General features: G+C 44.3%; 1 protein-coding gene across 3 annotated transcripts; it reads right to left on the reverse strand.

The window, feature by feature from the left end:
* Nucleotides 1-4,216: 4,216 nt before the first annotated feature.
* LOC112247801 (protein jagged-1b) lies at nt 4,217-38,470 on the reverse strand. Of its 3 annotated transcripts, none has more exons than XM_042310665.1 (26): nt 38,125-38,470; nt 37,354-37,656; nt 31,635-31,692; nt 28,133-28,390; nt 27,336-27,396; nt 26,101-26,231; nt 25,630-25,749; nt 23,649-23,759; nt 21,425-21,538; nt 20,140-20,253; nt 19,454-19,500; nt 18,733-18,906; nt 17,904-18,054; nt 16,877-17,041; nt 15,637-15,750; nt 14,411-14,524; nt 14,075-14,188; nt 13,859-13,975; nt 10,248-10,275; nt 9,784-9,869; nt 9,112-9,225; nt 8,611-8,720; nt 8,233-8,466; nt 7,898-8,029; nt 7,502-7,652; nt 4,217-7,224 (listed from the first exon to the last, which is right to left on the reverse strand). In XM_042310665.1, the coding sequence occupies exons 1-26, from the start codon at nt 38,194-38,196 to the stop codon at nt 6,677-6,679; spliced, it is 3,741 nt and encodes a 1,246-aa protein (XP_042166599.1). In that variant the 5' UTR covers nt 38,197-38,470; the 3' UTR covers nt 4,217-6,676. The 3 variants fall into 3 exon arrangements, with proteins under 3 accessions (XP_042166599.1, XP_042166598.1, XP_042166597.1); XM_042310664.1 differs by having other exon boundaries at nt 4,217-7,221; nt 23,649-23,762; XM_042310663.1 differs by having other exon boundaries at nt 23,649-23,762.
* Between the last annotated feature and the right edge of the window lie 33,619 nt (nt 38,471-72,089).

The raw sequence follows: 72,089 nt of genomic DNA on the forward strand, positions 1-72,089 counted from the left end.
CAGAAAGTTTTTGATTTTTGCAATGTTACGTAGATGGAAAAAAGCTGTCCTTGAAACAGTCTTGATACGTTCGCCAAAAGAGAGATCAGTGTCCAGAGTAATGGAGAGGTCCTTTACAGTTTTATTTGAGACGACTGTACAACCATCAAGATTAATTGTCAGATTCAACAGAAGATCTCTTTGTTTCTCGGGACCTAGAACAAGCATCTCTGTTTTGTCTGAGTTTAAAAGTAGCACATTTGCAGCCATCCACTTCCTTATGTCTGAAACACAGGCTTCCAGTGAGGCCAATTTTGGGGCTTCACCATGTTTCATTGAAATGTACAGCTGTGTGTCATCCACAAAGCAGTGAAAGTTAACATGTTTTCGATTGACATCACCAAGAGGTAAAATATATAGTGAAAACAATAGTGGTCCTAAAACGGAACCTTGAGGAACACCAAAATGTACAGTTGATTTGTCAGAGGACAAACCATCCACAGAGACAAACCGATATCTTTCCGCCAGAAAATATCTAAACCAGGCCAGAACTTGTCCGTGTAGACCAATTTGGGTTTCCAATCTCTCCAAAAGAATGTGGTGATCGATGGTATCAAAAGCATCACTAAGATCTAGGAGCACGAGGACAGATGCAGAGCCTCGGTCTGACGCCATTAAAAGGTCATTTACCACCGACACAAGTGCAGTCTCAGTGCTATGATGGGGTCTAAAACCAAAGCAGGAAGTACCAGTGACTTGCTCAATACGGAAGTGGTCAGATGACGCAGATGCTAAGCTAAAGGACTGTTTTGCTAGCACAGACTGGAATAGGTTCCGGGATGCATCCGGTGGCATGGAGGAATATACCACATCAGTTGCCGGCTCATTAATAGGTGCATTAATGACGTTGTCCCCCACAGTGACCGTACATGCCCCAACCAGAAACCATGGATTACAGACAACATCCTCACTGAGCTAAAAGGTAGAGCTGACACTTTCAAGGAGCGGGACTCTAACCCAGATGATTATAAGAAATCCTGCTATGTCCTCGGACAAACCATAAAACAGGCAAAGTGTAAATACAGGACTAAGATTGAATCCTACTACACTGGCTCCGACGTTTGTCGGATTTGGCAGGGCTTGCAAACTACTACAGACAAAGGGAAGCCCAGCAGAGAGCTGCCCAATGACAACCAGACAAGCTAAATTATTGCACTCAACACTGCCCATTCCCACATGGACAAAAGGAACACACACATAGTTTGTATGCTGTTCATTAACTAAACCTCAGCGTTCAACACCATAGTGCCCTCAAAGCCCATCACTAAGCTAAGGACCTTGGGACTAAACACCTCACTCTGAAATTGGATTCTGGACTTCCTGACGGGCCGCCCCCAGGTGGTAAGGATAGGCAACAACACATCTGCCACCCTGATCCTGAACACGGGGCCCCCAGGGGTATGTGCTTAGTCCCCTCCTGTACTCGCTGTTCACCCATGACTGCGTGGCTAAGCACGACTCTAACACCATCATTAAGTTTGCCGACGACACAACGGTGGTAGGTTTGATCACTGACAATGAGACAACCTGTAGGGAGGAGGTCAGAGACCTGTAAGTGTGGTGCCAGGACAACAACCTCTCCCTCAACGTGATCAAATGAGATGATCGTGGACTATGGGAAAAGGAGGGACGAGCATGATGCCTCCATTCTCATCGACGGGCTGTAGTTGTGCAGGTTGAGACCGTTAAGTTCCTTGGTGTCCACATCACCAACAAACTATCATGGTCCAAAATTGAAGAGGGAATGACAACCCCTATTCCCCCTCAGGAGACTAAAAAGATTTGGCATGGGTCCTCAGATCCTCAAAAAGTTCTACAGCTGAACCATCAAGGGCATGGTTGCATCACTGCCTGTTATAGCAACTGCTTGGCCTCCGACTGCAAGGCGCTACAGAGGCTAGTGCGCACGGCCCAGCTTGGGGCCAAGCTTTCTGCCATCCAGGACCAGGCGGTGTCAGAGGAAGGCCCTAAACATTGTCAAAGACTCCAGCCACCATAGTCATAGTCTGTTCTCTCTGCTACCGCACGGCAAGCGGTACTGGAGCGCCAAATCTAGGTCCAAAAGGCTTCTGAACAGCTTCTACCACCAAGCCATAAGACTGCTGAACATCTAAGCGGACTATTTGCATTGACGCCCCTCAACCTTTTTTTACGCTGCTGCTACACGCTGTTTATCTATTATCTATGCATAATCACTTTACCCAAACCTACATGTACATATTACCTCAATTAACCTGTGCCCCCGCACATTGAATCAGTGGTACCCCCTGTATATAGCCTCATTATTGTTATTTTTGCTCTTATTTTTTATACATTTTTATTTAATAAAAAAAACGAAACTCTTATTTTCCTTAACTGTATTGTTGGTTAAGGACTTGTAAGTAAGCATTTCACGTTAAGGTCTACATCTGTTGTATTCAGCTCATGCGACAAATAAAATTTGATTTGATTCAAGGGCCCTTATAGCAATTGCACTTTGACCCCAGTCAATACATTTTATATATATATATATATATATATATATATATATATATAACACATTTGTCTGTGAAAGATCCTTCATAGTAATCAGAGAGGAATGAAAATAGTTGTCAACTTTTAAATAAGCTAACGGTGAATGTCTGATATAAAACCTACTTTACCTTGGGAAATGCAGGGTGTCTAATTTTTCCCCGGGGGACGCATTCTTCAGTGAGGTCCGGAGGGCTGCATTGAAAATTGGTTATATTTCCTTGTCGAAATTGATCCATATTTACTTTCTAGTATACCTGACTGTCTAGCTTTCATTTTGGTGATTTTTAGCAAGCTGGACATAGACAAAAAAAAAACTGTATGAATATAGGTCCATCATTTATACACAGTTTCGATTTGATGATTTCATTCAAAAGTATATTGAGTTCGCCTCCCCTGGTGTAACCTAATGTAGCAAGCATAAAAAGACACCTGAGCGGAGTCCCCACATATATTGAAAATACTATCTTTGAAATCTGGAAACATCCGCTTTCTACCGGCCTCGCGGAAAGTGCACAGAGTGCTATAAATAAACAAAGATACACATACACACCTAACCACCCACAAACCTCAGTAAGACTGGGGAAATAAAAGCATATTTTGCTGAGAAACCAGGGAGAGGAATTAGTTGGCTATTCATTGGCTAGGAGTCAGCTGAGAGACCACAGTGGTGGAGTGTGTCCAAAATGGTACCTTGTTCCCTATAAAGCGCACTACTTAAGTAGACCGAGGCAATAAAAACTTTAGTGCACTAAATAAGGAATATGGTGCCATTTGGGACATAGCTTGAGAGTTAGGAACGATGATCTCTGAATTTTTGCATCCCAAAATAATAAAAACAGGGGAGGTGAGGCCGCAATCCCAAAAAGGCGACTAAACTCCCACATCCTCTGATTATACCTCAAATAATCCCTAGATCATGAAGACTTTCACTACTTATCAGACTCCGTTTTACATGAGAAGTAGGCTATCCTTCTCCTCCCAATGACAAAGTTTGTGTAATTTCTATAATTGCAATAAACTTGGTGGTTCGAGCCCTGAATGCCGATTGGCTGACAGCCGTGGTATATCAGACCGTATACCACGGGTATGACAAAACAATTTTATAATAGTAATAAGGTAACTCTGGGGTTTTTGGTATATGGCCAATGGCTGTATCCAGGCACTCCGCGTTGCTCATATGAACAGCCCTCAGCCGTGGTATATTGGCAATATACCACACCCCTTTGTGCCTGAAACACACAAATGCTACTTTCCCATTTTTTCAAACCCAGCATAATAAGTAGGGAGAAATCAAGTTCAATATAAATGAAATATCTCAAAGTCAGGGTCAAGTCAAACAGGAGGAAAAAGATTGCTTGTTTTTTTCCATTTGGAGCAATTCCTCTATAAATGCATTTGCAAGTGTCTCATTCTGTTTATTTAGGTGAAAGACAGTCTTGTTCCCACGCAGGTTAGGGCGGTGTACAGGCCTTTTAAACTCACGTTTCTGCTGTTAGTGCATGTGTGAGAGAGGACAGGGATAGTCGAGGCTCAAAAGCTCGTCAGTGTTCAACACTCAACAGCAAGTGTGGCAAATCCGCCATGTCGTCTAGCCTACACCCGCAAACTTACGCCACCAGGTAGACCATTTGCCCCAGAAAGCAATGGAAAACAAAGACTAAGCTTTTTTTGTACAAAATATTTTAATAAATATTACTTTCCAAAACAAAACAAAGACTTGCCAGGAACAATCTCCCCCCAAAATACTTTAATTCTCAAGTTCTTAACACACTAAAGTAAAATGTACACACTCTCATATCATGATTTTCAGGGCAAACAAAAAAAATAAATAAAAATGTTTACAGCCTTGTGGTCACTGTCCAATCCAGAAAGGCTATGTGTCACATGACAGTTCTACAGTGTTCTTATTGGATCTCCTCTCTTCAAGTATCTCAATGGTCGAGTTAGTTCTGCATGGCCCGGTGACCCGAATTTGCTCATTGAAGACCATTCCATTGGTCCTTAAGTGAAATCTCCACCCACCTGGGGCACCGGGCCATGCAAAACGAATTCCACCATTTATTAGAGTTCATTACCATATATGCAAAGTAATCACATACACCGAAAGTGTTTTTTTTTTTATACAAAGGTTCTAAGGACATTTTTTCCTGTTCTTGACACTTATGCTGTACATTCAAACATCAGGCTACAAAAAAAAAAAAATTCCCTTAAGTCTTTAATTGGCAAGCAATGCGTCTGCCACATTGCATTGTTTCAAATGACCCTCCATGTTATTTTATCCTTTCCCCTGCCATTCCATTTACATTTAAGTACTTACAAAAGAGTCCTGGCAAATATACCATAAAAATGGTTTCAAACAGACATCGTACAAAAACTTTTTTTTTTTTTTTTTTTGGAGTGGACAAAAATGGCCATCTAATTGTTCAAAAATAAACTATTCTTTCAAGAACACTTTTGGCATTTATGAAACAAAGTGAGTTTCAAAAGTATTTGGACAGTGAAACATTTTGTTGTTTTGGTTCTGTACTCCAGCACTTTAGATTTGAAATTATACAATGACTGAAGTTAAATTGCTGACTGTCAGCTTTAATTTGAGGGAATTGTCATTGATTCATGTGGATGCTACCATGATTACAGAAAAACATGAATAATTATGTGTGAGAAAGTTGAGGCATATCTCACACCCTCCACAAAATATGCTTTGCTCACGTTATTGGTAAGGGTGAGAGGTTAGCATGTTCTTGGTATAATCTTTGTGCTTCCAACTTTCTCACTCATCATTCACAATTCTATGTAATCATGGTAGCATCCACATTAATGTAGAAGTGTTCAGAAATATTATATTCATATTTACAATAAGTGACTCAAATGACATTAATATTTAGTTAATTTAGCAGATGCTCTTAATCAGAGCAACTTACAGTAGTGAGTGCATACATTTTGTACTGGTTCATACTGTGCCCCCCCCCCCCGTGGGAATCAAAACCACAACCCTGGCGTTGCGAGCGCCATACACATGGGACATTACTTACCATTCAACTCTATTGGGCAGCAAATAATCTGAAACAAACAGAAACTGCATCCAACATCCAAAAAGTTTGTAGAGTCACAAGCTTGATGTAGTCATTGCGTGCTAGGAATATGGGACTAAATACTAAACTTAAACACACAGTGAATTTGTCCAAATGCTTTTGGTTCCTTGAAATGGGTAGACCATGTAGAAAAAGTTATATATAAAAAAAAAAGTTCACACGATATGGATGAAAATACCCTCAAAGTAAAGTTGACCATCTGCACTTTAACCTCAGTCATTGTATCATTTCAAATCCTAATTACTGTAGTACAGAGCCAAAACAAGAAATGGTCAATGTCTGTATATATTGAAACAATATTTTCAAAAATAAGGAAGTTGTAAGCTTACAAAGCTGTCAAACCTTCAAATCTAAACAATGCATATAAATAAAAGGAATGATATTAAGGCTCTTGATTATTAAGTTAATAAATCAAATATACACAATGATTAATAAAAAAAAATATTTACAGATCTATACATCATTCTACATTGACACAAATTCTTCATATCGGCAGCAACTGCTGACAGACTCAACCTGCCCCAAACAAAAATAAATAATATGTTTTGATAGTTGCTGTGGTATGGTGCTGCGGAAGCGCGTACAAATACAAAACCAGTTAGAGGCTAAACCCACATTAATATTAAATTGTACACTTCGTATGACTACCGGGTAAAAGCCTGTAAAAAGCCTTCGACAGCAGCTTACCGAACAACGTAGAGATCTTCTTACACGTACATCGAAATTTCCATTTACAGAAGTGCCGCCTCGAAGTTGGACTGGTTTAAAAAAAAAATATAATTAAAAAAAAACGCAAACGCAGCACCCGGAAATCCAGCCAAACCACAGCCAACCGTTATTGCCAGTGTGAGCCAGCTTGTCGAAACATAAATTAAACACATGGAAATTTGTCTTCTTTGTGAAGGGTAAATCACAACTTTTTGATTCAAAAATATGACAACAGCATCAACAACTTTGGAGCGCCCCTCAGCTGACCTTCCAACGATGAGAAACCAGTTGAAGTGGTCAGGCCAAGGTCACCAAGCTGTGCGCTATACAATGAATTCCATTCGGTTTAAGCTCTGCGCCGACTCCAAGTCTCTGTTGTCCTGTTTGTTAATCCAGTTGGGGTGTTTGCCGGCCGTGCGGAGCGGCTGTGGGCTCCGCTCCTCCTGGTCCACTAACGTATATGGCGTATGCCTTGGGAACCTAGCCTTCTGAAACCTCTTCTCAGACTCCTCGTCATCCGAATGGTGGCTACCCACGTCTGAGTTGTTTGTTCTAATTTTGCCGTTGATAAGAGAGTTCTTGTCCTCATAGTGATAGTGGTGGTGGTTGGGGTGTTCTTTAACTGGGGGTAGGCCATTGGTCAGACCGTGTTTATCGATGGGGTTCTTGATCTGGTTGAGCTGCTCGCGCACGTTGTTGACTGCGTTGTTGGCGTCTTCGGCTGTCGTCGCTGGGGACGACGACTGGGTGTTGACACCCGTGTGGGTGCTGGGCTTTCGGCGCCTCTTGAGGCACCAGATAAAAGCAGAGACCACAGCCAGGAGCCAGATGACGATGACTACGGACACCAGCAGGGGGACCAGGTAGTCTGCTGGAAGGAGAAAGGGAGGGAAGGCATTAGTTATCAAAGACTAGAACAAAGGAGGGAGACTCCGATATCGAAAACTATAGTTTACGCAGAAGTTGACAGCAGCAGAAATATGATCTTCCCCCTCTTCCAATTAATACATTTGAACTGCAAAATACTTCAACCAGGATTTCTGGAACACATGGGGAATGCTCAGGAATTTTTCAAACCTAGGTACATAAAACCAACCCACTACTAGTGAAGGTCCTTGCAGAAAAAAAATGGCTGCCTGTGCGCTCACCATTGGGGTTGTGGCTCTGCCTCCTCTGGACGCGGACCTCGATGACGGCTGTGGTGATAGTGCTGTTGCCGTTTCGCTTGCTGACCAGGTCTATGAACTTGTCTGTGATTTCCTTGATGGGGGCCTTGCCTCTTCTGGGGTCCTCCGTCGACTAAAAAAATAAAAATAACTAATAGAGTTAAGTCTTCGTACAAGAAACTTGTAACTTCCATATATCGCATTTGAAAGAATATTGCGTATATTGTGAGAAACAGGACAAATGAATCCTTATGCGAATGTAGTTATTCTTGGGATAAGACTGTCTGCTAAATGACTAATGTATGTTTCAAAATGGTCATTTGCTTATTCTTGACAATCATGGAATTGAGGGCAAAATTTTTGCCAAGCGATACTTACGATGGCTACATGGATCTCGTTGTTGGCTGTGGCCGATGGCTCGCATGTCATGGACACCGAGTACTCTGACGAGAGGTTCCTCACCACATACAGACTCCTTAGCTCGCTGCAGATGTTCTCAACAGTCAAGCCCTGCCACACAGAGGTCAAAAGGTTCAATGTATAAGTTCACAAGTATTAAAGTATCGGCATCACAGTTAATAAGCTCCTAGTCTTACAAAGGAATATGAAAATGCTGCCAAACTGGATGTGACAATGGTTTTGCCATTGTTTAAATTGACTTCCTAGTTTAAGTTTGAACAAATGGTTTTATGATGTGGCTTGCGCCAACTCACCTGTGGCATGGTGTCCTTGTTGAAGGTGAAGGTGACGTTGGCACAGTTGCTCTCGGGGTGGCACTTTGTGTGGGGCTTGGGACTGTGGGAGGCTGACCAGCACTCGCCCTGGCTGGGGCATGGCTTGACAAAACAGCACTCGTCCCGGACGGGCACACACATCTGACCGACCGGGCACTCGCCACCGCCGTGGCTTTTACTGTGGACCCGGCAGGATTTGGGACCGCACCAGATCTGGAGGGGGACAGGAATGTGGTCAGTGGTGGTGATAATTTGTGGTCATTCAATGCATAGCTAGCTCACATAACTATGGGGATTGAATATAGTACGAACAAAACACAAAAAAGCCAGCTTGTCGTAAAACCTGTGGTTTCATACCATTGTACAGGTGACCTTCCCATTGTGGCACTGGCAGGTGTTGCAATCGTCGTCCCATTTGGTCCCGTCCACGGCCACCAGACCGCTGACAACACAGGGTCTCCCAGCAACTGCAAAGCAGGTGGTGGCGATTTTAGTCTCATCAAGATTGAACCTTAACATTTGCTATAGATGCCCAAAATCCTAGATGTACTGTTTTATTCAGGTTGACTGTTTACACCAACAGTGACTCTTGTTAAGACTTAGGTTCTTGTGATGTTAATAAAGATATTGTACCGTACACTTATACATTGTTAATCTGATGTCCTGTTTATAGTTCAGTAAACACCACCTAAAGAGCTACAGCACAAGGAACAAAAATTCAGACTAAGTTTCCAACTAAAATACATTGTCATGGCAAAATCCAACAGGGATAATTACACTGCTGCTCATGATGGAAAATGTATTGATTGAAGCCAGTATGAGCCGCCAAAGGAACACATGGAGGGGTATAGGTCTTACCTTCTTGGCATCTGGGGCCGGCCATCCCTGGTGGACACAGGCAGCGGTAGCCGTTGATCTCGTCTACGCAGGTGGAGCCGAACGCACAAGGCGACGACTGGCACTCGTTGATGTCTGAGGGGACCAGATTGGCAACTGTTAGGGTACTACTCCATTTCTGTCACTTCATCAATCTATATGCATCAGTCCATCTAGCCTACTGACTAACAGACAGTGACTACAAGTCAGACTTCCTAATGAATCACGATACGTCTTGGAACCATTTTCCTTAGACTGATATTTTTCCCAGAGCCACAGACCAAACTGTGCTAATTACAAAGTAGTATAACTTCGTAACAAAAAAAAACATTTGAAGATCAAATACTTTCAAACTCTACCCTAGTTTCATTCCTAGTTAACAGTTGGACTAACTCTGGGTGGTCAAGTTATCATTGGGAATGAGTGCAGGTGATCAACTTCTCTATCTTAGCTCTCTTTAACTGGATCAAAGGGTTAACCGCAGTGTGAACTTTTCTAGCCATCTCATAAGACTCGTCCTCCATTTTGTTGTCCTACAAGCACCACCAAATCCAAGACACAAACCTGATTTAGCCCCGACTTAACTGACGTTTGTCACAGCTTAAGAATAGTAAGTGGGGTGGGGGGAGAGGAACGCAAAGGGTTAACACTCACTAATCCTGCAGTCTGGTCCTGCGAATCCTGCGGCACACTCACACCGGTACCAGTTATCTCCGTCCACACAGGTTCCACTGTTATAGCTGCAGAGAAAAGGATAGAGACAGAGGTCAGGGGGTCATAGCTCTTAACCAATAAGAATTTACTAAACAGGTTGGAAATATAATGCCATGTCTTAGGAAGTATCTAAATAAGCATCACTCAAGAATTCCCTCTGCATTAAATGATTTCACCATAAAAACAGTTTAACAGATACATTTATATTATTCTTAAAAATGGCGTTGGGTCGAAGAGGAAGTGGATCAAGGTACAATGTCTGATTGTGAAGGCTTGCGCAAACAGGGTTACGTGAGTTGTTTGTGGCTCTTTGTTGACGATGAGTGTAGGTGTGTTATCAGCAACAGGACATTCCTGAGGGCAGATATGTTTACTGGGTCTAACTTGGCATGGGATTGACTTACCAAGGGTGGGGATTGCAGTCGTTGGAATCTGTAAAATGAGAAATATAAGAAAATTGTGTTAGACACAGTAGAGGTTGACTGATTAAAATCGGGCCAATTAATTAGGGACGATTTCAAGTTCATATAACAAAATCGGTAATCTGCCTTTTTGGACGATTACATTGCAATCCAGGAGGAGAATGGGTGGCAGGCTGAACACCTGTTACGGAAGTACAGCATCAAAGGGACCTTGTGGCTGCAAGGAGCCAAGGTAAGTTGCTCGCTAGCTTTAAACTTAACTTAGAAAAAACGCAATCAAGCTTCACATAATCACCAGTTAACTACACATGGATGATATTACTAGGTTAACTAACTTGTTTTGCGGTGCCTGTTAAATCATCGAATCACAGCCTACTTCAACTTTCCCAAACAGGTGATGTAACGAAAGCGCATTCGTGGAAAAAGCACAATCGTTGCACTAATGTACCTATCCATAAAACATCAATGCCTTCCTTAAAATCAGTACAGAAGTATATTATGTTTTTACCTGTATATGTAGTTAAAATAAATTAATGTTAGCAGGCAATATTAACTAGGGAAATTATGTCACTTCTCTTGCGTTCAGTGCAAGCAGAGTCAGGGTATATGCAGGAGTTTGGGCTTGCTGGCTCGTTGCGAACTGTGTAACGACCATAATTAATTTGCCAGAATTTTACATAATTGTAACATTGAAGGTTGTGCAATGTAAGAGCAATATTTAGACTTAGGGTACCACGCATTCGATTAAATATGGAATGGTTCCGTATTTCACTGAAAGAATAAACATTTTGTTTTCGAAATGATACATTTCCAGTTTTGACCATATTAATGACCAAAGGCTCGTATTTGTGTGTTTATTATATTATAATTAAGTCTATGATTTGATAGAGTAGTCTGAGCGGTGGTAGGCAGCAGCAGGCTTGTAAGCATTCATTCAAACAGTGCTTTACTGCATTTGCCAGTGTAACAGTATAACTTTAGACCGTCCCCTCGCCCATACCCGGGCGCGAACCAGGTACCATCTGCACACATTGACAAGTCACCCACGAAGCATCGTTACCCATCGCTCCACAAAAGCCGTGGCCCTTGCAGAGCAAGGGGAACCACTACTTCAAGATCTCAGAGCAAGTCATGTCACCGATTGAAACGCTATTTAGCGCGCACCACCGCTAACTATTTCACATCTGTTACACCAGCAGCTCTTAGCAATGCTTGAGACACAGAACTGTTTATGACTTCAAGCCTATCAACAACTCCCGAGATAAGGCTGACAATACTAAAGTGCCTATAAGAACATCCAATAGTCAAAGGTATAAGGTACAAATGGTAGAGAGAAATAGTCATAATAACTACAACCTAAAACTTCTCAACTGGGAATATTGAAGACTCATGTTAAAAGGAACCACCAGCTTTCATATGTTCTCATGTTCTGAAACGTTGGCTTTTTTACATGGTACATATTGCACTTTTACTTTCTTCTCCAACACTGTTTTTGCATTATTTAAACCAAATTGAACATGTTTCATTATGTATATATTACATTAAAATCAAATAAGTGTTCATTGTTCATTCAGTATTGTTGCAGTTGTAATTGTCATTATTACAAATATATAAACTGCTCAAAAAAATAAAAGGGAACACTTTAACACAATGTAACTCCAAGTCAATCACACTTCTGTGAAATCAAACTGTCCACTTAGGAAGCAACACTGATTGAGAATAAATTTCACATGCTGTTGCGCAAATGGAATAGACAACAGGTGGAAATTCTAGGCAATTAGCAAGACACCCCCAATAAAGGAGTGGTTCTGCAGGTGATGACCACAGACCACTTCTCAGTTCCTATGCTTCCTGGCTGATGTTTTGGTCACTTTTGAATGCTGGCGGTACTTTCACTCTAGTGGTAGCATGAGACGGAGTCTACAACCCACACAAGTGGCTCAGGGAGTGCAGCTCATCCAGGATGACACATCAATGCGAGCTGTGGCAAGAAGGTTTGCTGTGTCTGTCAGCAGAGTGTCCAGAGCATGGAGGCACTACCAGGAGACAGGCCAGTACATCAGGAGACGTGGAGGAGGCCGTAGGAGGGCAACAACCCAGCAGCAGGACCGCTACCTCCGCCTTTGTGCAAGGAGGAGCACTGCCAGATCCCTGCAAAATAACCTCCAGCAGGCCACAAATGCATGTGTCTGCTCAAACGGTCAGAAACAGACTCCATGAGGGTGATATGAGGGCCCCGACTTCCACAGGTGGGGGTTGTGCTTACAGCCCAACACCGTGCAGGACGTTTGGCATTTGCCAGAGAACACCAAGATTGGCAAATTCACCACTGGCGCCCTGTGCTCTTCACAGATGAAAGCAGGTTCACACTGAGCACACGTGACAGACGTGACAGTCTGGAGACGCCGTGGAGAACGTTCTGCTGCCAGCAACATCCTCCAGCATGACCGGTTTGGCGGTGGGTCAGTCATGGAGTGGGGTGGCATTTCTTTGGGGGGACGCACAGCCCTCCATGTGCTCGCCAGAGGTAGCCTGACTGCCATTAGGTACCGAGATGAGATCCTCAGACCCCTTGTGAGACCATATGCTGGTGCGGTTGGCCCTGGGTTCCTCCTAATGCAAGACAATGCTAGACCTCATGTGGCTGGAGTGTGTCAGCAGTTCCTGCAAGAGGAAGGCATTGATGCTATGGACCGCCCATTCCCCAGACCTGAATCCAATTGAGCACATCTGGGACATCATGTCTCGCTCCATCCACCAACGCCACGTTGCACCACAGACTGTCCAGGAGTTGGCGGATGCTTTAGTCCAGGTCTGGGAGGATATCCCTCAGGAGACCATCCGCCACCTCATCAGGAGCATGCCCAGGCGTTGTAGGGAGGTCATACAGGCACGTGGAGGCCACACACACACACACACACACACACACTACTGAGCCTCATTTTGACTTGTTTTAAGGACATTACATCAAAGTTGGATCAGCCTGTAGTGTAGTTTTCCACTTTAATTTTGAGTGTGACTCCAAATCCAGACCTCCATGGGTTGATAAATTTGATTTCCATTGATAATTTGTGTGTGATTTTGTTGTCAGCACATTCAACTATGTAAAGAAAAAAGTATTTAATAAGAATATTTCATTAATTCAGATCTAGGATATGTTATTTTAGTGTTCCCTTTATTTTTTTGAGCAGTATATATATATATTTTTTTAAATAAAATTTGTCCGATTAACCGACAGTCTTTTTTTTGTCCTCCAATAATCAGTATCGAAAAATGATAATTGCTCAACCTAACACAGTGACTGTTTGAATATTAACTCAAGATGTGTGGCTAGCTGAGGCCACATACCATTAATCTAAGAAATAAAAAAAAGTATATAAAACATTTCCTATTGTTAAGATTTAGCTAGATACATTCTTTACATAATGGACGAAGGCCAGACTGTACTCATCTACTATGGCAGATTAAAATGTAGTGCAACTGAATATTACACTATCAAGTTGTTATGAACAACTAATAGTGCAAAAAAACTAAAGATGTACCATCTACCCCAGTCACTGGGACAAGGGAGGATACACTCTGGGATCACTCACTTTGGTTGCAGGTCAGGCCCTCCCAGCCCTCTTTGCAGACACAGGTGAAAGAGTCTCCACTGACCACACAGGTGCCTCCGTTCTCACAAGGGCTAGGCAGACAGCTGCTGTTCTTAGCTGGAGAAGCAAACACAACCTTTAGCCAACATGCTAGCTAGCTGGAAAATGCTACAGAGCTAGCTGCAATAATTTAGCACTGCTGGCTATGCTACATACCTATATTACAGGTGGAACCCTCCCATCCGGCGGCACACATGCATTTGAAGGTGTCCCCTTCATCGTAGCACGTTCCGCCATTGTTGCATGTCGCCTCGTCACACTGGCTCTCCCCTGGAAGCAAAAAAAGACTACAGGTTAGCAACTGTTCATAGTCAATGTCAGGAAACCATTAGGCCCTAACACATACCTGCATATATAGGTTTAATTTAGGCACAAACACACCCTTTCGAACACGTACAAGCATGCACACATGCTTACATCACAACACACGGCCGCCCCAGGGCGAAAAAATAAAAAATAAAGTGTGCGATACTGTAGTAAGGGGGGGCTTACTTGAGTGACATGTCTTGCCCTTCCATCCGTTCTTACACTCACAGTAGAAGTCGTTCACCAGGTCCCGGCACGTGCCACGGTTGCGACAGGGGTTGGTGTTGCAGTCGTCAATGTCTGAGGAGACAAGACAGAGACAAACATGAAATGCCAAAACTAAAAAAACTGCCTGTTCGGCTTTCACGGAGAAAGAAAAACATGCAGAGATTTTTCTGCCATTTTAATCCTTGTCGGGCTGCCTAAACTCTTTTTTCTCCAGGTCGCATAAGTCAAATTTTCAGAATGGAAAAACACTAAGTGTAAAATTCAAAGACAACATCTGGTTTTCAAGTATGTATAAAACCTATATGGACCTATATTTTTTTTTCATAATGTTATCTTTGTTAGTTCTCAAATCACCAAAATAAAAGCTAGACAGTCAGGGAGAATAGAACATTATTTTGGGAATTAACTCAGCAGTATTTCTTTTGTTATTAAGTTTGAGCAAAAGAACACTGCATTATCCATGGCAAAATGCATAGAATTGCAGGAAACTAGCTTTAAAACTGAAACATTTTCTCTCAACTGTATGGCAAAAATGTTATAATTCCCAAAAATTAGCTTTAAAACTGCAAAAAAAAAAGAATCTCAGCTCCATGGAGAAATGTGTAGAATTGCAGCAAATTGGCTTAAATTCTAAAATGCCTCCACAATTTTCTCTAAAATGTAGCTGCGCCAACATCGCTCATTGCCACCCCCAACACCTATTCCTTTTTTTTTTAAACCAGAAAAGTTTCAACATGGGCCTAATGATCATCCATATCCCCAGTCACTTAAAGTGCTACCAAATAATCCTGCTTGTTTCAAGCCTTTGTGTGTTGCCTATGCATTAGGAATGCAATATGGAAGTGTTATGTTTAGCCTACCAGACGTTATAATGCTGATAACAAGTCTTCAATATTAAGAAGCAAGACAGATGAAGTCAATGCACTCTTCCACCTGCATGTAATGCATAAGCACATGTATAGACTTGTGTACCACTGTATGAATACCTTTGTAATAATACAAACAAAAAGAACCATGAGCTTTTACAAAACACTTGTACCAAGTTGTGAGGTGATTGTAGGTAACTTGTATATAACTTCAATAACAATTTATTATCCACCGGTGGGTCAAAGAAAGTGAAATCCATGAATTCATATAAACAAATATGACTACATAACAGTGCGGTGAGAGGAAAATTAACTTACTGTTGTCGCAGTTGGGTCCCTCCCAACCCTCGGCACAGATGCACTGGTACAGGCTGACTTTGTCAATACACGTTCCCCCGTTCTGACACGGGCCGCTTTCACAGTCATTTATATCTGAGAGTGTGTGACAGAAAGAGGAAACCATAAGCAAAAGACTGAGGAATATGCACAATATCAAGCCACGCAATCAAGGCGTGCACCATGAAATCCCTTCAAGGACTTATTTACCATTTCCGTTTTTAATACAGTTTCTTAGAACACATGAACAATTCACATTGTTTCCACATTACACATCCAACGGAGGCCTTGCCGTTTCCCTAGTGCCCCATTTTCCCTAGTGCCCCGTCGTCTCCGGTCAAGTAACCTCCCACCAAAACCCCATTCCCAAAACTCCCTCTTCTGTCACCCAAAACCACAACAGAGAGCTTGGTGTTGGGTGTGTGAGTGCGTGGGAGAGACAAGGCCAGGCAAGAACAGGCAGAATTCCTGGCTTAAGAAAATGAGAGTTAGGGGTGGGGAGGCATGGAACCCCCCCCTCATTAAACAACTTCCCCACCCCTTGACAGGCTAGCAAAGGCTGGACAGGGTCATTAATCAAGGACTGTGTCTGAAAGACAGAATAGGCCTCGCCTGGGGCCTCCAGTCCTCCATTAGAGCTGATAACCCAGTGACTGAAAGGGCCAGGTCTAGCCCGCCTGACCTCTCTGGGCTAGGGAGCTGGCAGCTAAAACGGCCATCCATCAAACAGGGAGCTAATAATTATCGTCAAGGGGGGTCACCACTCTCCCCTGAAAGAAGTGTTGGTGAGAACAAAGTCACCAGGTTTGGAGGGAGCGAGAGCACGCTTTGAACCCAAGGATGCGTGTGTAGTGACAGAGAGAGAGATCTTGTCAAGCGCCAGGAACAATCGTTATAACGGGGAGGGAGATTCTTGTGGTATACTTGTGGTCGGAACGAAGCAGGGTTTTTAAAGAAGATCCACTTCTCAAGAAGGGCCCATCCTGTCCTCTACCACCCCTGCAATACCATTCTCCATCCATGCTCTGCCCTATCCACCTCATAATTCTGCCACATTTTCTCTTCTATCCATGCCTCAATCACACCCCCACATAGATCCCTTAATTCACACATTAGCCATCCACCATCTAGCCAAGGCTCTATCCATCCACCAACCTAGCCATCCTCCAGTCAGCCATTCATCCACCGTTCTTCACCCATTGTAACTGGGGGAGTCACTTACTCTCATGGCAGTATGTCCCAGTGAAGCCCTCCTGGCACTCGCAGCTGAACTGGCCCCCAGCCTGGCTCCGGCAGCGCCCGTGGGGCCCGCACACATTGGACGAAATCAGACGCATGCCCCCAGGGGTGCTGTTGGATGCCACGGCAACCGTGCAGCTGTCAATCACTGAGGGAGAGAGGGTGAGGTCAGGACAGTGTGCATATATGGCCATCACAAATGTTGATATGTATTGCACAGAACTGACATTGTGTGGCAATCGTATAAACATTCACAAGCACTTTGGGTGCTAAAGCTACTAATAAATAAATATTCAACACATGCCAAAGTCCTCCTAACTTCTTCAATCTGTGGTGTGTTTAGATAAAAGTAGTCCAACTAAATACAAGCGTATAAACCCTTAGACTGTCGTAATTACTCTAAAAAAATGTGCACGAGCACACACACACAGAGAGAGAGAAAATGATGGGGGTCTATTGTGTTTTTAGCAGGAAGAACACACAGAGCACTTGCCAGATTTTTCTGGGGCGTTTTGGAGACAAACACAGTCTAGAAGGGAGGAGAGGAAAAATTTAAGAAGCAGAGGCAATTTGTCAGAAGGAGAAATGGGCGGGGGGTTCTTAAAAGGGAGTGTCCTGTCAAAAAGTAGCCTGGCAGCAGTAGCGGCTCGAAAACATGAAACCAAATCTTAACTCTTTCCATGGTAACGAGGCCCTGGGGGACCGGCGGAGAACGGGTTTGTGCCGTGCGGGCTTGCTCACCTTAGGTCTTCACACACTGGTGTGACACACACCCAGCACAATGGCCTCAAGTTAGCGGATTAGATTACAGGCTCTGCAGGTTAAAAAGCCCCCCCTCTAAGATTTACAGTAAAAAAGCAAAGGGAGATGAGTGACCTAAATTTGTTTGGGTAAGCCTTCATTAGTATTAGCCAAGCTAGACAAAACTGGCTGGCTAACGCTGAAAACCAACAGACTTTTACAGCAATGTAAAAACTGCACAAGGCTGATCCAAAAAAGCAAATAGGAACCTTTGCAGGGTGTGGTACGACAGTGGTCCTTCAAATGGGAACAGTTCTTGCCCTCATAGTCTTCGGGACATTTGCAGAAGTAGTCGGTAGCCAGGTTGAAACACTGGGCCCCGTTTTGACATGGGTTCGGCATGCAGTAGTCAATATCCAGCTGAGAAGGCGAGAACAAAAACAGAGAATGGTTTAGACATAAGCCATGTAAAGTAATACGTGCCATTTGACCTTTTCCATAATAACCCATTGTAGACTTCACCTCAGAAACCTGCTAAAGACCCATAAACAAACGCTTAGCGGTGGGGAGTTGGAGGAGGCGGGAAAAGAGAAGACAGACTTAGCCCAGACGGAAGGTTCACAAGTGTTAACAAGCGCGACAAAGCTCCGGTTTTGAGTTGCAAAGAGAAACGCAGGTGCGACTAGTGGGGTGGATGGAAAGGTGGCACAAAAAAAAAACTATTGAAGAGGATATCAATGAAAACAGATCATGGTGAGAAGATTCATGCAGGAGAGAGGGAGGTAGTCAAGGAAAGTTGGCCCTAACCACCAAATCTAGGATCTCCATCCTAACCTTAAAAGGTATGGGGAAATACAGTATCTGACTGTGGATCAGTGGTTTGAGGTGACTGCAACTTACTCTGGATTTATTCAAGATAAGTTGGCCCTAACCACAGATCTAGGATCAGCTTATGCTACCTCCAAGCCTAACCATAAAACATTACCAGGATGCAGCAATATCTGCTCCTGGATCAGTGTTATGGTTTGAGGTGACTTGAACCAAGTCTGGGTAGGCTTCTGGGCACAGTGAGGGGGTGTGGTGCCAATCTCTGCTCACCTGACAGAAGTTGCCAGAGAAACCGGGCAGGCACAGGCACTGGAAGCCGTTGACGTCGTCCTTGCAACGGCCGCCGTTCAGGCACGGGCCACTGGCGCACTCATCTACATCCTTCTCGCAGTGCTCACCGCCGAAGCCCGACGGACAAACACAGCGGTACCCGTTCACCATGTCCTAGGGAGGGGAAGAAAACGGAGAAAGGAAAAAATAAAAAAGTGTGTGTGAGGTACAGAACGGTAAGGAAAACAAGCCATTGTGAAAGGGTTGGAAAATAATTAAGACATTTCTTTTTCCTGGCAGGGGACGAGAATGTTTACGGTAATCTGATCTATTGTAGTCATGAAGACCTTCTGCCTATTCCCTCCCTCCCATTCTGCCCTCCTCCACAAGCATTCATGTCTTCTGCCCGACTCTTTGTTAGCATTGCCCGAGCAACTCATGTCTGTGTTCTGAAAGCATGTCTCAGCGGTTTGCCATTTTTAAACCTGCCATAAAGGAAGGGGGAGGAAGAGGGGAAGGGGAGAGAAAGCAGCCAAAAACAACTCCAATATGCCAGGAAGTATCCGAAATATGTCAATCGACCAGGACCGGTACATTCCAGAAAAATAAGAACACATCTATGTCCCAAATGGCACCCTATTCCTCATGATAGGGTTCTGGTCAAAAGTAGTGCACTATATAGGGAATAGGATGCCATTTGGGAGAAACACAATAAACCTACCTTGCAGGTTCCCCCATTTTGACACTGGTCCTGGCAGTCATTAATATCTGTGGAAACAATTTGTAACAATCAAATAAAAATAAATACACGTATACAATTTGAGCTCCGCCGAGGAGAGGCCTTGATAAGGCTTTCTTGTCAAGATTTCCCACAAGCTTTCCTCAAGTAAAGCCTTGTTTGAGGTTAAAAAAAGGGTGCGATTCATGCGGGGCCTCGGTGCGCTGGTGCTTCACGCGATTGTTTGAGCGCCCATGTTATAAAAACGTGCATTACTATTATTTGTATTTGTTTTTTTTCCTGTCGTCCAATTTCAGACAGACCACTCCAGAACTATTAGTCCATGACCAAAAAAACAACAAAAAACACTGAGCCAGCCTCAGTCCTAACCGTCAGTCATAAACTCACTTCCAAAACGGGCGCTAGAACAGTTGTTTAAAGTTGCTACTGGCACTTAACGTAACATTGCTTCATTTTAGAACAGGGGTGTGCAACTTTAGACTCTGGAGATTGAATGGCAGGGTGAGCAGGCTTTCAATTGCCAACCATGATTAGTTGAATTACCCATGTTAGTGCTGGGCTGGAACAAAAGCCTGTTTCCCCTGCTGCTCCCTGGAACCAGACTTGCCCACCTCTGCATTAGAACAAGCGACAGGCCTTTTCATTGAGAGAAAAAAAAAATAACTCACTGGTGTCGCAGTTCTGGCCCATCCAACCAGGGAGGCACTCGCAGAAGTACCCTCCAATCAGGTTCCGGCAGGAGTTGGCATTCAGGCAGGGGTCGCCTTCGCACTCATTGGCGTCTGAAACCCACAAAACATTTAATTCCTTCATTCCTCTTACAGGGCATTCGGCATGCAACTGCGAAGTGTCGGCAGCCATAGGAATAGAATCGTTTCCCCTGTCACCCACCCATTGACTTGTGAATGCCTATTCTAGGAATTATATTTCTATGGTCTTTTCTGGTGGTCTGCATTCAAACCGCATCAGAGCAGGTCCCCATGGTGAAAGGCAACAAACACAAAATGTGCCAGGTGGGGTGAAGGAGTGTGGATCAAGGCAGCAGTGAAGACACCCATCCTCTCACTCCTCATTCTAAGCACTTTAAAAACACACGGCCATTCCTCAAAGGATGATCCCCCGGCTTAGGAAACCCCACATTATCTCTGCCCCCAGAGGAATCCCAAAAGCAGCCATGGAATGGAATGCCGAAGGAACTTTCCCCATCCTGGCACGCCGTTTCTAAATCTTCACACTAGAGCGCCACCAAAAGACAAGGGTGGTATGATGAATTTGCACTTAGAAGCTTAACTAATGTCAGTTTGGAGATTCCCCCCCTAATGGTTAAGGTTCAGATTTGGAGAGTGTAAGCTGGTCCTAGATCTGTGTCCTAAGGAAATCCTCTAATTGTAGCAAGGTGGTTAGAAGTTGCCCTCAACCACAGATCTAGGAAACTAACTTCAACCATTAGTGAGAGAAGAGATATTTGATCCTGTATCAGTGGGCCAAATAAAGTATATAATCTACCAACTCCGTAGTGGGCATAGAGATCAATACTCTCTCTATGGTAGTAGGATATATAGGTGGTAGTGGGATAGAGAAGGACTAGGTTGTTGTTGTGAGATAGAAGGTAGAGGTTTGTAGGATATAAGAGTACAATTGTTTCTGTGATAGAGGGGATATAGGTAGAGGAGTTGCATGGGGATTGTGGGATATAGGAGGTAAAACAAAAAATTGGATAGAGGATGACAGCAAACCTGGTGGTTGTATGATAGAGGAGGTGCCGGAATTTGTGGGATAGAGGAGTAGTTAAGGGAGGGGGGAATATAGAGGATGAATGAGAGCTCAGTGGTTATATGATAGGGTTCAAGCGAGATGGCCAAGATGCAAAGTCAGACTTTGCAACTTGGCCAAATAGTGACGACCGTATGATAGACGAGGTGCAGGGTGTTATGGGATAGAGGACTGACTGACCGATGAGGCAGGTCTTGCCGCTCCACTGGAAGGGACAGGTGCACTTGAAGCCGTTGACCTGGTCCTGGCAGGTGCCCCCATGGCCACAGGGGTTGGGGAAACACTCATCCACATCTGGGGGGGAATGTCAAATCAAAAGTTCATGACAATGGCTAGGTCTCTAGCGCTTGAAAGGCTGATGGTGTCATAATGACACAAAATACATTTACAGTTTTAAAGTCATGTCCCCGCCATCCTTGTCTATTCCTGAATAAGTCTATATAACACACTGTGGTTGTTCAAATCTTAACCCCTATTAATATCACAAAACACAACTGGAGTTATAACCAGTTTAACGAGGGCATGTCATTCATCTATTCGATTTATAATCTAAAAACGGTAGCGGAGAAATGTCAACACGGACAATTTCTTCACATCAGTTATTGGCAAACAAGTTGCTTGCAAAGAAAACAAGCCTGGTTGGCACCATTAACAAAGCGAGAATGGAGCTCCACCCTCTGTGCAAAATAAGGCACCTGCACATCAGCAGTACTCTACAGCGTTGCTGAAGAATGAGTGTTGTCACACTTTACCAATGCATGGCAAGAAATACCGTTTGCACCATGAGCACCAGCGGCAAGGACACAAAGAGAAAACTATTATGAACTAATACCGAACAAAGAATATGCATCCAGTGGTGTAAAGTTAAGTCAAAACTACTTAAATATTTTGGGATTACCACTACATTCCTAAAGAAAACATGTACTTTTTCACTCCCGTACATTTTGAATGCTTAGCAGGACAGCAACATGGTCTAATTCACGCATTTATCAAGAGAACATGTGGTCTTCCTTACTGCCTCAGATCTGGAGGTCTCACTAAACACAAATGCTTCGTTTGTGAATTATGTCGGAGTGTTGGCTTGTTCCCCGGGCTATCTCCCCTAAGAAGAATATCAGGCCGTCTCGTTTGCTTTAACATAAGGAATTTGAGAGGATTTATAGCATTTACTTTTGATACTTAAGTATATTAAATATACTTTGAGACCTTAAAATAGATAATTACTCAAGTACGACAAGTGGTATTTTTCACACCACTGTACGCGTCGCCATATTTGGATAGATCAACTTATACAACGCGTTTTTCCTATGAGAAAATAACCTGAATGTTGTCTACTTTATTCTATAGGTTGTGGATCTTTTGGATCAGATGGCACAGCTGTACAGTGAAAGGAGGAACTCGCCGCTGGCCTGTCACGGTTCTACAAACATGCTTGACTTGGCTGCTATCAACACACGTGTTGTTTACGCAGTGCATGAACCCCATGAGCAGGAGAGACTTCATCATGAGTCTAAGTACACGGACTAAGTGAGAGACATACGAGGACCAAGGCAGCAAGCAAAGATTCCACGCAAGCAATTGTGCAAGCCAAGTAGAAACTGCCAGGTGGGCAGATGTACTCGCAAAACAAACAAGACACACAAAACCAGTTTCAGCTGCGAGCAAGCGACTTGTTTGTGCGAAGTGTTGCAAGCGACAAAAATTTGTGATGACTGTTAGGATAAGGGATAACACCTAAATAAAAAGATCCAACTGATGCCATTAGGTGAAGATGCACAACAAACTGTAAGCACGAGCGGGGCCACAAATAATGTGTTTAATAACTGACAATAATGGACTATTTTTGACTGCGGTTTTAAAATCGACACATTCATTATAATGCCATTATGGCTTTTGTGCTGATTTCCACTATTTATCAAGCACAAATGGTGCCAATACTGACATTATGCAACTGAGATTCTCTTCAATTGACCACGCATCTTGCTGACAGATCATGTGTCTTGTTGGTTTGGGTTACTTGTATTTGTTTTGTCATTATAAATATAAGCGGTTACAGTGTTCCAACGCACATGCTTTTTGTTTCATTGTTAAAACTAAGGCACTTCACAAATAAAGTCGATTTCTACACTTGAAATTCTATGTTTAGTGATTTTTCTATACAGTACCATACATTAATAAAATATTTTGAGGGGGTGAAAGAACATAATTTTCATTTTTAATGTTGCCTAAGACCTTCATAAACACAACAAGATAATCATTTTTACGATAGCATAGATGAAATATATTTGACTGTTAGAATGTTGATGTCCAAAAGATGCGTCAATTGGCACGAACAAGGCCAGTATAATATTGAATTTAAAATGACCCAAACCTCAGGTATTTCATACTATAATGTATTACTTACTGATGCTGCAGGAGGGGCCACTCCAGCCGGGGGCACACTGGCACTCGAAGCCCTGACTGGTCTCCAAACAGCTCCCTCCGTTAAAACAGGGCTCCGACAGACAGGCATGCTCTGCTACGGACCGAGAGACAGAGCAAGAGGTAGATCGAGCGGGTAAAAGGGAGAGGGATTTGAGTAAGAAGGGAGAGAAAGAAAAGGGGGGAGAGGGGAAAGGTGGAGAACAGATAGAGTTAAACTCCCAAACTCAGTTAGTTCTCACACTGCAGGAGGGTAGGGTGGGTTTTCCCCCTCGCTACAGTCAGTTCCCAGCAGCTTTCTCTGGCCCAGCTAGGCTACAGCCAGTGGAGTGGAAAGCCCCTTTGACCTTTCACTAACCAGCTCTGGACCACACCGCAAGATGAGGAGCGAGAGGGGGAAGGAGAGATAGGAAAAGATAAAGAGTGCTGAGTGCAAGAGAAATAAACAGAACAAGAGAAAGAACAACATTTCTCAATGAGAAAGACACAGAAAGAAAGCAAGAGACAGAAAGAGAAAGACAGAGGGTCCGATCTCCCACTAGGCCTACGTCGTTAGAAAAAAAGAAAAAAAAACATCCCCTCTCCCATTTCACTCTCACTAGCCCCCCAGGGCCCTAGCCCTATAGCCTTAGCGTTTACTCTAGCCAGCTAGCAGGAAATCGTCTGTCACGGCATGCTGACCCCGCCGAGCGACGCGCCGTGACTTCCACCCAAGCGTAAATCATTGTCCATCCCGTCGCGGGAGGACGAGAGAAGAGAATAGCAAACTCAAGTCACGACGGATTCCTCCGCTCAAATCAATTAATGCTCTGCATTCTTTGGCTGGCAGATCTGGCAACCTATTCTCTATATAATGCACTACGTGCCTGGTCAAAAGTAGTGCACTGAATAGGGTGCCATTTGGGACTCCCACCCGAGGGGGGCGAGAGGGAGATGACTGTTGATTGGTGTCAGCGGGCTAGGGGCACGGGAGGAATAGAAGGAGCACAGGAGGGGGTTTAATGTTGTTGGTCTGGCTGGGAGAGAAAAAGGAGAATTCAGGCTTGGCTGGAAGCTGGAATCCCCCTCTTCTTTTCCTCGTTCTCTCCCTCGTTCCCTCGCTCTCAAGATGACCAGCGATAGTTTTCAAAACCTCGCTACAAACAGTGGCAACTGTCCCAGACAAACACAGAGCGGGCGTGTTTGACTGCCAACGCCTACAGGGAGCTTTCCCCTCAATTAGCCGAGTCATGCCTCCATTGACCCCCATACAAAACAATGACCATCTACTTATCCTAATGATCAAATTCGACCCAACTTCATTGAAACATCCTCAACTAAAGAAAAAGAAAAGACATACAACTCTATGACATCCCTATGATCAAAACTCAAACTTTATAGAAACCAACCTTGATTCTAACAATTGACACATTTTAAACAACTTGAAGATGTGAGGTAACTGTTAGATTTGTTGATGAAGCTGGAATTACATTCCACCCTCAGAAAGGTTAGCTCCGTTACTGTGTCTCCTTCTGTTCCCGTTTCCCTTGATGATACCTTAATGAGGTCGTCACCTCCTGGCTGGAGTGACGCGTGAGACCGCCCCACGAACGGAATCTCCCTGGATGGGGTTAAGCACGGGGCTGAACCCCTGAACCATGACCCCTCGACTTCCCACCCCGTCGCACCACATGACTCAGATCTCACCGACCAGTCTTGAGAAAACAAACACCCTTTTCTCTCTCAATCGTCACCAGAAAATGAAAAAAGTTGAGTGGGAGACAGGAGAGAGATTCTCCAACATAGTAGATTTGCTGCGCTTGAGTGTCCAAGACTAATTTCACTCTGGGACAATACAGTTAATCTTATCTTCTACTCCAATTTCACTCTCATAAGGAATAAACATTGAGTGGAACCAGACCCTAGACACTACAAGCGACTTACCTATTTACACACACACACACGTGTCTCGTCAGGTGACTCACCTTTCTCGCAGTTGACACCAGAGTAGCCGTCAGGACAGGCACAGTGGTACTTGTCAGGTCCAGTGTTGCTGCAGGTCCCCATGTTCAGACAGGGCTGGAACGTACCACATGTGTTCAGGTCTGGAAGACAGGGAGGGAAAAGTATGAGTGTGTTGGTATTTCACAGCAAATGGATGAGTGTGTTTGTGAGGGCACCAGTTATCAGCTGTATATCTACAGAGCAGAGGGGTATACCACTAAGCAGGATCAATGAGTTAGCCAGCTAACTTGCCTAAATATTCATGAATAAATATATATCTCACACACAACCTGTAATTGACTCAACAACCAAAAACATCTAAGTTTAGCTTAAACCAGAAAATCAGTAGGCCTATTTATGGTTGTTATCAAAGTTAGCTGGCCAACTCAATGACCATGCTTTGTAGTGTACTTCTCTGGTGTGTATTTGCATGCGTGCATGTGTATGCTTACCTTTGTCGCAGAGCTGGCCGCCAAAGTTTGTGTCACAGAGGCACTGCCACGGTTCCACGCAGCTTCCATGCACACATCCCGGGTGAGGGATGCACTTATCACAGTACTCGCCCTGCCAGCCGTACAGACACCTGCAGGACACACACGCACTCGATAAATATTCAATGCAGGGGACAACCGATCGACACTATCCCGCTTAAAACACACACGAATGGGTTGGGCTGGGCCAAGGCTGCTCCTTGAGTAAGTAAAAGTGCTTGTCTGGACAGTGCACTAGCAGGGGTAAACTTTTCATCCTAAAGTCATTAGGATAACAGAGCGAATCGTATACACCCCCCCCACATTCATTCCTGGTATCCATGCCCAGCCCACCTTTGCTACATGCATTGGATAACTATCCCAGATACTCAATATATCCACCTCCTACCTACTGAATGGCTTGAATGAAAGCTGCAAAAAATATGAAGCCATCAAAAGTACCATTTCACTGCAGCCTCCCGTAAGAATCAGATGTGTGTTTGAGTTCAGAAGAAGCCATAGAAGCTTCTCCAGAATCGCCACAACATGCTAACTTCTCCTACCGCCACTTCCGATTGTTTCTTGGCTGCGAGACTAAAGGGCTAAATCAAAGCATTGCGCTGTTGGGAGGTGAAAAGAGGGTGGGGAAACAGACAGGTGAAAGAAAGGGGGAAAAAAATCCTTTGAATTTGACAGCGGTCTTCGAGACCACATTCCACCACCACCGCCATCAAGCTCTCACCACTCTGGGGGCCCCTTCCCAAAACATGCAAAGGTTCAGGCCCTTCACAGCTCTGGATGATGGGAGGGGGGATTCATTGGGTTGTGCTTATTAGGGCACGCAATGTAAAACAGTCACTTCCTGCTTCAGTCTGTTTTCTTCTGTTTGGTGCCTAACGAACACATCACAATCAAGGGCTGCGAGTTTGATTGCCACGTATAGTAACATGTATAACGTATAGTGTCATCTAAGACACTGCCAGAAATGACTATGTCTCCATCGAGTCTGATGCCAATCCAAAGTGGGCAGAACGCATGGTATTGGGAATTCCCCCTGCCAATGGTGTTATTTCCATGTGGAACAAGGGTGCTGCTGAGTGACAACAAGTCGGGAGTGAGATTTTGAGTCTGGCTCTTTTCAGAGTTTTTTATTTTTTAACATTTTTTAATAACTTAGGTTAGCTGAAAATGGTTGTGTTGGGAAAAGGGGTGCTTACTTGCAATCTCCGGGCAATTTACAGGAACCGTGTTCAGTGCTGCAGCCTTGCCTGCAAATAGCTGAGAGAGATAGAAAGAGAATGAGGGAGGAAGTAAAGGAGAAAGCGAGAGGGGGAGAGAAAGAAAGTCAAGTGTTGTGACGGTGAGAAGTCAGCAAGAAATTCACAGGGGGGGAGTAAGAGTGACAAAAAAAACACGAAGAGTCAGCATGATGATGTCAGACAGCTCCCCCATCTCATCTCCAAACTCGTGGGAATGTCCTAAGCTCTAACCGGGGCAGTAATCCTACAAAATCCAAGACTTATCCCGGAGCCCTGCTATCGCTCCCCGCTAGGATACTAAGGCCTAGGGGGTGCGCTGGTGCGTTGCAAACAGCCCAAATTCCAAACGGCAACGCTAACTATTTGTAAAAGCCTGCCGGGCCGGCCGTGGCCAAAGTCTGCTGCGTTAAGACAATATGCCCTCGTGTCAATGGTTGAAGAGGCCAGCTTGACCCCACCCCTAAATTATATAATTTAGCCTAGTGTTCATTCTCTCTCTGGTCAGTTTCACCTCAACGCAATTTCTGTCAATTGTGGGCCAAGTCGCTAAAGCACAAGTTGCCCTTAAAGGCCCACTGTTATTAATGTCATTTGAATTATATATTCCAATTGATTGTTGATGAATGTCACTTGATGAATGCCTTTTGAGCTTTGTTCAAATATCTAACCTCATGGAAAAAGATAACTTCTTTAGCTTGACTTCACGTTGCTGTAAAATTACAGACAACTACTTTGGTTAAATCCCTCCCGCTTACCAGTGCTGCATTCTGGTCCAGACCACCCTTCGAGGCAGGTCTTGTTGCCGTTGTGGTCACAGTTGTAGTGGCCAAAAAAGTCATTGCGCGGACGGCAGAACTTGTTGCAGCCGAAACCATAGTAGTGCTCGTCACAGCTGACCCGAATCTGGTACTCAAACTGGCCCACCGGCCCGTTGTGCTTCAGGCTCTGCCACTGGCGGCTGGGGTTGATCATGCCCGACTGAACAGCCTTCTCGATCCTCTCGCCTCCCACGCCTGATGGAGGGAAATGGATTGCGAAGACAGAGGAGTCAGAGGGACTGGTAGGAAACGCATGTGCATAAGGTGGAGGCAAAGACAAATGCAGTCATACAATACATACACAGAAGTCAACGCATGATGTGAATGCCCATTCAGCGAGACAAAGAGTCTTGCTTTGGGTCATTTTAATGCCACTTCTCGGACTTTACTAATACAGTGTCTCCAAATATCACTGGGTAAATGCCCAAATATGAATTGCCATCCAAGGCTACAGCTGCCAACAGACATAAGAGGTGATGCCCCCTTCTGTCCCTGCCCACTTCGCCACCCTTGCACCCAAACAAACTCGACTTCACCAGGGTCAGCCCTCGAGGGAAAGAGGACGGCATCCCTCCCATGCCAGTGCTGCCATGTCACTATGTTAGGGCAGTCACTGCCTCCTAATCCCATTTTCCAGTAAGAAGTCCTCTGGTAGTCAAGAAATACAGAAAGGCAGTAATGCAAATGACAGAATTAAAAAAAAAAATATATATTTTTAAACTGTCCAAAACAGTCTGCCCACTTAAATTCCATTCAGCCTCTGCGAGCTTTGACAACGGGGCGCGAAAATTAACAAAAACTTAAGCGTTGAGTTTGTTGTCAGGAAAATAACCTCACACTCAACGTCAACAAAACTAAGGAGATGATTGTGGACTTCAGGAAACAGCAGAGGGGACACCCCCCCATCCACATCGATGGAACAGTAGTGGAGAGGGTAGCAAGTTTTAAGTTCCTCGGCATACACATCACAGACAAACTGAATTGGTCCACTCACACAGACAGCATCGGGAGGAAGGCGCAGCAGCGCCTCTTCAACCTCAGGAGGCTGAAGAAATTCGGCTTGTCACCAAAAGCACTCACAAACTTCTACAGATGCACAATCGAGAGCATCCTGGCGGGCTGTATCACCGCCTGGTATGGCAACTGCACCGCCCTCAACCGTAAGGCTCTCCAGAGGGTAGTGAGGTCTGCACAACGCATCACCGGGGCAAACTACCTGCCCTCCAGGACACCTACACCACCCGATGCTACAGGAAGGCCATAAAGATCATCAAGGACATCAACCACCCGAGCCACTGCCTGTTCACCCCGCTGTCATCCAGAAGGCGAGGTCAGTACAGGTGCATCAAAGCTGGGACCGAGAGACTGAAAAACAGCTTCTATCTCAAGGCCATCAGACTGTTAAACAGCCACCACTAACATTGAGTGGCTACTGCCAACACACTGTCAATGACACTGACTCTACTCCAGCCACTTTAATAATGGGAATTGATGGGAAATGTAAATATCACTAGCCACTTTAAACAATGCTACCTTATATAATGTTACTTACCCTACATATTCATCTCATATGCATACGTAGATACTGTACTCTATATCATCGACTGCATCCTTATGTAATACATGTATCACTAGCCACTTGGTTTACATACTCATCTCATATGTATATACTGTACTCGATATCATCTACTGTATCTTGCCTATGCTGCTCTGTACCATCACTCATTCATATATCCTTATGTACATATTCCTTATCCCCTTACACTGTGTATAAGACAGTAGTTTTTTTGGAATTGTTAGTTAGATTACTTGTTCGTTATTACTGCATTGTCGGAACTAGAAGCACAAGCATTTCGCTACACTCGCATTAACATCTGCTAACCATGTGTATGTGACAAATAAAATTTGATTTGATTTGATTTGTTTACTCTTTTCTTGGAGGGAAAGCTGCTTTGTTACGGCAGTTGTAGTGGTGGGCCGTAGTAGTACTATTCCATGCCGTTCTAGAACCCTGAGCGCCAATGTGGTATTTCGCCAGTGGAGTGCAAAGTGTGGTCGGGGTGAGGTGACGCCCTCTCACTACCTGAGGCCCGGGAATAGTTTGACGGCGAGGGTGTTGTGGTTTGGCAAAACGGACAAAATTAACCCAGGGTCCTCGAGAAAAAAAAAGAAAGACCTGGAAGCAAACTGTGACCCACCATATCAAACAGGAAAGCCCTGGGACGGTTGACGGTGTGAGAAACAGCCAACCCCAAGAAACTGTACTGTCCTGGTGATTTGACCAAACATTTAAACCTCTTAGTTCTGTGGTGAATACCGCTCGGGGCAATGAGTCGGCACCGAACTATCATGTCGGTGCCGACTTGTTACCACGGTAACTTGTAATTTAAGATTATGTAAGCACAATTTAGAGACGCTAACTCTAGACTAAGGTTAGCCGTAGCAGTGTATCTGGATAGCATTAGCAGCACAACTGTGATAGGCTTTTAATGTGTCTGCTTATTGGAGGCTAACTGGCCACGTGCCCAGGGCACTTAGCTTGTTGACGCTAAATGAGACGGCCAATATTTGGCCTGTCCTCACTTGGCCCTCTTCCTTGGCAGACGTTTTCATTGATCTAGCTGGCTTGTTGTGTGTGCTTGTCAGCGGGAGGGCTTTCGAAAAATACAAGTCTTCAACCGCACACTAACCTTTCTGCATTTGGGCTTTATTGGCCCGAATGCGATGATTAGTTTCATGCTCGGTGTAGACCTGGCTGTGGTGGAACTACTGCCCTGCCCTCCTTCTGGGCCAAAGCACACCTGGACAGGGGTCAGCGTACCCTGGGGCCGATTTAACACTGGAACTATAATGGTTCCCTGAGGAATGCCAAATGCAACACACAGCCTTAACTCCCACTGACTGCCTAACGGTCGGGCTGAAAACAAACAACGCTCAAATCTGTAGTGTGATCTCTCTCCATCTCCTCCTCACTCTCTCCCCTACCAGTCTATACTACCGTCACTGTTTTCTGAATGAGAGTATTGTGTAAAATGACAGTTGAGAGCTATATGGATGGTAGGGGAGTACGAGAGGCAGAGGGAACGACTCCAGGTTATTTATGCTTGATAGTTCTGCCTAACGTTGGTCAGTAATGCCAACCAATGGCTTTTCAAATTGGGGGGGTGAATGTGAGTATCATAAAGGCCAATGTGTGAGTGTGTACCCCACACACAGAATAGTGGCATGACCATGGCCTGCACCTGCCATCAGCCTTTAAAAACATTTTTATAAGCACAAATTTCCCTTCCCCAAAATGTCCCTTACCAAGAAATTAAGCCCCCCCACCCAATTTTGTCCTGGGATCACCACTCATGTTGCTTTTGTAATGTGAAACCGAATGGAATGAATATATATATATATATATAAAAATAACATAATGGTGGGGGATAATACTCACTGCCCGTAGAAGAGTCATTGTTGAAGTCCAAGGCCTCCACGATCAACGTATAGGACCTCTGGAGAGAGAAGATTGATAAGACAGAGAGAGGTGTCAGAAAAAATTAAAGCCACAGCTGCGTTAATCCTTTCACCCCTGGCTGATACAGGTTTACTTTTAGATTCCTTTCTGCATAGTTCCTATTAACAGAGTTGGCTATAGGCTACTTCTTATTTAGCCTACTGTTTGAATGGACATAACATATTGGCAGAAATCTAAAGAATTGGGGAAGAGAAAGTCCCATCTGAGGTAATAACTGTTGTTAGATCTGGTATAACATTAATGCAGCGTGTACCTTTATCAATAAAATAAAACATTTCATTATAGGCACACATTTACAGGGAATAGCGTAAATACAGCCAAACTCCTTCCCATTCGTGAGCACACACACCAGAGAGCCGCAAGCGAGTGGGTATGGTGGCGTTTAACGCCGTGTCTGTCCATTGGCCGTTCTCCATATGTTGCAGATTAGAGAGAGCGCAGCTATCCCCCCCCGAGGCGCCAGCAGCCCTCTGATCCGGGCGGGCTAAGCCACTCACCCTTCCAGCAACCCACCCCAAAATTAACCCACTGCTTTCTCCTCCCCGGATAGAGAGATCAAGAGTGGCGATAGAGCAAACCACTGGCATTGTTTAAAAACCATCCTGGGTTCCTTTCCTTTATTTTTTCCTTCCAGTGCACTGTGAGTAGTTGTGTGGAGCGACTTGAGGGCGCTGTAATAGATAGAATAGAATGGTTGAGGTAGTGGGTTTGAATCTCTGCTCTGTGTGTGTCTCTGTGTGTGTGTGTGTGTGTAAAAGGCGATTTCAGTGTGTGTATACTTGTGTGTGCGTTATGGGGACGGGGGTCCATTATTTCGGCACCTCTTTGAAACTGTCTCTCTTAAGGCCCCCATCGCTCTCACCGGTATCGGATAACAGACAGCGGAGAGCCGTGAAGGGCTGGGCTGAGGGGGGGAAGTGTGTGTGCCAAGAGTGTGTGTATGCGGGCCTTCATTCATTTGAGACTGTTGTGTACAGTATCATGAGTTTTCATCTGGGTGCATCATATATCGGTTTGTGTGCAAGCGCAATTGTGTGTATGTGCGAGCTAATAAGTGTAAGTGCGTGCCGAATGCAAGTGTGTGTATGTGTGTCCATACTTGGCTCCAGTCAGAGGGCCTCTCTCCACTCACGACACTCACTTGCCAACATTCACATGAGCACTCCTTGTATCACTTGTCAATGAAGCTCCAAAAATATGAGAGGGGGAGAAAAGAGTGTGTGGTGGTGGAAACAGGGGGGTGATGAGGGGGTTGGGGTGGTCGGGGCAGACAGCTTGTTCTTTCCCTCCCTCTCCCTTGGAGGCATGCCCGGCCTCTTGTGTGGGGCTTATGGCCTTGCCACTTTGTCCCATTTAAAACAAACACAACGCTGGTTCACTGGCACACATAGCCCTGCACAGCCTAGCAGCTAGCTACATTGTTCCATTGAATCACTGATCGTTATCTTATATGGATGTCAGTCTAATTACTGGTTATTACTCCCAGGAAATCCAGATGATGTCAAGATTTGGGGAAAACCACACAGCAGCGCCAACTGTGTGTGCAGCCATTTTGCATATCATGATTCGTGATCATAACCATTGAAATAAAGAGATGTGCTAAACAGTGGTAGCCAAGTCAACTCAACTTTCATATACTATCCAAAGCTTGGGAATTTCACAATTTAAAAAGCACTGTCCTTAAATAAACTCCAGTCAAAACTGTTATTTCCTCACAAATATCAAAGAAAAATTATTTCAAAACATCTCCCCCTGCCAAACCCATTCGGTTAGTACATGCCACCGGTCGACTGTGCCAAAGTAATGTTTACCAAAATGGTAAATAGCAGCCAGGTAAGAAAGCAAAGCACACCATCCCTTCTTTCCCCAGACTAGTGGTGGCTTGCCCACTTTCTCCCCTACGTCACTCCCTCCTTCAAAACGATTGAGTAATTTTGGAACGGTGCCCAACTACATGTTCCGTACCAGTTTTGGTTGAGGACAGAGGCACGGCCGGGCGCTTTCATTAGGCTGAGATAAGTGTGGGAAAAAGCAAGTGAAATGAGCAGACAAGCCTGGGCACGTCCAGGAAGGGAGTCGGCAGGGTGAATAAGTGCCTGTGTTTTGCAGAGCAGTAGGAGCAAGGCTCACGCTATAGTGGCCTGATTGGCCTCTACCTATAAAGGGGAACTTTTGGGCGAAGGATAAAGTCGTCGCTGCCCACATTGAATGAAACCACAATTGTGGATTTTTTAAAATCATGCTCTATTCACCACGCCGAAAGCCCTTTATCAAAGGTCAACTGATATGGGGCCAGTTTCACAGACACAGATTAAGCCTAGTCCTGGACTAAAAACACATTTCATGGAAATCCTACATTGCAATCTTTTTTTGGTCCAGGACTAGTCTTAAGTCAGTGTCTAGGAAACCAGCGTTTTGACATTTACAAGCTTTCAATGCTTCTCAAACATAAAAATGTCCAGTTTGACAAACACTAAAATGAAACTTCTATCTGGACGCGTTGTGCTGAAGATACAAGCAGGCTGTTCGGATTACCCTCACCTCATAAATCACTGTGTGCTTTTCAGTTTTGTACTGTCAGACCTCTCCCCCTTTATCAGGCATTCCCCCTGCCTCTCCTAAACACACACACATACTACGCCAGATACAAGGTAGATGAGGCTTTTACGACAGTAAGGGAGATGGAGAGAAACAGAAAGAGATGGGGAAACAGAGGCAGACAGATGGATTGGAGAGAGATAAGAGAACGAGAGATGAGAGAGACTAGTAGAATAATCCTTGCTGAGAAGCAAGAGCGAAAAAAAAAAAAAATGAACAGAGAAAGAAAAGCCAAGCATCAATGTTGTCACTCTGGCTGAACTCCAGCCCGCTGTTTGACCATGGGTGGTGGTGGTGGTGGTGGGGGGGGTCTATCCCCACTGGCCTCTATCCTTCTCTAGGCTTTGGCTCTGGGGGCTGCTGGCTGGTAGAATAATAGGCCTACCGGCATTACGCGAGTAAGGCAACCGATGGGCCATAGGGGCCGAACTTCAAAATAATGGCAACTTCAGCACAACGGTTTAGTCTGGGAGCCGCCGAACGAACCGCGGCACTGCTGAGTCTACTGCTGCATCCTGTTGCTTAGCCCCAGCCACATTATTCCCATCCTGGCCTCCCATTATCTCCCATAATCCTCGCTGCCAGCCCGAGGCTATTGTTCAGCCCCCCTCCTGTTAATATAAGCTGTCACTGCTTCTGTCTGGCTAGGGCCGTCAAGCCAGGGGCCGAGAGAGAGAGGAGAGAGAGAGTAGAGAGCTCCTCTCGCCAAGCTCTAAAAAAAATGAGAGGAGAACAGTGGCCTGTGTCACATGTGAGAGTTCAAAAAGGAGAGGGGGAAAATAGGGGGAATGAAAGTTCAACAACCGCAAGTAAGATGTTGTTGGCGATACTTTTGGCCATGGCAAGAGGCTGCCATTTGAGGGCCCAATAAACAGACTGACGCAGAGTGAGGTTGTCTTGGTTCGCCAGTGCCAATTTGGGGTCGGGGTTGTGGACATATAAAACAGACCCAGGGCCACTCTAGCCTAGCCAAGCCTGGGGTGTATTTTTCACTAGGAACTAACAGAAGCAAATGGACCAACGTGGGGAGGGACGTACCTAAAATCATTCAATAAGAAACAAATTTTTGTTGCAAAATGTTTTCCGTAGTTAAATGTTTTTCTATGGTGTGCACTAATGAATACACCCCTGCTTCTTCGAAGTAAGGGGACGGTGACTGCTTCATTTAACACACCAGTTACTATAGGGTGGCAGGGTTAAAAAGATGGAATGTCTTGGGACCAGTCAAGCGCAACCGCCCAGGTTGACAAAGGGCGGTGGGGGAACAAGAGGCCTTTATACTGCCTGTGTTAAGGTCAGGGGCGAGGGTACACACCCAGACCTTTGTGACTTAGGCAATGTCGACTGCCCCTATACAGTAGTGGCATCGTGTCCTAAATGCTGGCTGACTGTTCAGTTTATGAAATATTCCATACTCGGGAATCTCAAGTGTCCACACCTGTGCTAAACAGAACAAAATGTTGGCATAGTTCCAAAAACCCCTATTTCTAGGAATATACTCTTTACAATCGACTTAGATTTAAAAAATGTTTTCATCCAGATCCTGATTCTATATGAAAATCAATATAAATCCAACATCGCCCTTCCACAACACACATCATTTTTCACCCATTAGGTCTAGCCATGGAGAACACTAAGTAAAGGGTTTGGAGGGGGAAAAAAAGCTGTCTCCATCAACCATGCCCCCCTTGCAGATGCTCTCCTCCCTCTCTTGCTCCCAATTCCATTTCTCCCAGGGGGAGGCCTCGTTACCTAGCAACTCCCTCAAAACATCCAATCACTTCATCCCATTGATGACCTGGCACCTCTTCATTGAATGCTGATGAGGCACAGATTTACAATTCATACAAAACAGGGGTTATTGTACGACCACAAATTTAAGTGTGAAAAAAAAAGCCAATTCCCCATTCAATATTTCATTAAGTTTCCCCCTGAGCTTGCCTTTGTTGTATTTCTGGGCAAACAATCTTGAGTAATTAACCAAATTGCTAGGTAGAAATTAGATGGAAAAGAAAATATGCAATAGGACAATGGCTTCTTTGCTAGGTCTTTTCATAGTGATATTGGAGCATGTCTAGAAAACCATTTGGGGGCCACATCCTTGTGTGTCCAAAACACATTTTGATGCTGCCAGGGCAACATATCTGCATTGAAATAGCATCAGTCCACTTTGGTTGTCATGTTCTTAGGTCAACTATAGCCTAATCCTTGACAATAATTGCTGGGTACAACTAGCCTACCTCATTCAAGATGTTTCCTCTCAATTCTCAAAAACTACAGTATAATCTCAGAGCCATAGAAAAAAATGGGCTCAAAACATGGATGGCTTTATGTCATGAAAATTGTGGCATGGTAAAAAAAAAGGTACACGAGAACAGTCAACCAGAGGATTGTGTATAGTTAAGTGAGTGAAGTCTCTGCTTCCTGGGAGCGCACTGTGTGTAAACCCCGCGGCTAGATAACCCAGCTGTTTTATTGCCTATTCTTGCACAAGCCATTGTTTGAGGCTCGGCTACTGGTCACGCTCTTTAGGAAAAGACAGTCGGGAATGAATCCCGTTTAGGCAGCGCGTCACTGGTAGAATGAGGCGACGCTACAGCTCTTCGTAAACGATGAAACCACTTTGGACTTGCCCATTTTGGTTTAACATTTCAGCCTATTCCCAATAACTATCGCATGAACACTAGTGATGAGTATTCAGACAGCGCAAGTTTATGGACCACCTCACTTTATTCTCTGCCAATCTGACTGAACAATAATATACTGTTGTTGTAAGAATAAGGTTACCCCCTAAAAAAACTACCGTGTCTTGTGGCCCATGAACTTGCATTGTGTAGCCTTGCCTGCCTCACATGACATGCTGACATTGACATATCCAAAAGTTACTTAATTTGCCCATCGTTTTTTGTAGTCTATCCATGTCTATTCATCTAAATTGCACTTTGCTGAGACAAAATATTTGAGGGTTCAAGTTCTCAGCAAACTCGAGCGCCCGAGTGGGAGAACGTGTTTTATAAACACAACGACACAATCAACTCACCGGCCAAGCGAAGCTGAAAGGTAACACAATCCTCGACTTGTCACTCCTTGTGTTCCGCAAAGAAAAAGTATTCCCTCCGACCACGGGTGTTGAAGCCGTCCCGAAACTGCATGGGCCCGCCGAAGAGACCTTCAACTGGTACTCCTTTAGACACACTTTAAAATAGGTATCACACTCGTCCCTCGTGCATCTGCGATCTACGGCATTCCGAGATCCATCGCAGCACACACCCGTCTGCAGTTCGCCATTCGCGTTCTGCATCGACACAATTTGCAATTCGAAGTGTCCTGATGCCACAGCCACCTGTTTTTTGGAAAGAAATGTGCAACATTACTTCATTTGAATGAGTCTTGCCTTTTGATACCTTCCTTTCAAACTGTCAATCAACATGTATGCAAGCTTGAACATTTCCAACTGTAGAAGTAACGTTAGCTGCAACCAATCTTATCAAGCTAAAGTAGGTAGATAACGTTAAATGTTTGTTAGCAAGCTAATATCGATATTAGTTAAGTGTGTGATTTGTAGTTACTAACTTGCAACAAACTATTGCAAATAAACCCCCTTACTGTTATTTTACAGAGGCACGCGTCACTGCTTATTTTGGAACTTTGGAAAATCAAATTGATGGTGACATGAAAACATGCTTAAGTTTCCTAGTGCATCCTCCTAAACCCACAAACCAGTTTTTGAAAATGTGCATGTTGAAAACTGTAAAATTAGAGCAATACTGTATGGGCAAAATGTTAGAAATAGGCTTGAATATTCACGTACCTTAATCCACATGCATTGCAAGAAGACATGAATAGAAAAAGCAGCACAGCTTGAACTCGGTCTCAAAATCATGCCTTCTGTTTGATAGTGCCGTTTGCTGCGAAACTGAAAGTCCGGCCGACCTACGGCTCTATATACTCCTCCGATTTGAACATGCACGAGTGGAGGACAACACCTTTTGAAAAGAGCATAGATTTCCAATGCAAAATGACCTGCCCCCTTGTCTCACTTTTTTGTCCTTTCGACTATTGTTCTTTTTCTTCATATATTTCTGATCGCCTCTGTTACAACAATACCAACGAGCTAAGAAAGCGCCGTCTGTGTCCGAATGACTGTCCCAGACTTTACAGCAAGTTCAGGGGAAGAGGGGGCGGGGGCAAATCAAGTTGCTGTTTAATATTCATAAGTAGGAGAGATTCCCTGAAATCGAAGCCACACCTAATGTTGAATATGTATGTCTGTCGTGCATCGTGTGTTTACTTCACAATCAACTGTGCAAGTGCGATCATGCATCATATTTTCAAATAAGTCCATAGAGCACACAGAAAAGTACTTAGCATTTGGTTCATTATTATACATTGAGAGTAAGCCTTGTGCAGTGGGCTTATTGATCTTGTGTAGTGTAAACCAATCTGGTGGTAATGAGCAAGATAGTTAATTATTCTGCTTTTATTGGTCAATATTTACATATTCTAATGGAGCTACTAAACCTGACCAAGATGATACAATGATGTGAACACCCCTTGATATCTCTGACAAGTACATGAGATATGTCCCAACAAAATTCATGCATATTTTCAGGAAAGCCAATTGATGATGTAACCATCATCATTGTGTGTCTTATTGTCTTGTTTGACAAGGAACATGCCTGCATCCTTATACATCTACTGCCTATTTTCAGTGAGCTGAGATCCATATGATCCAAATTAATATCGTATTATGTTGCGAATACTCCTATAGTTGACCCCACTGACACGGCCATTGTGGAGCCCAGTGACAAAGAAAGCCGAGCTATGTCTCCAAATCCCAAAACGGACAGCTGTGTGGTATAAGGAGATTTGCTGTTTTTCTGTGGTTGTCCCACAAATGATGATTGAAAAACCAGGAGGATACCCGTGAGGGTAAGGGGAGGCTTACCGCCGGGTCCACCTATTGCAGTGACTGTGAGAGCCCTTTTTCCAACTAAGTCACTCCCTGTTCAAAATTTCAGCATGAAAATAATCACATAATGGGGAGTGCACTGGAGAGTGATGGGAGGGTGAAGGGGTGTAGTAGGGGGGTCATTGTATGAAATAGAGACAAAGGTGGGACAGTCTTTATTCTCAAATTAGAGCAGCTGGGCTCTTCCCCCTTAAAGAGCCACATGAATAGATTATGGCCCCTTAACTCAATAGAGACAACCCCCTTTTTTCAATAGAGAGACCCCCCTCTTTGCATTGAGGAAAGTGTCGCCTGGATAACTGCGTGACATTTACTTTTACCCGACTACAACAACAGAGAAGGAGGGTTTAATGAGGCAAAGATAGGCCCCCAAAGGTTTTCAATGGATTAAGTCGATGGTTGTGGCCGAACGACGAACCTCTCTGCTCGTGCCTCGGTGATTCGGCTAAATCTGAAAAGGCAAGTGGGCTGCTACTGCCTGCCTGCCGCCCGCAGGGATCAAATCTCTGCGACGGTTGTCGTTCGTCCATTCACTCTGTTCTCAATCCTATTTAGGGAAAGGAGACAGCATGCGCTCTATGATCCTGATGAAAGCTGTGCTTCACTCCTGGCAAAGAAGAAAGAGAAGCTCATTGGAGCAAAAGCCAGTGGTTAGGGGTTAAGCTGATATGGCGCCCACTTGCATCTGGTGTTTTGGGCCTTGCAGTGCCCCCTCGGTCTAGTCAATGTGCGAACAAAAGCACGATGAGAAAATTGTATCCAACGCAAGCATGTGCTACAACCAGAAGTCTGAATATACTGTATGACATGTTCATTGATTCTTTTGTCTTCAGGATTCTTTTACAAACCAGATCATTTTGACCCATGATGTAGATAGAGTCCCTCAGAATTTTGGGGTGCATGACTCCTGGGGACCTCAAATCCTCAACCTTATGTGCAATAAGGTTGAGGATTTGAGGTCCCCAGGCGTCATACATCCCAAAAATCCGAGAGGCCACAGAGTATGGATGGTTGTGGGGTGGTACGGAGGTTTGAGAATTTAGCATTTTTCAAACACCTTTTTCCTGCAATCTAGAGCCATAATCATTATGCTTAATTCTATGTCAAAAAATATGTTTAATTTTCTGAGTATCTCAACATACCTCTTGAGCTGTCTGTATCCTCCTGACTGGAACCGAAATATGCTTCTCTGAATCTCTGCTAAAATCTAGGTAAAAGATTGAAGGAATGTGAGTCTTATACATTTAGGTATTGCTTGCTTTTCTAAAGTCTACCAACATTGACAGCAGGCATGCCAGCTAAGATAGTTTGACAAGCTGGCTACTCTAACTTCGTTGGTAGCTAGTTATGAGGTTGGGAGATTGGGAACCTATCTGGGCTATCTAAAGTCACTTCATAATATTGCCAGGTGGCTAGTAGCATTACAGAGATAAAATACATGTGCTGAGCACTTGTTGGCTGCTTTTCCTTCACTCTGCAGTCCAACTGATCCTAACCATCCAGGCAAATGGTGGCTACTTTGAAGAATCTCATATTTTCATTTGTTTAATAATTGTTTGGGTAACTACATGATTCCATATGTGTTATTGATGTCTTTACTATTATTCTACAATGTAAAACATAGTAATAATAAAGAAAAACCCTTGAATGAGTAGGTCTGTCCAAACCTTTGACTGGTACTGTATATATATATATACCTATATATATACCTATATATACCTAAAGTGATGGTGTATATATATACCCCTTCAAATTAGTGGATTTGGCTATTTCAGTCACACCCATTGCTGAAAGGTGTAAAATGAAGCACACAGCCATGCACTCTCCATAGACAAACATTGGCAGTAGAATGGCCCTTACTGAAGAGCTCAGTGACTTTCAACGTGGCACCATCATAAGATGCTACATTTCCAACAAGTCAGTTATTACATTTTCTGCCCTGCTAGAACTGCCCGGTCAACTGTAAGTGCTGTTATTGTGAAGTGGAATCATATAGGAGCAACAACGGCTCAGCAATGAAGTGGTAGGCCACACAAGCTCAGAGAACGGGACCAATGAGTGCTGAAGCTCGTAGCGCGTAAAAATCGTCAGTCCTTGGATGCAACACTTACTAGTTCCAAACTACCTCTGGAAGCAGTGTCAGCACAAGAACTGTTCCGTCAGCTGCTTCATGAAATGGGTTTCCATGGCCGTGCAGCCGCACACAAGTCTAAAATCACCATGCGCAATGCCATGTGTTGGCTAGAGTGGTGTAAAGCTCGCCGCCATTGTACTCTGGAGCAGTGGAAATGCATTTTCTGGAGTGATTAATCACGCTTCACCATCTGGCAGTCCAATGGACTAATCTTGGTTTGGCGGATACCAGGAGAACGTTACCTGCTCCAATGCTTAGTAATAACTGTAAAGTTTGGTGGAGAAAGAGTAATGGTCTGCGGCTGTTTTTCATGGTTCGGGCTAGGCCCCTTAGTTCCAGTGAAGGGAAATCTTAATGCTACAACATGAAATTACATTTTAGACGATTCTGTGCTTCCAACTTTGTGGCAACAGTTTGGGGAAAGCCCTTTCAAGTTTCAGCATGACAATGTCCCAGTGCACATGGCGAAGTCCATACAGAAATGGTGTGGAAGAAGTTGACTGGCCTGCACAGAGCCCTGACCTTAACTCCATCGAACACCTTTGGGATGAATTGAAACACTGACTGATATATGTATGTATGTGTGTGTATATACACTACATGACCAAAAGTATGTGGACACCTGCTCGTTAAACATCTCATTCCAAAATCATGGGCATTAATATAGAGTTGGTCCCCCTTTTGCTACTATAACACCCTCCCTCCACTCTTCTGGGAAGGCTTTCCACTAGATGTTGGAACATTGCTGCAGGGACTTGCTTCCAATCAGCCACAAGAGCATTAGTGAGGTCGGGCACTGATGTGGGCGATTAGGCCTGTCTCGTCTAGAATGCCATTGTATGCTGTAGCATTAAGATTTCCCTTCACTGGAACTAAGGAGCCTAGCCCGAACCATGAAAAACAGCCTCAGACCATTATTTCTCCTCCACCAACCTTTACAATTGGCACTATGCATTTGGGCAGGTAGCATTCTCCTGGCATCTGTCAAACACAGATACGTCCATCAGACTGCCAGATGGTGAATCGTGATTCCTCGTTTCAACTGCTCCAGAGTACAATGGAGGCGAGCTTTACACCACTCCAGCCGACACTTGGCATGGCGCATGATGATCTTAGGCTTGTGTGCGGCTGCCCAGCTATGGAAACCCATTTCATGAAGCTCACAACTAACAGTTTTTGTGCTGAAGTTGCTTCCAGAGACAGTTTGGAACTCGGTAGTGAGTGTTGCAGACGATTTTTTTATGCGCTACGCACTTCAGCACTCAGAGATCCCGTTCTCTGAGCTTGTGTGGCTATATATAAAACAATGGATGCACCTCAATAGTGTTAAGTTGCTTGCTCTCCTCATCTCTTCTCCTTAATCTGTACTTCATCCACAATATGGAGGGTGACTTTCACATAGTTCCTTTCATTCACCCTCAAGTTATTTCCCCTTAGTGATGATGAAAGAAAGGAGACGAGGAGAGGATGCCACTTCAGACTATTGAGATGCATTGCAGCCAGTGTGTAGCACAGGGGGGAGCGGAAGGTAGTTGCGGTTGCTTTTAGATGGCTCCGTTAGGTGTGCGGCTTTACAAGCTGAGAGAGAGACTAAGGCAGGATGGTGTAGGAGGAGATTTTTCTCTGAGCAGTTGTTAAATAAGTTGTGTAACCCTTTGTTACCGTACTTATGCTTCCCCGGTCAAGGTGTCTCATCATAACATTGTACAGGATTGTGCAAAAAGGTTTGCCAATTCCAAATATACCAACCAATAAGCTTCAGAAATGGCTTGGGCTACTTCCCACATGACATGTACGTCATTTAGCTGACACTCTTATCCAGAGCGATTTACAGGAGCAATTAGGGTTAAGTGACTTGCTCAAGGGCACATAGCCACATTTTTCACCTCGTCGGCTCAGGGATTCTAGCCAGAGATCTTTTGTTTACTGGCTCAACATTCTTAACTGCTAGGCTACCTGCCACCCACAGCACACTAATCCCAGACTTACGAAATGTTCGGGCTTCATGTGCTGTCTGTCCAATATAGAGCTCACCAGTTTGTAGTTGTAAAAAAACGGAAATGAGTTCCCTCTGGTTTGTTCAGCCATTTCTATGGGGGAAATGAATGGGGGAAAGAATAGGGTTTGGTATAAATGCCGAAAATAAGGTCTGAGGTTAACACAGGCTTAGGAGATATGTTTTGTTCTATGAGATAATATCAGTGAGTTATGAAGCCTTTATGTGCTTTATGTCCTTTTTCTGCAGACATAAATGCTTCAGAATTCACAAAAAGGGAAGTTAGCTGATTAAGATGATCTCATAGAACAACATGTATAAGATCTCTTAAGACTGTGTTTACCAAAGACCTGGTTTTTGGCATTTTTCCAAAAACCCTCCAAAAACTCTATTCATTTCCACATAGGTTTTGTCCAACGAACCATGGTGGAGTTAGAGCATACAAAAATTCACAATTACTATTGCTCTCTATTCACCTTCCTTACCTTACGGTTAAAATAACAAGGGGGCTAGGCACCCCCATAGCAAATCCCCCCCATAACAATTTAAATATCATTGTTGGCCACCTCCCAAATTGTCAAAGATTTCTACCTCCCCAAAGAGAAGTACTCTCAAGAGAGGGAGCACACCCTCAAGTCTATTTTTAACTATTCTCCTTACTTACACCACCCCCTGGTGATGGTGTGTAAAGATACCTTATTGTCATACATCGCTAGATGGACAATATCATTGATGGGCTTTCTTCTTTTGCAAACGACTAAAGCCTTGCCACTGCTGGCTTTAATGCTCAAATCAGTTTTGTCTTCAAATCTGTTTGGGACTACTGACTGTCCAAACAGCAGTTACATGTGGCCAAATAGGATTTGTGTGTGTTCAGACAGCAGTCATTTGCTGACACGGATACGCTAGTTGTCATAGAAATGACAGGTGTGTGTGCAGTGGGGTAGGCTGATTGGTGGTGGTGCTTCCTATCACTCAGACGTTATGTGGCAAGCTAAGGTGACAAAAATGCCTGTCATGGACGTTTCCTAGTTGCTTTGAATGATCAAAATCATAGGGTAAGAACACTTTGAAAGCCTTAAAGGATAAGATGATCCAACTTTCAAAACAAGTAATTTTCAGCTAGCCACAGCAGTCAACTAGCTAGCTAGGTAAATGTTTAGCTTTCTAGCACATTCACTAATTTGTTTGTAAACAATTAACAAGCTAGTTAGCTACAATGTCATGTTCTTGTCAAACTGTCAACAGAGGAGCTAGCAAGCAACAAGATATGCCGAATAACAGTATAAAAACCACTTGAGGGTAAATAAATCAGATTTGACCGTCACATGGTCAGGAATCAGATTTCTATCTGACTTCAAACAGCCTTTATAGGTGGTTTGAAATGTGGCTTGAAATATCAGATTCCATGTGCTTTTTGGATGCTCAGACTGCAGGAAAAATAACAGATTTGAATCAGATATACGAATAGGATTTGAGTCACTTCAAACTGCCTAATGTGAACACAGAGTCTCACTCACATAACTCAAGTCTCCTACCTATGACTCACACTCTTTGCAGCAACTGCCTGTCCTATTGGTCACCTTCCTCTTTGTTTAGTCATCCCTCTCTCCCACCCTTCCTTACAAACTTTAGGGTGGATTAACAAGTGTTGTTTTACTGTATTTGAAAGGTCACGAATTCGCCATTGCTGACTCTTAATATGTCCGTGTGTGTCTGGTCTCGTTTTTATGAACAGTCAATAAGAATGCTGTCCTTTTTGTCTCTTCAACTAGGCATTAGGCCTGCCAATTTCATGATTTAGTTTGTTTTCATTGCAGTTGCCCTTGTTGCAACAGAGTGGACATTTTCTGTAAATCTGCAGTGAAGTGGGCCGCCACAAATTTTTGAAGTTTGGACATCAGGTCTATTACTTTCTAATTCTCTGCTGCCCAGTGCTTTCTGTATTTTGGTCCAGTTTTCCACACTGTATTTTTTTTCTCTCTCTCTATCTCCTCCCTCCGTCCCCACCCCCAGATGAGACAGCGCTACGGTCTAAGAACAGAGCAGCGCAGCCGGCTCTATCCATAAATAAATGACTGATTCTCTCTACACTAAGGTCAAACACTTTGGCTGTGTGAAAAGTTCCCACGCTTTCCCACTTCACTTCTCTGCCTACAACGTCAGTGCCATTCCCTCCCGTAGGGAGGTGGCTGTTGGTTGCGAAACGGCGGCTCTACAGGTGGGTTAATCAGCTACCAATGTAATGTTCCAGCCTGCACCGCATCAATGATTCATTCGGTTACTGGTTCACGAAGCCAACACACTTTCTCAGGATAGCCAGACAGTTTGTCCAATAGAAAGCCAGGGGTGATGCCTGAATGGCTGGCTTCATTGGGAAATCATTGTGTAGTCTTAATGTGGTCTGTCGTCAGTACTGTAGTATGTAGGTTGTGCATCACATGCAAGTCAAACAAATGCATTCCTCAAGTAGTCATTCAAGTAGTCATGTATTGACCAGAGGGTGTAAACAACTGTTGATACACTTTATTGACCATAGTAGCGTATCTTTAGATAATTGAAATGTTATCAATGCTTGAAGGGGGTTATGTTAGTTTAGCTAGCATTGGCATTCAGAGTATCCCCCATCTGCTTTCAATTACATGTTGTGAGTCGTGTGTTTACTGACAGGGACACTGGCTGCTCATCTGGATTGACCATTAGGTACTTTGTTGGAACTGCACAGGTTAACCTCTGCCTGTTGCGGGATGAAAGGTGTCTCTTTGTGCACAGGACTTTGGGTCATTGGCTTTTTCAGATGTTCCCTGAACATCAGTCCACTCTCAATGTGCTGATAAAGGTCACATAATTCTGCCATTTCTCAGACAGGCCTACTATCCAATATAACAGGAATTTAGGCAACCCAGGCTTAATTTCCCATATAAAAACAGTATTACTGTGTATTTGCAATGCTAAAATGAGACCCCAAAATGTTTCAGTTCAGATAGTGTGTTCTAAATTAATCTAGCCAGCCCTCCTTTAGAAGAAAACTTCAAGCTCTGTCTTTTTTGGCAGGGCTAACCAATATGCCAGTGTTTACTGACAAATGCAGAGAGAGCCCTCGAGTCTGTTTGAAAGGAATGCAATTAAACTAAGCTCCTTCTTTGTTTTGTCAAATTAAGTTGCTTGGCAGGAGCACCCATCGGTAAATAACATTCTTATGACAAAGGGTTTCCCTTTTTGGTTCACTCTAGATTTATCGTATTCATTTGAGGAATCATAGTGGGTAGCTAAAGAATGGTGCCAGGGCATTCCAGGACTTCAATAATAATGAGGTGTCAACTACCTGGCTCAATGTAACACAGAGAATGTATATAAAATTGTCTGTTTAATGACAAAACTTTGTATAACATAGTACTCTGGTTTCGCGGTTGTATTGGTGCAGTATAAATAGAGGCAAGTATGTTTACTGACAACACTCCATATAAAAGAACACTATGCGTCTCAAATGGCACTCTATTCCATATATAGTGCACTACTTTTGACCAGGGCCCAAAGGGCTTTAGTCGAAAGTAGTGCACTATACAGTATAGAGAATAGGGTGCTATTTGGGATGTAGTCTCTCCTTTTCTGGTTGTATTGGTACAGTATAAAAAGAGGCAAGGGAGGGGTTTCCTTGGTATGCATTCTTATGAATTGACAAATTATTTAAACAAATGAATTATAAACATGAATAAAAACATGGTCATTATAGATAAACCACACAATATACACCTCTGTTATTGACTCCATTCCAGGCATTACTATGAGCTGTCCTCCCCTCAGCAGCCTCCACTGGTGTGAGTGCACATGAGCCATATCTCTTCATTAACGATCACCCAGCCCCGTATGAATGAATTACGTTTAATGACTTACAAAGTCATTACAGACCTTGGAAGACATCCCTTTTGATGCTTTGTTCTCGCAGCTCTGAGAGATGACACAGTCATTAACATGCTCCTTGTTTGGATCTCTACCTCAATAGGCTCCAATACGTAACTAATGAGGGCGTGTACGGGGGGGGGGCATCTGGCATTCCGAGCACTGTTGTCTTACTCTGCTTTGGTCCAGATAGACCATTTACCAACAAGGAAGGGGACTCAGAACATGTTTTGAATTGAAATCCAGTGTTAGTTGCTCTATCCATCCCCCAAAAATGTAAGATAAAACCGAATCCACCCCAAAGGACATTTGGTGGGGACCCACTCCACCCCCAATCTAGATTTGCATATAACCAGATACCTCAAATCTCAGGTATTAGGCATTGGAGTCCAATCTCCCACTGCCCTGCTCAACTCCGTTTATAATTCCATACATTTTTGACAAACCTGCCATTGCATAATGTTGAGCTAAGCATCAACCATTTTGCATTGTCGCAAAGTGATCAGGTGATTCAATTGGTTGGTTTGAAGAGTAGTTTATTGAAGGTATTCTTTAGCTTTTCTGTTCTCATTGTAATGAACATGAAGGGAGACAGAGAGCTGATTTCAAGCGTGGGGGTGCAGCAGGTGTTTATTGCAAAGGACCACAGGAGGAGGCAGGCGGCTGGGTCCAGGGGCAGGCAGAAGGTCGTACACAGGGGGTCCAAAAGGGTAACACTACAGGCAGGGAAAAGGCTAGTAACGTAGTCCGGGAGATCAGGCAATAGGTAGATAACAGGAAAACCGATAGGCTAAAGTACAGGCAGGGAATAGGCGTCATTAGTGAAGCAGGCAAAAACTAACACGGGAGGAGTAAATCACAGGAAACCCAGCGCGCTGAAAGCCGTGTGTCACAAAACAAATAATACCTCACATTGATGTGGTGCAAAGAACTGAACTAAATAGTGTGTGATAATGACATACAGGTGTGTGAACAGGTGATTAGAATTCAGGTGACTGGGATCTGGAGAGTGAGCTGTGTTCAAGAGATCTAGGTGTTTGAGAGTGAGCTGGAAAGTGGGCTGGAAAGTGAGCTGCGTTCAGGGGATCTACGTGTTTGAGGGTGTGAGTTGGAAGCAGACGTTACACTCATTGTGCAAAGAAGTTTACCTTACATTGTGTTATTTTCTCTCATCTGACAAAAGGAGATCCAAATGAGATAATGAATATTAATTAGTCATATGCAAATTTCACAACACTGAAATCGCTACTAAGCTGCTGTATGACTGTTTGCCACTGGCGTGTAAAAGCCTTATTTGTGCATGGAGCAGAATTCATGACACACAGAGTAATACATCTCCGCATATTGATGAGTAATTATGTGAATGTTTATGTTGTCAAAAGGGTTTATTCGCTGGAAGTTATTCTGTCAAATCAAATCAAAGTTTATTTGTCACGTGCGCCGAATACAACAGGTGTAAACCTTACTGTGAAATGCTTACTTACAGGCTCTAACCAATGGTGCCAAGCACCATTGGTTAGGAGACCATAAAACGGCGGCCATCTCCTCCAGCGCAATCTTGTCCCATGCATGTGTGTTTCATAGTGTGTGACATCAGTCCTTCTTGGTTTAGCTTGCTCATTAACAGAGGGAGATTGTTTGAATGTCTGGTGACAAATATGCTTGGGGCCACTTGAATTAGCTACAATGTCTTCAGAAAGTATTCATACTGCTTAAACTTATTCCACATTTTGTTTTGTTACTGCCTGAATTCAAAATAGATTAAGTTGATTTATTTTTATCTACACACAATACCCCATAATAAAAAAAGTGAAAACATGTTTTTAGAAATGTTTGCACATTTAGTGAAAATTAAATACAGAAATATCTATTTTACATAAGTATTCACTCCCCTGAGTCAATTCGTTGTAGAAGCACCAATGGCAGTGATTACAGCTGTGAGTCTATCTGGGTAAGTCACTAAGAGCTTTCCACACCTGGATTGTTCAACATTTGACCACTGTTCTTTAAAATATTCTTCAAGCTCTGTCAAATCGGTTGTTGATCATTGCTAGACAACCATTTTCAGGTCTTGCCATAGATTTTCAAGTAGATTTAAGACAAAACGGTAACTCGGCCACTCAGAAACATTCACTGTCTTCTTGGTAAGAAACTACAGTTTAGATTTGTCTTTGTGTTTTAGATTATTATCCTGCTGAAATGTGAATTCATCTCCCATTGTCTGGTGGAAAGCAGACTGAACTAGGTTTTCCTCTAGGATTTTGCCTGTGCTTAGCTCCATTCTGTTTATTTTTTATCCTGAAAAACTCCCCAGTCCTTAACAATTACAAGCATACCCATAACATTGTGCAGCCACCACTATGCTTGAAAATATGTAGATTGGTACTCAGTAATCTGTTGGATTGGATTTGCCCCAAATATAAAACTTTGCATTCAGGACAAAAAATGTATTGCTTTGCCAATTGTTTTACAGTATTACTTGAGTGCCTTGTTGCAAACAGGATGCATGTTTTGGAATATTTGTATTCTTTGTAGGGTTTCTTCTTTTCACACAGTCAATTAGGTTAGTATTGTGGAGTACCTACAATGTTGTTGATCCATCCTCAGTTTTCTCCAATCACAGCCATTAAACTCTGTAAAGCTTATTTGTCACATGCGCCGAATACAACAGGTGTACACCTTCCAGTGAAATGCTTACTTACGAGACCTTAACCAACAATGCAATTCAAGAAATAGAGTTAATAAAATATTTACTAAATAAACTAAAGTACTGTATATATATTTTTTGGAATCAATCAAAAAGTAACACTTTAAATTTACAGAACAATAACGAGGCTATATACAGGGGGTACCGGTACCGAGTCAATGTGTGGGTACAGGTCAGTTAAAGGAATTTGTAAAATGACTATGCAGAGATAATTAACAGCGAGTAGCAGCAGTGTCAAAACAAAGGGGGGAAGCTGATAAGCAGTCTTATGGCTTGGGGGTAGAAGCTTTTAAGGAGCTTTTTGGTCCTAGACTTGGCGGTCCGGTACCGCTTGCAGTGCGGTAGCAGAGAGAACAGTCTATGACTTGGGTGACTGGAGTCTTTGACAATTTTTGGGCCATCCTCTGACACCGCCTAGTTTATACAGTTGAAGTCGGAAGTTTACATACACCTTAGCCAAATACATGTAAACTCAGTTTTTCACAATTCCTGACATTTAATCCTAGTAAAAATCCCCTGTCTTAGGTCAGTTAGGATCACAACTTTATTTTAAGAATGTGAAATGTCAGAATAATAGTTGAGATAATGCTTTGTTTCAGCTTTTATTTCCTTCGTCACATTCCCAGTCGATCAGAAGTTTACATATGCTCAATTAGTATTTGGTAGCATTTCCTTTAAATTGTTTAACTTGGGTCAAACGTTTCGATTAGCCTTCCACAAGCTTCCCACATTAAGTTGGGTGAATTTTGGCCCACTCCTCCTGACAGAGCTGGTGCAACTGAGGTTTGTAGGCCTCCTTGCTCGCACACACTTTTTCAGTTCTGCCCACACATTTTCTATAGGATTGAGGTCAGGGCTTTGTGATGGCCACTCCAATACCTTGACTTTGTTGTCCTTAAGCCATTTTGCCACAACTTTCTAAGTATGCTTGGGGTCATTGTCGATGCTTGTGGTCATTGTCCATCAGTCCACTTCCTGACTGATGCCTTGAGATGTTGCTTCAATATATGCACATAGTTTTCCTCCCTCATGATGCCATCTATTTTGTGAAGTTCACCAGTCCCTCCTGCAGCAAAGCACCCTCACAACATTATGCTGCCACCCTCTTGCTTCATGGTTGGGATGGTGTTCTTCGGCTTGCAAAAACCCCCCTTTTTCAGAGAACATTTCTCCAAAAAGTATGATCTTTGTCCCCATGTGCAGTTGCAAACCGTAGTCTGACTTTTTATGGCGGTTTTGGAGCAGTGGCTTCTTTCTTGCTGAGCGGCCTTTCAGGTTATGCCGATATTGGACTGATTTTACTGTGGATATAGATACTTTTGTACCGATTTCCTCCAGCATCTTCACAAGGTCCTTTGCTGTTGTTCTGGGATTGATTTGCACTTTTCGCACCAAAGTACGTTCATCTCTAGGAGACAGAATGTGTCTCCTTCCTGAGCAGTATTGTGGCTGTGTGGTCCCATGGTGTTTATACTTGCGTACTATTGTTTTTATAGATGAATGTGGTACCTTCAGGCATTTGTAAATTGCTCCCAAGGATGAACCAGACTAGTAGAGGTCTACAATTTTCTTTCTGAGGTCTTGGTTCATTTCTTTTGATTTTCCCATGATGTCAAGGAAAGCTGAGTTTGAAGGTAGGCCTTGAAATACATCCACAGGTATGCCTCCAATTGACTCAAATGCTGTCAATCAGAAGCTTCTAAAGCCATGACATCTTTTTCTGGAATTTTCCAAGCATTTAAAGGCACAGTCAACTTAGTGTATGTATACTTCTGACCCACTGGAATTGTGATACAGTGAATTATAAGTGAAATAATCTGTCTGTAAACAATTGTTGGAAAAATGACTTGTGTCATGCACAAAGTAGTCCTCACCAACTTGCCAAAAGTACAGTTTGTTAGCAAGAAATTTGTGGAGTGGTTGAACATAAGTGTATGTAAACTTCTGACTTCAACTGTAGGTCCTGGATGTCATGACCCCAGTGATGTACTGGGCCATGCGCACTGCCCTCTGTAGCACATTACAGTCAGATGCCAAGCAGTTGCCATACTAGGTGATGATGCAATTGGTCAGGATGCTCTCGATGGTGCAGCTGTAGAACTTTTTGAGGATCTGGGGACCCGTGCCAAATCTTTTCAGTCTTCTGAGAGGGAAAAGGTGTTGTCGTGCCCTCTTCCCACTATCTTGGTGTGTTTGGACCTTGATAGTTTGTTGGTGACGTGGACACCAAGGAACTTGAAACTCTCGACCCGTTCCACTTCAATCCCATCCATGTTAATGGGGGCCTGTTCGGCCATCCTTTTCCTATAGTCCACGATCAGCTCCTTTGTCTTGCTCACATTGAGATAGCGGTTGTTTTCTCATCGTTGTCGGTGATCAGGCCTACCACTGTTGTGTCGTCAGCCAACTTAATTATGGTCTTGGATTCGTGCTTGGCCATGCAGTTGTGGGTGAACAGGGAGTACAGAAGGGGACTAACTACGCACTCCTGAGGGGCCCCAGTGTTGAGGATCCGTGTGGCAGATGTGTTGTTGCCTACCCTTACCACCTGGGGATGGACCGTCAGGAAGTCCAGAATCCAGTTGCAGAGGGAGTTGTTTAGTCCCAAGGTCCTTAGTTTAGAGATGAGCTTTGTGGGCACTATGGTGTTGAACGCTGAGCTGTAATCAATGAACAGCATTCTCACATAGGTGCTCCTTTTGTCCAGGTGGGAAAGGGCAGTGTGGAGTGTGATTGAGATTGCGTCATCTGTAGATCTTTTGGAGCGGTATGCGAATTGGAGTGGGTCTAAGGTTTCTGGCACGATGGTGTTGATGTGAGCCATGACCAGCACTACCGACATGAGTGCTATGGGGCGGTAATAATTTAGTCAGGTTACCTTCACTTTCTTGGGTACAGGGACTATGGTGGTCTGTTTGAAACATGTACACTACCATTCAAAAGTTTGGGTTCATTTGGAAATGTCCTTGTTTTTGAAAGAAAAACACATTTTTTGTCCATTAAAATAACATCAGATTGATCAGAAATACAGTGTAGACATTGTTAATGTTGTAAATGACTATTGTAGCTGGAAACACCTGATTTTTAATGGAATATCTACATAGGCGTACAGAGGCCCATTATCACTACTGTGTTCCAATGGCACGTTGTGTTAGCTAATCCAAGTTTATAATTTCAAAAGGCTAATTGATCATTAGAAAACCCTTTTGCAATTACAGTGAGGGAAAAAAGTATTTGATCTCCTGCTGATTTTGTATGTTTGCCCACTGACAAAGAAATGATCAGTAATTAATTTTAATGGTAGGTTTATTTGAACAGTGAGAGACAGAATATCAACAACAAATATACAGAAATGTTATAAATGGATTTGCATTTTAATGAGGGAAATAAGTATTTGACCCATCTGCAAAACATGACTTAGTACTTGGTGGCAAAACCCTTGTTGGCAATCACAGAGGTAAGACATTTCTTGTAGTTGGCCACCAGGTTTGCACACATCTCAGGAGGGATTTTGTCCCACTTCTCTTTGCAGATCTTCTCCAAGTCATTAAGTTTTCGAGGCTGACATTTGGCAACTCGAACCTTCAGCTCCCTCCACAGATTTTCTATGGGATTAAGGTCTGGAGACTGGCTAGGCCACTCCAGGACCTTAATGTGCTTCTTCTTGAGCCACTCCTTGTTGCCTTGACCATGTGTTTTGGGTCATTGTCATGCTGGAATACCCATCCACGACCCATTTTCAATGCTCTGGCTGAGGGAAGGAGGTTCTCACACAAGATTTGACGGTACATGGCCGTCAAATCGTCCCTTTGATGCGGTGAAGTTGTTCTGTCTCCTTAGCAGAAAAACACCCCCAAAGCATAATGTTTCCACCTCCATGTTTGACTTTGGGGATGGTGTTCTTGGGGTCATAGGCAGCATTCCTCCTCCTTCAAACACAGCGAGTTGAGTTGATGCAAAAGAGCTCCATTTTGGTCTCATCTGACCACAACACTTTCACCCAGTTGTCCTCTGAATCATTCAGATGTTCATTGGCAACTTCAGACCGGCAAGTATATGTGCTTTCTTGAGCAAGGGGACTTTGCGGGCGCTGCAGGATTTCAGTCCTTCATGGCGTAGTGTGTTACCAATTGTTTTCTTGGTGACTATGGTCCCAGCTAGCTTGAGATCATTGACAAGATCCTCCCGTGTAGTTCTGGGCTGATTCCTCACCGTTCTCATGATCATTGCAACTCCACGAGGTGAGATCTTGCATGGAGCCCCAGGCCGAGGGAGAATGACAGTTCATTTGTGTTTCTTCCATTTGCGAATAATCACACCAACTGTTGTCACCTTCTCACCAAGCTGCTTGGCGATGGTCTTGTAGCCCATTCCAGCCTTGTATAGGTCAACAATCTTGTCCCTGACATCCTTGGAGAGCTCTTTGGTCTTGGCCGTGTTTGACAGTTTGGAATCTGATTGATTGATTGCTTCTGTGGACAGGTGTTTTTATACAGGTAACAAACTGAGATTGGCAGCACTCCCTTTAAGAGTGTGCTCCTAATCTCAGCTCCTAATCTCAATCCCTGTATAAAAGACACCTGGGAGCCCAAAATCTTTCTGATTGAGAGGGGGTCAAATACTTATTTCCCTCATTAAAATGCAAATCAATTTATATATTTTTTCACATGCGTTTTTCTGGATTTTTTTGTCCCTCACTGTTCAAATAAACCTACCATTAAAATTATAGACTGATAATTTCTTTGTCAGTGTACAAAACAGCAGGGGATCAAATACTTTTTTCCCTCACTGTATGTTGACTTAAACTGGGATATGCTTAACACCCCGGGCGTCCTACAATCTAAACCAGATGCCCTCAATCTCACAAATTATCATGGAACCTACCAGGTACAACCCTAAATCCGTAAACACGGGCACCCTCATAGATATCAGCCTGACCAACTTTCCCTCTAAATACACCTCTGCTGTCATCAACCAGGATCTCAGCGATCACTGCCTCATTGCCTGCATCTGTAATGGGTCCGCGGTCAAAAGACCACCCCTCATCACCGTCAAACGCTCCCTAAAAGACTTCAGCGAGCAGGCCTTTCTAATCAACCTGGCCCGGGTATCCTGGAAGGATATTGACCTCATTCCGTCAGTAGAGGATGCCTGGTTATTCTTCTAAAGTGCTTTCCTCACCATCTTAAATAAGCATGCCCCATTCAAAAATAATTGAACTAAGAACAGATATAGCCCTTGGTTCACTCCAGACCTGACTGCCCTTGACCAGTACAAAAACATCCTGTGGCGTACTGCATTAGCATCGAATAGCGCCCGCGATATGCAACTTTGCAGGGAAGTTAGGACCTAAAATACACAGGCAGTTGGGAAAGCAAAGGCTATCCACCGAGGCTAGGAAACACTGTCACCACCGATAAATCTACGATAATAGAGAATTTCAATTTCAACATTTTTCTAAGGCTGGCCATGCTTTCCGCCTGGCTGCCCCTGCCCCGGTCAACAGCTCTGCACACCCCACAGCAACTTGCCCAAGCCTCACCATTTCTCCTTTACCCAAATCCAGATAGCTGATGTTCTGTTCTGAAAGAGCTGCAAAATCTGGACCCCTACAAATTTGCTGGGCTAGACAATCTGAACCCTCTCTTTCTAAAATTATCCGCCGCAATTGTTGCAACCCCTATTTACTAGTCTGATTTTCATTGTAAGGGGTTTAAACACTGTTTCCCATGCTTGTTCAATGAACCCTAAACAATTAATGAATATGCACCTGTGGAACGGTCATTAAGACACTAACAGCTTAGGCAATTAAGGTCACAGTTATGAAAACTAGGACACTAAGAGGCCTTTCTACTGACTCTAAAAACACCAAATGAAAGATGTCCAGGGTCCCTGCTCATCTGCGTGAACATGCCTTAGGCATGCTGCAAGGAGGCATGAGGACTGCAGATGTGGCCAAGGCAATAAATTGCAATGTCCGTACTGTGAGACGCCTAAGACAGCTCTACAGGGAGACAGGGTGGACAGCTGATCTCCCTCACCGTGGCAGAACACGTGTAACAACACATGCACAGGATGAGTACATCTGAACATCTCACCTGCGGGACCGATACAGGATGGCAACAACAACTGCCCGAGTTACACCAGGAACGCACAATCCCTCCATCAGTCCTCAGACTGTCCGCAATAGGGTGAAAGAGGCTGGACTGCTTGTAGGCCTGTTGTAGGCCTGTTGTAAGGCTGGTCCTCACCAGACATCACCGTCAACAACGTCGCCTATGGGCACAAACCCACCGTCACTGAACCAGACAGGACTGCCAAAAAGTGCTCTTCACTGACGAGTCGCAGTTTTGTCTCACCAGGGGTGATGGTCAGATTCGCGTTTAGCGTCGAAGGAATGAACGTTATACCGAGGCTTGAGCAGGATCGATTTGGAGGTGGAGGGTCCGTCATGGTCTCGGGCAATGTGTTAGAGCATCATCGGACTGAGCTTGTTGTCATTGCAGGCAATCTCAACACTGTGCGTTACAGGGAAGACATCCTCCTCCCTCATGCGGTACCCTTCCTGCAGGCTCATCCTGACATGACCCTCCAGCATGACTATGCCACCAGCCATACTGCTCATTCTGTGCGTGATTTCCTGCAAGACAGGAATGTCAGTGTTCTGCCATGGCCAGCGAAGAGCCCGGATCCCAATTCCATTGAGCACGTCTGGGACCTGTTGGATCGGAAGGTGAGGGCATGGGCCATTCCCCCAGAAATGTCCGGGAACTTGCAGGTGCCTTGGTGGAAGAATGGGGTAATATCTCACAGCAAGAACTGGCAAATCTGGTGCAGTCCATGAGGAGGAGATGCACTGCAGTACTTAATGCAGCTGGTGGCCACACCCGATACTGACTGTTACTTTTGATTTGGTCCCCCCCTTTGTTCAGGGACACATTATTCCATTTCTGTTAGTCACAAGTTTGTGGAACTTGTTGTTGAATCTTGTAATGTTCATACAAATATTTACACATGTTAACTTTGCTGAAAACCAACACAGTTGACAGTGAGAGGACATTTATGTTTTTGCTGAGTTTATATCTATCCTACTTTGCCTTTCTAAAATGTTTGAAAGCAAAGTTAACAAACAGATCACCGACCATTTCGAATCCCACCGGACCTTCTCCGCTATGCAATCTGGCTCCCGAGCTGGTCATGGGTGCACCTCAGCCATGCTAAACGATATCATAACTGCCATCGCTAAAAGACAGCACTGTGGAGCCGTCTTCATCGACCTGGCCAAGGCTTTCGACTCTGGAAATCACCACATTCTTATCAGCAGACTCAACAGCCTTGGTTTCTCAAATAACAAACTACTTCTCAGATAGAGTTCAAATCGGAGGGCCTGTTGTCCGGGCCTCTGGCAGGCTCTATGGGGGTGCCACAGGGTTCAATTCTTGGGCCGACTCTTTTCTATCATCAATGATGTTGCTCTTGCTGCTGGTGATTCTCTGATCCACCTCTACGCTGACGACACCATTCTGTATACATTTGGCCCTTCTTTGGACACTGTGTTAACAAACCTCCAGACGAGCTTTAATGCCATACAACACTCCTTCAGTGGCCTCCAACTGCTCTTAAATGCAAGTAAAACTACATTTATGCTCTTCAACCGATCGCTGCCCGCACCCGCCCGCCCGTCTAGCATCACTACTCTGGACGGTTCTGACTTATGTGGAAAACTATAAATACCTAGGTGTCTGGTTACACTGTAAACTCTCCTACTAGATTCACATTAAGCTCTCCAATCCAAAATTAAATCTAGAATCAGCGTCCTATTTCGCAACAAAGCATCCTTCACTCATGCTGCCAAACATACCCTCGTAAAACTGACTATCCTAGCGATCCTTGACTTTGGTGATGTCATTTACAAAATAGCCTCCAACACTCTACTCAGCAAATTGGATGTAGTCTATCACAGTGCCATCCGTTTTGTCATCAAAGCCCCATATACTACCCACCACTGCAACCTGTATGCTCTCGTTGGCTGGCCCTCAATTCATATTCATTGCCAAACCCACTGTATCCAGGTCATCTATAAGTCTTTGCTAGGTAAAGCCCCGCATTATCTCAGCTCACTGGTCACCATAGCAGCACCCACCCATAGCATGCGCTCCAGCAGGTATATTTCACTGGTCATCCCCAAAGCCAACTCCTCCTTTGGCTCTACTTTCCTTCCAGTTCTCTGCCTCCAATGACTGGAATGAATTGCAAAAATCACTGAAGCTGGAGTCTTATTTGTCCCTCACTAACTTTAAGCATCAGCTGTCAGAGCAGCTTACCGATCATTGCACCTGTACCTAGCCCATCTATACATAGCCCTCCCAATTTCCTCATCCCCATATTTATTTTTTGCTCCTTTGCACCCCAGTATTTCTACTTGCACATTCATCTTCTGCACATCTATCACTCCAGTGTTTAATTGCTAATTGTAATTATTTCACCACTATGGCTATTTATTGCCTTACCTCCCTAATCTTACTATATTTGCACACACTATATAGACTTTTCTATTGTGTAATTGACTGTCACGTTCTGACCTTTATTTCCTTTGTTTTGTATTTATTTAGTATGGTCAGGGCGTGAGTGGGTGGGCAGTCTATGTTTGTTTTTCTAGGTTTTGGGTATTTCTATGTTTCGGCCTAGTATGGTTCTCAATCAGAGGCAGGTGTCATTAGTTGTCTCTGATTGAGAATCGTACTTAGGTAGCCTGGGTTTCACTGTGTGTTGGTGGGTGATTGTTCCTGTCTCTGTGTTTGCACCAGATAGGACTGTTTAGGTTTTTGCACATTTATTTTTTTGTTAGTTATTTCATGTCTATGTTGATGGCTTGTTTCAGCACAGCTCGCATTAGCTTCATGGTTGTTATTTTGTTTACTGTTTTTGTATAGTGTTTCAGTGTTCAGTGTTTTCTTTATTAAAATTCACGATGAACACATATCACCTGCATTTTGGTCCTCCGATCCTTCTCGCCTCTCCTCTTTAGATGAAGAGGAGGACGACCGTGACATTGACTGTATGTTTGTTTATCCCATGTGTAACCCATGTGTTGTTTGTGTTGCACTGCTTTGCTTTATCTTGGCCAGGTCGCAGTTGTAAATGAGAACTTGTTCTCAACTGGCCTACCTGGTTAAATACATGTGAAATAAAAAAATAAAAAGATCCAACGTCTGTAATACTTGAATGAAATGGAGCTTAATCCAGTTTGTTGAGGTTATCTTTCTCTCGTGGCAGTGTCTCTCAAATCGGCCTTGTCAATGTATTTCAATCAACAATCTCATGTGGATGACTGAGTCTTCCCATAATATACGCCCTGGATGTGGTGGCATTACCTAATAGAGTTGCAATCGACTGTAAATGTCCTAAGGGTCTTTAAGGTGTGCCAATGTGAGATAGAGAGATAAAGGTAGAGAGCAATATTCTTAGCCAACATGTGGCTTCTCATTTCAAGAGATAAGGAGGCCCTCAAGGAGTGCCGTTCTTTGATATACTCTTTCCCCTACCAACCTCTCTCCTCGCCTCATGCCACCATTACGGGGTTTCCTACTCTATAGTCGATACGGAGAGGCATTCGGCGAGGGAACGGGAACGGGGGGGTCATGAAACAGCATGCCCCCTCTCTGCTTCCCCGCGCTGCACCGTGAAGAATCACATGATCAACCATCCACTTGTATAGGAACCTGGTACGGCTACACATTACCGCGGCTTGGTCATTCCAGCAAAGGTGGAGAAAGGAAGAGAGTTGAGTGGAGAGTCAATGAAAAAAATGCAGGGTTTTAATGTGATGTCATATTATCGGAACCGATTGAAAGTGCAGGAGTTGTTCATTGTCTTGAGCCAATAAAATAACAAGAATAACAAGAGGGAATCTCTTGAGTTTGACTCCCTGGAAATACTAGATAAAATTCCCATATGAGTGGTGGAGCATTACTAGTTCAGACTTGAATAGGGATGGTCAACCTTGTTCCTCCATTCGTACAAACTGAAGAGCTGCATGGATAGACGGAAAACCACCAGTGGTGTCGTGCTATGTTTTTAGGTGAAGGAGCGCATTTAAAAAAAAAAGTTTATGTTATAATTTCTCAATCAACGTTTGTACTGATGGATGTAGCCTATTGAATATCATTGTAGGATAGGCCCATGTATAAATTTCCAAGAAAATGTTATATTTTTAATATCCTCAAACAACAAATTAGGCATACCTAATTTCTAAGTAGGCCATCTTCACTGTCAATCGTGAATGATAATTCTTCATGTTCTACCGGTGAAATGTCCAAACTGCAAGCCTGCCAATCATTTGATCTCAATCAGTTTTATGGGAATATGCCTTTAGATCTTCTTGAATTACTGTTTCGTGACCAGATGGTCTTAACAAACTATTAGCCTTTCTTATAGGCTTCTTTTGTTTCAATCTTTTTGTTTCAATCTAAGCATATATCCTGCCTATTGGCATGCGGTGTTGAGTTTTGGCGCAGGATTTTTGTTGTTGTTGACTATTCAGCTTCAGATAAGAAATGACTGAAATAATATGTTTTTGGTGTAACATATTATAGGCCTACTACGCTACCATATATGCTGTTATATTTGGTTCTGTTAGGCTATGTAAAATACTAATGAATCATTATGTGATCTTGCGAGATATTGATTCAGTTTTGATCTAACATTAGGCCTACTAAATGAGCACCATTGTGAGTAGTGATAATATTCTATTTGTAATATAATCATTAAGTGGTGAATATGACTATTAGGCGTAGGCAACAGATCTTGACGAGGGTTAATTTAAGCAAATTGAGCCCCCTTCGCATAGTGGTGCTGAATGGACAGCACCGTAACCAAGTGGTCACACTATCATTCTGGGTTCCACTGCGCAAGACGGGGCCCGTGGAGTTTTATGAATTACAAGGCAGACACGCAGTGAATTTGGATCCTAGATCTCGTTGGGGTGATGATAAGGTTCATGCGGTGGATCAGTTTGTCTGCATACGCAATAGAGGTGGTGCTTTTCTATAAGCTAAGCACTCAGACAGTAGGGCGAGTTGAAGTGCGTCGTACGTGAGCCCTAAATTCATAACAAACTGTTTTGAGGACAGACATTTTTGCAACTCTTAGTAGAGTTTTCTGTCTGTGGCTGTTCTTGTTACATCAGATTTGGCCTGCTCAAAGTGGTCAAGACTCCAACCGATGGGCCTCTGTAGTCTGCACACATGCCTACAGCTATTTATCATATGCGCCACCGCCAGAGAGAGAAGACAAGGAAGAAACCACCATTTACCTACCTATAGGTTGCTATAGCCTACATATTTCATTTGTTTGTAATTTTCATGGAGTTTTTGTGGTAATTAAATATTATCTATGTATAATTTATCTGAATTAATTTCTTAGAGATATTTTTACCAGCTCTGTGTAGTCTCAAATTGAAAAAGGTGAGGGGAGCACCGCTCCCCCAAGCTATGGCAGCACTTACATCTCTGAAAACCACATTGACCGTTTGATTGCATATGACAAAACTAAGAGGCGGGGATGTGTGTATAGTTGAGAAAATCTGGGTCCTCAAGTAAACGTTCGTCAGAATTATTTGACTAGTGAAAAAGTAATGTTTCAATCATCTTGGGGTGATCAGGTTTTGCTATAACCAGGTGTTTTGAGGTTGATTTTCCATAACTTTCGCTAAATATGTGCTTCTGGTTGTTGGAGATATTGCATATAAGCCAACCTTGTTAGACACAGAGTCTGACAGTTATTAAACTTAACTTCTCTATAAAGAATTACATTCCACAGACAAGTTAGAGACTGTTTAATTCAGGGCTGGCTTTACATTAGTTGTAAAAATTACACAAAAAAACATACACCGACACACACAAACACAAACGACACACAAACGCTTTTGTATGACTTCTACAGTTAAAGACTCACAAATCATACATCCATTTGGTGTTGGTCCAAGGAAAAAGCCTGGTTTGGCAAAATGTTAAATTTGGGTGCAAAATTAGAAGAAGGGCGGGATAAAAGAAACAAAAGTTCCTCAGGGTGTTACGGTTTTCTTCCGTCGAAAGAGAGTCGGACCAAAATGCAGCGTGGTTAATACGATACATGTTTAATGACGAGATAAACACGACAATATAAAAGCAACAAACGGACCGTGAAAACCTATACAGCCTATCTGGTGACAACTAACACAGAGACAGGAACAATCACCCACGAAACACTCAAAGAATATGGCTGCCTAAATATGGTTCCCAATCAGAGACAACGAGAATCACCTGCCTCTGATTGAGAACCGCCTCAGGCAACCATAGACTTTGCTAGAACACCCCACTAAGTTACAATCTCAAAACCTACGAAAAACCCCCATACATAAACACAACACAAAATAAACCCATGTCACACCCTGGCCTGACCAAATAAATATAGAAAACACAAAATACTAAGACCAGGGCGTGACAGAACCCCCCCCCCAAGGTGCGGACTCCCGGCCGCACACCTAAACCCATAGGGGAGGGTCCGGGTGGGTGTCTGTCCACGGTGGCGGCTCCGGCTCGGGACGTGGACCCCACTCCAACCAAGTCTTAGTCCCCCTGTAACGCGTCCTTTGATTGGCGACCCTCGCCGCCGACCTTGGCCTAATAACCCTCACCAAGGACCCCACTGGACTGATGGGCAGCTCAGGACTGAGGTAGAAGCTCGGGACTGAGGGGAAGCTCGGGACTGAGGGGAAGCTCGGGACTGAGGGGTAGCTCGGGACTGAGGGGTAGCTCGGGACTGAGGGGTAGCTCGGGACTGAGGGGTAGCTCGGGACTGAGGGGTAGCTCGGCACTGAGGGGAAGCTCGGCACTGAGGGGAAGCTCAGCACTGAGGGGAAGCTCAGCACTGAGAGGATGCCTAGTACCGAGAGGAAGCCCAGTACTGAGAGGAAACTCAGGCAGGTAGTAGGCCCTGGCAGATCCTGGCTAGCTGGTGGTTCTGGCAGATCCTGGCTGACTGGCGGATCCTGGCTGACTGGCGGATCTGGAAGATCATGGCTGACTGGCGGATCCTGGCTGACTGGTGGATCTGGAAGATCCTGGCTGACTGGTGGATCCTGGCTGACTGGCAAATCTGGAAGATCAATGGTTGACTGGCAGATCCTGGCTGACTGGCGGATCCTGGCTGAATGGCGGATCTGGAAGATCCTGGCTGACTGGCAGATCCTGGCTGACTGGCGGATCTGGAAGATCCTGGCTGACTGGCGGATCTGGAAGATCCTGGCTGACTGGCCGCTCTAGCTGCTCTGGCTGCTCCATGCAGACAGGCAGCTCTGGCTGCTCCATGCAGACTGGCAGCTCTGGCTGCTCCATGCAGACTGGCAGCTCTGGCTGCTCCATGCAGACTGGCAGCTCTGGCTGCTCCATGCAGACTGGCAGCTCTGGCTGCTCCATGCAGACTGGAAGCTCTGGCTGCTCCATGCAGACTGGAAGCTCTGGCTGCTCCATGCAGACTGGCAGCTCTGGCTGCTCCATGCAGACTGACAGCTCTGGCTGCTCCATGCAGACTGACAGCTCTGGCTGCTCCATGCAGACTGGCATCTCTGGCTGCTCTATGCAGACTGGCAGCTCTGGCTGCTCCATGCAGACTGGAAGCTCTGGCTGCTCCATGCAGACTGGCAGCTCTGGCTGTTCCATGCAGACTGGCAGCTCTGGCTGCTCCATGCAGACTGGCAGCTCTGGGTGCTCCATGCAGACTGGCAGCTCTGGCTTCTCCATGCAGAATAGCAGCTCTGGCTGCGTTGAACAGGCAGGAGACTCCGGCAGCGCTGGAGAGAAGGAAGGCTCTGGCAGCGCTAAACAGGCGGGAGACTCCGGCAGCGCTGGAGAGGAGGAAGGCTCTGATAGCGCTAGACAGGCGGGAGACTCCGGCAGCGCTGGAAAGGAGGAAGGCTCTGGCAGCGCTAAACAGGCGGGAGACTCCGGCAGCGCTGGAGAGGAGGAAGGCTCTGGTAGCGCTAAACAGGCGGGAGACTCCGACAGCGCTAAACAGGCGGGAGACTCCGACAGCGCTGGAGAGGAGAAAGGCTCTGGCAGCGCTGAACAGGCGAGGCGCACTGAAGGCCTGGTGCGTGGTGCTGGCACTGGTGGTACTGGGCTGAGGACACGCACAGGAAGCCTGGTGCGAGGAGCTGCCACCGGAGGACTGGTGTGTGAAGGTGGCACAGGATGGACCGGACCGTGAAGGTGTACTGGAGAGCCTGAGAGCAGGACTGGCACAGGACGTGCAAGGCTAGGTAGGTACACAGGAGGCCTAGTGCGTGAGGCTGGCACACTCTTCACCAGCCGACTAACACGCACCTCAGGACGAGTATGGAGCGCTGACCCAGTTGCCATCAAATCCCCGACACGCTCCGTCGGGCGAATATCGTATCTAAAGCACCAACCTAGCAACTCCCTCATAACTCTCTCCTCCACTTTCCCCATTAACTCCTTCATAGTCTCTGCTTCACTCACCTCCAACACCGGCTCTGGTTCTGGTCTCCTCCTTGGCTCCTCACGATAAACAGGGGGAGTTGGCTCAGGTCTGAACCCTGACTCTGCCACACTCTCCCTGAGCCCCCCCCCCCCAATAAATTTAAGGGGCTGACTCTCGGGCTTCCATCCGCATCGCCGTGCTGCCTCTTCATACCAGCGCCATTCCGCTTTCGCTGCCTCCAGTTCTTCTTTGGGGCGGCGATATTCTCCAGGCTGTGTCCAGGGTCCTTTTCCATCCAATATCTCCTCCCACGTCCAGAAGTCCTGTGATCGCTGCTCCTCACGATAAACAGGGGGAGTTGGCTCAGGTTTGAACCCTGACTCTGCCGCACTCTCCCTGAGCCCCCCCCCAAGACATTTTTGGGGCTGACTCTCGGGCTTCCTTCTGCGCCGCCGTGCTTGTCTCTTCGACTCCATTCTCCTATAGCCCTCTTCGCACTGCTCCAGCGAATCCCAGGCGGGCTCCGGCACTCTCTCTGGGTCGACCGCCCACCTGTCTATTTCCTCCCAAGTCTTATATTCCAACCTTGGTTGCTCCTGCTGTCGCTGCCTGTCACCACGCTGCTTGGTCCTGGTGTGGTGGGTGATTCTGTTACGGTTTTCTTCCGTCGAAAGAGAGTCGGACCAAAATGCAGCGTGGTTAATACGATACATGTTTAATGACGAGATAAACACGACAATACAAAAACAACAAACGGAACGTGAAAACCTATACAGCCTATCTGGTGACAACTGATACAGAGACAGGAACAATCACCCATGAAACACTCAAAGAATATGGCTGCCTAAATATGGTTCCCAATCAGAGACAACGAGAATCACCTGCCTCTGATTGAGAACCGCCTCAGGCAACCATAGACTTTGCTAGAACACCCCACTAAGCCACAATCCCAAAACCTACGAAAAACCCCCATACATAAACACAACACAAAATAAACCCATGTCACACCCTGGCCTGACCAAATAAATATAGAAAACACAAAATACTAAGACCAGGGCGTGACACAGGGGTCAAAGTGAAAAACAACTCTTTGCGAACACATCACTCCCCTTCATTATTCACCCTCCAAGAAGTAAACAAAGCGTTTTTGCAACATCGTTTGTTGTGTCTGCTGGCAAAATTTAGTCTGGTCCTTAAGTCCACCCTCCAGGCCATCGATAATATTCGAAGGAGGAAATGTAATTCTCTGTATATTTTTTGGTACAGAAATAAGTAATGCAACTGGGGAGTGGGTGGAGCAGTGGAGTAATCCATGTGCATTCATGTCTGGCCATCTGGACTGGACTGGACACACGCAAACACACACACACACACACACACACACACACACACACACACACACACACACACACACACACACACACACACACACACACACACACACACACACACACACACACACACACACAGAACACACAGAACCACATTTGGGGCTGGGCTAACCCTCAATAGAACTAGTTCTACAGGCCCAGACCCACCTCACACCAGATCACTCCAGTCCAGACGGCTGTGGGAAAGAAGGGGGAGGGGAGAAAACATGTGTAAGAAAACAAAATAGTAAGTTATACCTTTGAAACACAAGAAGGAGGAAAATGAATGTTTCATCTTGTAATGTGTGTTTCATCAGAACCTGCCTACTGCTATAAATCCATGTCACACCACGCATGTCAACTCTAAGAGATAAATGTGTATGTCTGTAGACCGAGTCCCAAATGGCACTCTATTCCGTATTTAGTGCATGACTTTTGACAAGGGCCCATAGGTCTCTGGTGAAAGTACACTATATAGGGAATATGGTGCCATTTGAGACAGACCCTCTGTGTCTGTGCAGGTGGCCTACATTAATGAGAGGAGGGCACATCCGAAATGCAACCTGACAACACACATATTTGTATTATTTATTTAACCTTTATTTAACCAGGCAAGTCAGTTAAGAACAAATTCTTATTTATAATGACGGCCTACCCAGCCAAATCCTGATGACGCTGGGCCAATTGTGCACCACACTATGGGACTCCCAATCATGGCCGGATGTGATGTATTCATTAATGTGTTTGTATGTTATTACAAATACTTTTAACTGTACGTGCTTATGTATGATCATGCACAGTATGTATGATTAATTTTTTTTTCCAACGGGGCAAACTCAACAAACTGGCCTGTTCTCCTTAAAGGCTCAACCCTGTAAGTAGTAAGAAACACCACTTTCCATTTGTTTTGTCCAAGGGTGGAGTCCTAGACGTGTAATTTAAACTTCCACAGAGACAATTCATTGATGTCAATGAGAAATTCACGGTAAAGTTTGAGTGACCCTCACATGTATCTTAAACAAGGACTTGTCCCTATTCCAGGGTGGGGTGTGGGTAACTCCTGTCCTGGGAGGGGCCACACTTGTGTGCAGGTTTAGTACGGCTTAGCTCAGCACAGTTCAGCTTGACTAAGCACAGCATAGTTTGGCTCGGCACAGCTCGGCTCAGCACAGGTTAGCTCGGCTTAACCCAGTTCGGCTCAACCCAACACTGTTCAACCTAGCACAGTTCGGCTTTGCCCGGTTTAGCACATTTTTGTCACAGTTCAGCTTGGCACAAAAGCAGCCTGTTGTGGCCATGCGACAGCCATCTGATTTATGCAGCCCTGCTGACAAAGAGCGAGAGGATGAGAAGAAAAGCAGCTAATGCCCGCTAACCCCCAACAGCTGCCTTCCCTGTCCGCTTTCCTGTCGGCAAATGGAAGGCTGAGTTGAGGAGCTCACTTCAGAAGGTACACATATTCACTCTCATGTGTTCTTTGTACACATACAAGTCCACATGTGTACATACGCACACACAGGCAAATGCTTGCGTCCGGTGACATCTCAGACGTGCTAAGTGACGACCGTGGGGCGTTAAATTTCCCCACCACTCGCACATTCCCAAAGAAAGAGTAAGTGAATTTCGAGCAGCACGGTATCACTCTGCTTCTCAGAGATACATGACATGCCGTAATGAAGATGAATCATTTTGCACTTGAAAGGCTGCCATTCCTTTGCTTGATAGGCTCACCTATTCACACCACCCAGCCAGACACAGAGGCAGACAGACAGACCGGCTTGAATTTAGTTGCACTTGAAGCAGAGAAAGGAAACATGGCATCCCACACGCACGCCCAACTTCAGAGAGAGGACAGGGTTGAAAGCGAGAGAAAAAGAGAGAGATATTAGATATGACAATGTGTTCCTATATTTATGCGTTGGCAATGTAAGATAAGGTACTTTCATGCCAATAAAGCTAATTGAATTGAGAGAGAGAGAGCGCGAGGGAGAGAAAAATATAGAGAAAGAGCATCATCGTAGCTTATCTAAATGTTGACTTTGAGTGGTGTTTCGGAACCAGATTAATCGGGAGAGTCCACTTTACCAGCCAATGACCCTTGGCTTGGTTGACCTCTCAGAGCCTTTCACATGAGGTCAGACACACAGACTCTCTCTCTTTCTTGCACATTTCTGGGATATTTTATTTGTATTTATTTACATTGGAGTCATTCCACATCCCTTTTGATTAGCTCAGGTGATTTGGGCAGGTGTGAAACGCTCAATAGAAACGATTGAATGTTTCAATCCTTGATTGCGATACAGGTTTGGAAACATTAGACAGAGAGTCGGAACAGTTACATGTTGGCCCCGTTGTGGTCATTTGTTCAAATGAGAACCCTATGGCTGTATGGCCTTGGGTTCTCAAGAGCTATGATTAGGTTAGATTTAAATTATAAAGCCAATCTCAGTGACTGGGATCGAAAAGGAATAGCATTGAGACAGGGTGCAAAAGATATGGTGGAAGGAAACTCTCTCTCGCCCATGTTTACACCAATCCAATGCTTTTTAAGTTTAGTAGTACATGTAAGAAGAATCAAGTCAGCTACCTAGATGTTTTTTTCTCTGTTAGCTAGTGATAGCTAGTAATAGTGATGCAAAAGCTAGGCCCTTTTGAAACATCGCCATATCCTGGCCGCATTTAACAGTGGAGCAGGTTGAGATCTTTAAGTTCCTTGGTGTCCACATCACCAACAAACTGGAATGGTCCAAACACACCAAGACAGTCGTGAAGAGGGCACGACAGAGCCTATTCCCCCTCGGGAAACTAAAAAGATTTGGCATGGGTCCCCAGATTCTCAAAAGGTTCTACAGCTGCAACATCGAGAGCATCCTGGTTGCATCACTGCCTGGTACGGCAATTGCTCAGCCTCCGACCTCAAGGCACTACAGAGGGTAGTGCGTTAGGCCCAGTACATCACTGGGGCTAAGCTGCCTGCCATCTAGGACCTCTACACCAGGCGGTGTCAGAGGAAGGCCTTAAAAATTGTCAAAGACCCCAGCCACCCCAGTCATAGACTGTTCTCTCTACTACCGCATAGCAAGCGGTACCGGAGTGCCAAGTCTAGGACGAAAAAGGCTTCTCAACAGTTTTTACCCCCAAGCCATAAGATTCCTGAACAGGTAGTCAAATGGCTACACAGACCATTTGCATTGTGTGCCCCCCAACCCCTCTTTTATGCTGCTGCTACTCTCTGTTCATCATATATGCATAGTCACTTTAACCATATCTACATGTACATACTACCTCAATCAGCCCGACTAACCAGTGCCTGTATGTAGCCTAACTACTGTTATAGCCTCGCTACTGTATATAGCCTGTCTACTGTTATTTTTCACTGTCTTTTACTGTTGTTTTTATTTCTTTACTTACCTATTGTTCACCTAATACCTTTTTTGCACTATTGGTTAGAGCCTGTAAGTAAGCATTTTACTGTAATGTCTACACCTGTTGCATTTGGCGCCCGATAAACTTTGATTTGATTTGAACAGATTCAGTAGCATGAAAAACCCCCAAAAGCAAGATTTTTGCCCAAAGTTTAAATTTAAAAAATAAATAAAATCATGACATAATTCGTGATGGTTTTCATTTGATTATAGTTAGTTTTGGAAACAATTGTATGTTGCAACAAAAAATGATATGGTATTGAATTCATAAGCCTAAAGATTATAATGTTGCAACTTTCAGAACAAATGATGATACAATGGCATGGATGGAAGTTTACCAAGGAAACTGCAAGCAAAGAAAATGTTTTCAACATTGTAATTCATCCTACAGTATGTTTGGGCCCAGTTTAGCCGGTGTGTGTGTGTGTGTGTGTGGCCTGAGGTCTGGCAAGGTCTGGCACGGTGCTTTGCTGGGAATGTGTAATTACGCAACAAAATGCTTTGATCCAGGTTTTTCCATCAGGCCCAAATTGTCCTCACATTGTGCAGTCCTGTGGATCCTTGGGACTCTCAGAGGGATGGAGGCTCCTTTCATGTGCACCCCTCTGGAACTCAAAGTATCCCGCCCTTGAAAACTGAGCTCCCTCTCTTTCTCTTTCTCCACCGCTCTCTCTTTCTCTCCTGCGCACTGGCACGGACGAAGGAATGTGTGTGAGAAAAAGAGAGGAGAAAGTAAGTGTGTCTGAGAAAAAGAGTGAGTGAGTTGGTGAATGGGCGAGAGTGTGTGTGTGTGTTTGTGTGTGTTTGTGTGTGTGTGTGTGTGAGAGAGAGATGTACATAGACTAAAACAGACAGAGAGGTAAAATACAGTGGAGAGGACATCGCCTAACATGCCTGTATCAACAATGAAGTCAGCCAGCGTGTTTCATCATTATCACCCAACAGAACAGGAAAACACCCCTTGGATCGTCATGTCCTTAATTACATGACACCCTTCTTCTGAGAACACTCCTCCCCCTTTCCATCTGTTAAAACTTCACACAGTCTCTGGACTGAAGGAACAAATTGTGTGCCCTCTCGGTGTAATCTCCAAATGAGCAACAGATGCTCGGATTATAAAATCACAAGACTCACTTTAGATGTGCACTCTAAACTGTAGAGTCCACAGCAAATCTACAGTATGTCATGGACATTCACTTCTATCCACAGAGACTTAGTACACGTTTACGAAAGTACAGTAAAAAACATAGATGTAGACTGTATAGATAGGCATCTACACAACATATGCTTCTGGCTTATAAAATCACAGAGGTTCTCTGTGGGCACTGCACAGCAAGTCCATGTCATGAACATGGACTTCTAATAAACACGTCCATTAACTTCTATTCTCTGAGACGGAGAAATGTTCAATGTGGATACCTACAGATATGCATCTGTAGTAGGCATCTGATGATCAAATACCTTTAGCTGCAAAATGGCAAAGATTGTGTTTCCTTTTGAGTGGCCCCTCCAGGGCTTGAAAACCAATCAAGGGTGTGACATGCTTTATGGGAAATATGTTATTTTTGGATCATTCTATGTGATCTGAGGCCAAAGGGGGAAAGAGCCCCAAGATTGTAATTGTATTGGTATTGTTGAGTTGGAGCTAGTTTACATAGGATTGGACACTATGTTAAAAAAGTGTTCAATATCTATTTAGTGTTAGTTACTTTGTTGAGGTGGTGTTTAGAACCCTATTAGCATTGGTTGCAGTAATAAATCTAGTTACTCTGAGATGCCACAAAATGGACGATGGTCCTCTGTTTTCCCAGTATGCGCCCTAACACAATGTCGTTTGTGCATTTCTCGAGAGCAGTTGGAGTTACTAGATACATGCTATGCTCAATCTCCACCCCTTCATGCTTGCAAGGCTAGCCATCCCCCACTCCACACCCTCCCCAACGCACCCACCCTACAACACCTCACCCAGCTCAGTCCAGACATATAGGAAACCTTAGGAGACCGCAGTGTGCAGAGTTGTTTTTTATCCCCCTCGCCCACAGACCACACCGCACCACTGTAGTCACCACTCTGGGGTTGACATGCATCTAATGCTCTGGTAGAACTGGTTCCCATTTAGATTTCAGGTTGAGTGAGAAGAAAGCCCTCGCTCGATCCCTACCTGCTAATGGAATCGGAAGGGTTGCCTGTAGCGTGCCTGGAGTGGGAGCTGTGGTCCTGTATTGAATCAGCAGTGTGGTTTCTAGCCGCAAATCTGGCAACCCTGTGTTGTTATGAGTCTATTACCCTCTCGACAGGGTTTTGTTGCCATGTTTGTGACGGACTCAATCAAATTGAATCAGTATTGCCGCATTTGTGCAATAACAATTTTTCCATGGCGGAATAAAATCGCAGAGTGATTGTGGGTACTGTGAAATGGTAATAGAAGTACCCCCCCACACAGGTACATGCTTCTAGTTATCATAATAGGACATGTGGATATGGGCAACAGTTTGTAAATGAAGTCACTGAGTACACAAACAATAAATTATTATCTTTATTGTTCCATTAAACAGAGACAACAGTAGGGTGTAAGGTCAGGTGACAATATCTGAAAGCTGAGTTAGAATTCTACTGTTTGACTGGTGCTCACTTTATAAATCATGATATTTTGACCAACTGTGAATTCAATTGAAATAATCTTTGCACAAATGTCTTCCTTAATGTGTTGTGAATAATGTGTGTAAATGCCAATGTTAAACCGTTTGTGAGAATGTCTGTGAAAAAGGGGAGCTCCCTCAATCAGGGTGGC

The sequence above is a fragment of the Oncorhynchus tshawytscha genome, linkage group LG32, assembly GCF_018296145.1.
Source record: "Oncorhynchus tshawytscha isolate Ot180627B linkage group LG32, Otsh_v2.0, whole genome shotgun sequence".
Classification (NCBI taxonomy): domain Eukaryota; kingdom Metazoa; phylum Chordata; class Actinopteri; order Salmoniformes; family Salmonidae; genus Oncorhynchus; species Oncorhynchus tshawytscha.

What these genes read in the sequence shown, in the direction of transcription:
- LOC112247801 (XM_042310663.1), bottom strand. Translation starts at nt 38,196, where the DNA reads ATGATTTTGAGACCGAGTTCAAGCTGTGCTGCTTTTTCTATTCATGTC. An exon ending in CTTTCAGCTTCGCTTGGCCG is followed by an intron (nt 31,693 to 37,353) that starts GTGAGTTGATTG and finishes TTCTCTCTCCAG; the next exon opens with AGGTCCTATACGTTGATCGT. An exon ending in CAATGACTCTTCTACGGGCA is followed by an intron (nt 28,391 to 31,634) that starts GTGAGTATTATC and finishes TCCCTCCATCAG; the next exon opens with GCGTGGGAGGCGAGAGGATC.